Source organism: Drosophila grimshawi, unplaced genomic scaffold (genome assembly GCF_018153295.1).
Source record: "Drosophila grimshawi isolate 15287-2541.00 unplaced genomic scaffold, ASM1815329v1 contig_311, whole genome shotgun sequence".
NCBI lineage: Eukaryota > Metazoa > Arthropoda > Insecta > Diptera > Drosophilidae > Drosophila > Drosophila grimshawi.
In genome coordinates this window covers 29,460,316-29,532,404 of record NW_025063098.1, presented here as the reverse complement: position 1 = coordinate 29,532,404, position 72,089 = coordinate 29,460,316, and the positions used below count along the sequence as shown (strand labels likewise).

The following is a 72,089-nucleotide window of genomic DNA, read 5'->3' as shown; positions in this document are numbered from 1 at the left end:
TTGCTGTTTTTGTTGTTTTGTGACTATTTGACTAACACATGAAAATACATATATATATATATGTATATATATATATGTGTGTGGTATTTTGTCAGCTCATACATAGACCGGCGCCTGATCATCGGTCATGTCCGGCTGTTGTCTGTCATCGAAGAATCGTCTAAAGGTAAATTCGAAAAATCCATGGAATTGCCGATCATTGAGATCGATATCATCGCCGCTGCTCAAATTCGAGTCGTTCGAGCGCAACTTATCCGGATCCACCGGATCAAAATTGGATGTGTCCGTTGGATGCTTAATTTCCGGTATATATGGCGCCTTCTGTTTGCGCATATCCGCAAAATCGATGCCCTTGAAGAACTCATGACCCTTGACCTCATCGACACTCTTCCCCAGCCGCTTGTCGGCAGAGGCGCACAGCCGTCGGATGAGATCCATTGCCTCCATGGACAGCTGCGCCTGCGGCGGTATATGCAACGTCTTCTCCCAGTTTATGACCTGCATTTGAAAACATACTTTAGATATTGATTCACTTCAATGTGTTATTTCAGCTTAGCAGTCAAATCTCAACTCAAATCTGGCAATTTTAAGCTTAGCTGTAAAATCATTGCACAAATCTTCGATTTGATTTTTCACAAACTGTAACTCAAATTGATACCTTTTGCTGTGTCTCCATGGGACTGTTGGCCAGGAATGGGGGCTGACCCACCAGCATCTCGTAGAGAATGACGCCAACGCTCCAGTAATCGCACAACTGCGTATATCCGCTCCTCTCGAGCACCTCGGGCGCTATATAGTTGGGTGTGCCGACCAGCGAATGCGCCAGCACTCTTTGATGATCCCGCATGCGACGCCTAATCAAAGCGAGTACAAATAGCATTAGCGAAAATAATATTTAAGAAGATTGTGGCTTATGGATTTGAATCACCTTTCCAGCACTGTGGGCTTTGGACCATTCTCCGAATTATCCTCCCACGGCTCCATGGAGTCCTGCCTCGAGTGATTGCCTAGCAAATAGAATGAGTTAATCTCAAGTCGCAGTTAGATACGTGTTGAGGACTCACCATTCTCTTGATAGTATTTGGAGTTGTGCGTCCATCTGAAGCCGGTGCATAATCCAAAATCGGTCAGCTTTATGTGTCCGTCCCGGTCAATGAGTATGTTGTCAGGCTTGATGTCCCTGCATAGAATAATGTTGATATTCAAATTTAAAGTCTATCTAAGCAATAAATATATAAATAACACAATTAGTATTCAAATTTGTAGCTCTAGCTAGATGATAGAAGAGAACTAACTTTTCTCATAGGCAGTCAATACTTTTAATAATAGTCAAACACATTTTTGTATTTTTCTAATTGCAAACTCCAATTTTTCTATATATTATGTAATATATACGATATTATGACTGGTATGAGGTATAAAGGTATTATATATATTTAGATTGCCGATGGAAAGAGACTAAATAATTCAACGATTAATAGACAGATTGCTAGAGATTTTAGATAAGAAAACAGATTAAGAAGTCTCGACTAGTAGATACTCTGCACCCAGTTGTTGAATACATTGTAGACTTTTTCTTATTGGATCTTACTGAAATTATTGCAGCTAATTAATAATATATCTGGCTATACAAAATATATATCAATGGAAAGCCTTTATCTTTATAACTGCATAATTATCAGAAATCAATTTGTATCTATATTTGCAGTTAACGGTTAAATTAAATAAACTATATTAATAGTTTATGATAGACGGACATGGCTTAATCGTATCGAGATTGATCGAGAACATATATACTTTTTGTAGTCAAAGATGCAACAACTTTGCACAACTTCTAAACAAAATAAATGATTGCTCAAAGCACAGACAAACTCTTATCTTATAATTACCATATCTTATGGCTACTACTTAAGATCAAAGATCAAGCGAAAAGTCAGCTCTGCCATATATAAAGATTATGTTAGTTCTTAACTGATATTTATAAATAGCTTATATTATTATCTTAACAATAACAACCAACGATGTGATATCAGCTAAAATCAGCTCCAACATAAATTCTAAATAGTAATTGGGGGGCAGTCATCGCACCTGTGAATGAAGCCCATTTTGTGGACACTGTCGACGGCGCAGGTGACCTCCGCAATGTAGAAGCGGGCGAGCGGTTCCTCAAAGATGCCCAGCTTGATCAGCAGCGACATCAGATCGCCGCCTGTAAAATAAGAATGATTATTATACAATTTTGTATATACATATTTATATCTATATATATATTGAGTGATACCTGGTATGTAGTCCATGACGAAATATAAATTATCCTTATCCTGAAAACTATAGTAGAGCTTGACAACCCAATTGTTGTCGGCCTCGGCCAGAATATCACGTTCGGCTTTCACATGAGCCACCTGATTGCGCTTGAGGACGTCTGCCTTGCGGAGCGTCTTCATCGCATACAAATGATTCGAGGTGTCTATTTTGCGGACCAGGGTCACCTCACCAAAGGCACCAACACCGATCGGTTTGATTTTGACAAACATGCTCTTGTCCATTTTGGCGCGCTTGAGCCGAATATAATTGGACTCCTTCTGGTTGAGCATTTTACGCATCTCGATTTGTGTCTCATCCGAGAGACCCACTTTCAACATCTCCTTTTCGAGCTGATTCTTGCGGAAGGTGCGCTGACGATAGGATTTGATAACGTTCTCAATGTGCTGCTCCATAAAGAACTTGAAGGCTTGCGGTGAATATTGTCGTATTCGAAACTCTTTGCGCTCCTCCTCCTTCTCCTTGGATATCTTCTTGCGCTCCGGTATGGGCGAGGCGTGTTTGATCTTTTTGCAAGCGACAACAGCTGCGGCAGCAGCAGCAGCAGCAGCAGCAGCAGCTGTTGCATTTGTCGTTGAACCATTGCTGCCACTTGAACTGTTGCCACCGCCCATGCCAATTCCGCTGTATTTGGCTGGTGGAATTGGTGGCGTTGTCGCCAAATTGCTGTTGCTGATTTGTATGTTGTTGTTGATGCTTGCGGGTTGTTGTTTGAGTTCAGATTGCAGGTTGCTGTTGTTGTTGTTATTGTTGCTCATGTTGCTGATGATGCTGTTGCCATTGTTGCTGATGGACAACTCGGGCGTGGTGACACGCGCACTCTGATACGGCGGCGGCGGTGGCAGCTGCCGATTCGCATTCCCATTGCTGCCACCAACGGGCAGTGACTGAAAAAGAAAACAAAACAATATATATAAAAAGTGTGAGTTGAGTTGTGGAATAAAGAATACATTTAAAGGAACACTTTTTCCATTTTGTACACATTTAAATTATTATTGCTATTTATTCTGCACCCTTCAGATTCTATAGCTTAAATCCTGCTCGATTGCTTGACGGGTTGAGCATTTCTTTGTTTCCCTTAGATACTTTCTGGTATTTGCTATGCTTTCAGCATTCTCTCTCATTATCATCAAATCGGAAGAGTTCGCTGCGAAGTGACTTCTTTGTCTAGAATGTCCTCTCAAGAGACCGATAAGTATTCCAAGTCTGTTCTTTGCCATAGATATTACTTGTCTATTTTGCTGCCTTGTTCGTATTCTACAAAATGATTCTCTACGGATTCCCCCTTCCGCGATTTAGTTCGCTGCTAAAAATACCCAGTTTAGATAGGCGACTTCTTAGTCTACAATGTCCTGTCAGTCGACCGTTGAGTATCCTAAGCTGGGATTAAGCACCCTCTGCTCTTCCTGAGAAGTGCTGGACAGGAGCGAAAGAAGTGTCCAGGAGCTTAATGGTTATTCCTCTTCTTTACAGTTTCTGCTGAAATTAGTTACCTTTTGTTGTTGCTGTTGTTGTTGCTGCTGCTGCTGGAGTTGTTGCTGTTGTTGCTGATGTTGCAATTGTTGCTGTTGCTGCTGTGCTTGCAGCGCTCGCAATTGTTGCTGCTGCAACTGCTGCTGCTGCTGCTGCAACTGTTGCTGCTGCTGTTGTTGCTGCTGCTGCTGCTGTTGCTGCTGTTGCTGCTGTAGCTGTTGTGGCTGTGGCGTTGTTGTTGCCGCCTTGGCCTGCATGCTCTTCGCATACGACGGTGGCTCCATGCAACCAACCACTTTGCCAACACCACTGCCAGCACCACCATTGAGCAGCGGCGGCGTTGTTGGCGTCGGTGGCTTCACCGCTCCCGCAATGACAACAACTGGCACATGTTGCTGGGCTGCTGCCGCCGCTTGCTGTTGCTGCTGCACCACCGCCGCCGACTTCTGTGGATAGGATGGCGGTGCAGCCAGCACATGCACCGGCGAATTACTCGCCGAAGCACTCACGGGCGATTGGGGCGCAACAGCTGTTTGAAGTACGGGCTTCTGCACCTGGGTGGACTTGACGCTCTGCATAATGATGGGTGGCTGGGTGCGTGTCTGATAGACGCGTGGCTGAGGCCTGGCCACGCCCACGCCTGTGCCACTGCTACTAACCGTAATGGGACTGGGTGACCCGGCCGAGTTGGCCGAATAGATGCCACTGCTGGGTGACTTGCGGTAATCGGATTGCTGCGATTGCGTCGGCGATTGACGGGATTGCATTGAGGCCGTGTAGCTGGGCGGTGGTGGTGGTGGTGCTGCAGCTGCTCCTCCTCCTGTTGCACTCACCACCACCGTATTGATGAGATAGGGTGGCGGTGGCTCAACAGCAGCACCGCTCACTGCACCACTCGGATACATGCTGAGCGCCTTTAGCTGCTGGCTGAGCTGCTGCTGCTGGCTGAGTTGCTGCTGCTGTTGTTGTTGCAACTGTTGTTGCTGCTGCTGCTGCTGTTGCTGCTGCTTGTTGTTGCCATTTTGTGCTATGCTCGGCGAGGTGCAGCTGGGCGCAATTGCCGCTGGGCGATTCAGGGCCGGTGAGCGTCGCTTGAATATCGACTGATTGGTGGGCGGCGGTGGCGGTGGCGTCGCCGAGCTGCCCAGCTGTGGATTGCGTGGCGGTGGCGCCGGCGGCGTTGCATCACTAAAACTGCTCGGCGACGGTGAATATTGGCCAGTGCTCGTCCTGCCACTCATCGGCTGATGGCTGTGCGAATGTGGACTGTCCGAACGGGAACTGCCAGCGCCGGAATCCAAGGCGGGACTGCAGCGTAAATAGTGCGTTGGCGTCTCCCGCTCGATGCTTGGTTTGCGTATCAATTTGGGCGGCATCAGCGCATTGATCATCTTTGGCACATGACCATTGGCAACGGCATTGGCAACTCCCTGCTGCACCTGCACCTGCACCTGACCCTGCTGTTGCAGCTGCCCCTGCTGCTGCTGTTGAGCTGCAACCAGCTGGGGCACAACAGCATTAGCAGTGGCCACATCCGGCGAGGGGGATGAGGCTGAGGCCAGCGGCGATGATTCCAGGGGCAGCTGCTTGGCATGGTGGTAATCGGTGCCGTCGTTCCGTCCATTGGCGGCCGTATATCGCAGTGTGTAATTCTGCAACGCAAGAAATCGATAAGTTATCGAACAATTCCAATTTCCATAAACTATCAACTATATTTATTATTTATTACAGTGTATGTTGTTTTACTAAATATTGATCGATATTCTACATTTAATTATTAGAAGTATCGATATCCGTAAGAAAACACACAGCAGCAAACCTAAATTCCAATTATAAATCACCCCCCACCACACACACACAGATTATTCACTATTGCATGGGCAGCATTCCTGCGCTGTGAGAAAATATGTTTGTGTATTCATATTGGCTTGCATCAATGTGCGTGTGTGTGTGTGTGTTTAGATTTGGTAGCAGTTCAAAAACTAAACAAAAGGCGCGCATACAAAATAAAAACAAAAGCGCGAATAGAGCCTAAAACAAAAGGCAGAAGAAACGTTGCGGCAAAAAGCAATGAAATCAAATTCTTGCCATCGTTCAGAAATTCCTAAAAGTCAGGAGCACGCACACAAACAAACAGACACACACAGTATATACAGCAAGCAGAAGAGAGCAAAACGAAAACAGGCACAACGAGCAACAGAGCGAAAGAGAGCAAAGAACAACAACAACAAAACAATCGCCGGCTGACAGATTGAAGCTAACATAAGAAGAACAGAACAAGGCAACCTTCAGTCTGTGTGTGTGTTTATTTGTGTATGTATGTGTGTGTATGCACTTTGCTGCTGCTGCTGCTGGCTACCCGTTTTACGCATTCTTTCATCATCATCATCGTCTTTCTTTTGTGACTGATCCTCGCATTTTGACATTGCATGAGTGATGGCCATAAATTTTGTGATGGCATCGTGACATGAGATCTTTACATATGCACATACATATGTAACAGGATAACAAGTCACGCACGTTCACAAAATTGCAATTTTGACAGCGCTGACTTTTAACGTCACATATCCAATGTAAATCAACTTAAATCCACACAATAACAGTTGTTTAACCTGAGATTAGTCGTTAAGTTGAGGGGAATTTGTCTTGTCGTGCAAGGGAAATTTTGTATGCATGTTATTTAACTCCGTTGCTGTGTTCATAAGTATCAGCCTGTGATGGCCGCTGTTAATTTTAACATTAAATTTAACAGATTTGAAATTGAGGAAATTCTGTTGAACCAAATTTCCCCGAATTGTTGTGTTTCAATTAATTTAATATTTCTTTTCAATTTGTATAAATTCATAGAACGTATTTATTTAAAAGTACGCATCTCTAGCAGAACTAAAAGCAGATCTCAATTTTTTTTATCTGCTGCCAGCTGCGTATTTAAACCTCAAGTGGGCGAGCGAGAGAGAGACAGAGAAAGGGAGAGCATGCGTTTGATGTTGCGGCCAACGCAGACTAATTAAAACCAAGGACGCGAAGAAACCCAACAAAAGAGTAAAAAAAATTACCCCCAGCAGACAAATCGACGACGCTTTAATGCCTGCTGCTGCTGCTTCTTCTTCTCCGTTTGCTTATTCTGCTTCTGCTTATTCTGCACGATTTACATGCACAAAACAATTAACGACGAAATTAGTTGAACCGTTAAATAGCCCCCCCCCCCCCCCCCCCCTACAATTCCTTGCGCACAAATTGCAAATAAAATAAATTGGATTTGCGGTAGGCAAACAAAAATAAGAAAACACTTTCGCTAATCCATTTGAAATGAAGACCCACAAACAATGGCGCCACATTTTGTGGCACTTATCACCTTGACCGAAATAACTTTGAACCTGACAAAAACAAATATAAGAAAATATATAAATATAAATATGTATTTCTATAAGCATATTTTTGCTGGCGATAAACCGATAAAAACAATACACGAGGCAATGAGAGCCCAAATTTTGGATTTATTTATTTTCATTTTTAATTTTGGGATTTTCTTGGTCTATGCAAAGACACACACACACACACAGATACAGACACATAGGAAAATACATCAAAATTCTTGGCAACTGGCAAATACAAAAATATATATATAAATATTTGCTTATAGTTTTTTTTTGCGTAGGAAGGGAGGGGGTGGGGGAGAGATGCTGCGCGAAGGCATTTCAAACATTTGTTTTTGTTTTATTTGTATTTTGTGTTCTTGCTGTCTTTTGTTATTATTAGAGAGAGATTCGGGCAAATGTTAATTTTTGGCAATTTTGTTGCTGAAAATTATATACATATTTATATATATATATATATATATATATATATATATATTTATATATGTACTTATTTCATTTAGTTGCAAATTCCTCGCAAAATTGCGACAAATTAAATTAAATGAAAATTTAAGCGCATTTGGGAAACGTTCTAAAAATAAATACAATGGGAAATTCTTGGGAATTTTATAATTAGAAGCCTAATCGGATTTGATCTCTCATTGGAGGTGCACTATTAAAAAGAAATAATATGTTTAATAGGCAAAACTAGCTAGAATTGGCTAGGCGAGAGAAAGCTCGACGAGGAGATACCCTGCAGATTGAACTTAATATTGGTTCATAGAAAAATATTTTTTTTAGTAAAATTTGCACAGTTGATTATTAATATTTCTGGGTACATTTTATACCAATTGGAAGGTTAAATCTTTACAATTGTTTCTTTTATGGCTTTCGAAAATATATTTGTATAGATATACGCGTAACGGTTGCAGTTAACGATAAAATTAAATAAGCTTGATCTGCTTTTGGTAAAGGAGAACTTATATTCCCCTTTTTTTTAGCTTTAAATTAAGTTTTACAAGTGGTGCGCATACTTTTAGCACAGCTGTGTGCGATTTATAAATAGCTAGTGTTTTCTTGTTTTTTTTTTTATATGACAAGCAATTAGGGCTCTAAAGCCAAATTACACATGTATTTTGACGAGTGTATTGATAAAGAAAAAAGGTGTTGAATTGTGTGTGTGGGTAGAGTGAGGGGGAGAGGGGAAATTTGATTGTTTGATTGCCTTTTGTGTGTTGACTAATTTATTTATTCATATTTCGCTTCTTATTTTGTTGTTGATTTTTTGTGTCTCGCATTTTGTTTTTATCTTTAAAATGCCATTTAAGCCCACTGCCTAGTTTTGCTATTATTATTTATTTAGCGTTGGCGTTAGCTGTAAATTTTAATCGAACGTTTTGTCATTTTAATTAGTTGCAGCCTCAGTTTTATTTATTTTTTATTTAATCATATTTGGGCAGAACTCGTGCTGCTTCGACTGGTTCGTGTCTCTGCTATTTATAGCAGTGTCAAAGCGATGATCGTTGAATGGTAGCCGCCAAAGCAGCTGTGGGCGTTAAAAAAGTGTTTAAAGCGAACCATGAATAAATTGTAAATTGTTTTATTTATCGCATCGCTTTTTTTATTATTGGACTGCCCACATTTGGACTATGACTATAGTCGCAGCCTGCTATATTTGAGCAGATTATGCTTGGGTATTTTCGCATTTTAGGCAGGCCACGTGGCTAAGAGCCAGAAGTTGGCTAAAAAGCCGACAGCTGACATGGAAAGCTGATCGAATCGAGGCTACTTCATTTTAGTTGTAACTCAATAAAAAACTAGCTTCCATTTTGGATATGAATATGCTTTTTTAATTTTATTTCAATAATAATAAAAAAAACCCTCTAAAATAGTCCACTTTGCTAACCTAATTAAATCGAAATCGATTTATTTTAATTTATTTCATCGTTTTTATTGTACACTTTTTACAAACATTATAATATAATATTGACACAGCTGATCAATATTGAACCAAGGGATATTCCTATAAAATTCTCTTCAAATTTGTGGATCTTCTTGAGATCGAAAATAGTTTTCTATTGATTTATGCAATAGTTATCGATACATTTAAATGAGAAGTTATCGAGTTTTAAGTTTGTAGTTAAGTATATAGTTTCTCGACTGCCTTTTATTGCTAACAGAAATCGAAGATTATGGCTATGTAGTATCTGTTGACTTTTATTGCTATCGTTAATCGATTTGTATTGAGCGAAGTATATTGAAGCCTGAGAAGTTATCGATAATATAAGAGTTCTTTATTTCAGGCAATCAAAATCTTAAATTCTAGTTTTTTATGTTGCGAAATGCTATTTATATCTACTGGTATTTATTCTTATATATCTCTGAAAAAATATCACATGTAAGTCTTTTTATCCAAAAATTAAACTGAATCAAAGTTAAGAATCTGAGCATGATCAAAGCTGGCTTAAAGAGCCAACTGCCTGGCCGTGGCTGCTTCACAACAATTTGCCGCACAGCATCCCCGTCAGCAACATATTTTTATGAGCCAAAAAAAAAAACGAAAAAAATGTATAAAAAAAAAACCTGCATTAACAACAAACAACTCGACTGCATTTGTTGGTCGGCTTAGCCTCAGGAATGTTGGCTAATCGAATGGATCGCTCGCCCGACCATAATTTACAATCGCACAAGCAAACAGCAAACGGCAAACAGTAGCTGAGTAGCTGGCTGCCTGGTGGAATCGTAAAATTTTAAATTAATGACCCGTCAGATCATATTTAAACGTTTTTATGAGCTAGCTGCCTGTCCACAGTCCACACAATCCACACTCCACACACACACACAGACAGAGCCTGCCTCGGGGCGAGGCACAAACAAAATCGATAAACCAACCAAAATGCCAAACACTGTTTATAAATGATTATTTGCCAAAGTTGTTGTTGTTGTTGCCCCAAATTGAAAATTGCATTTCAACGCCTGTCCGCGCGTCTGTGTAATAAATTAATATTATTCCTAATGCTACTAATACTATTGTTAATTCTACAACTAATGCTACTACTAATTTCAGAAGTTATCGATAAAATCAATTTAAATTCAACTGTTTTACTACTACTTCTGCCTCTAATCCTTCTACTACTGATAATTTTCCTATTGACTATAATAGACTTTATCGTGTAATCAATTCAAAGTCCTCTATTTTTATCATTAGCAACGCAATTATCATCTACAAATGTATTGTATTGATATCAGTTGGCATTAAATAAATAAATACTACTAACACTTATTCTACTAATTCCAATTATGCTTCTACTAATATTTTTATTATTAGGATTTAAACACTACTATTTATACTTAAACCTACTACTACAACTTCTACTGCTATATTTGCTAATAACCACATCAACTATTAGGTCTACTACTATATCCTATTCCTAGTGCTACTAGTTACTACTTATTCTACTACTACTACTGCGTACCACTTTGTTATCACATACTGCAACTACTTTCAATTCTAATACTATAACTAGTAGTTGTAATACTAAACCTACTTCTATTGATAGTACTATTTCTACTACAAATACTACATATTCTACTACACCTACTATTACTACCACAAATACTTATATTTCTTCTAAAAATACTGTTACTACTTATACCTATAATCTAATATGCTCGTGTTGTACTTTTACTACTATTACTGATTATTACATTCTACTTTTCTACTACTGTTTGCTACTTCTTCTACAAGTAAAATTCCCTATCAATTTTCTGTGCAGCTCTCAGCTTTTGACAGCTGTGACGTCAATGCATTCATTCGCATTCAAAGCGATCGCGTGCATACACACACATACATACGCGCTCACTCACTCACGCATAGTGAATAGAGAGAGTGCGAGAGTGAAAAATGTAGCTGGACATTTTGTCTGGCAGCTTGTAGCAGTGAGCAATGAAAGAGAGCCGCCCACACAATTTTGTCTTATAACAGAAGTATATAATATATACATGTTATGTGTGAGTGTGTGTGAAATGGCAGAAGGTCAATTGCATTTCGTTGGCGGTTCATTAATTTCATTTTAAGCTGTTATATTTATATGTTTAGCACAAAAACAAACACTCACATATACAAAAAATACACACAAACCCACACACATTTCATTGACCAACAAAATGTTAATTTAATTGCCAACTCCTGTTCAAAATGGCCGCCCACACACACAAAACAGCTGATTGTGACAAATGTCATTGATGTCTTATTAACAGTTAGTCTGCAGGTGAAACAACAACAATAACAGCTACAACAACAAAAACTTGGCTCGTGCCATCAGCAGGTGAACATGTTTTTTTTCTTCGCCCACGCTTTTGATTTGTTTTATTGTGTTTCCACTTTTTTCTGAGACGCGCGACATGCGTTTTATCTAGTTGTTAATTTTTTTGGTTTCTTTTTATTATGTTGGTTGTCGTATTTTGTGGGTTTTCTTTCTCTTTCTCATATTTTTTCTGCATCATTTGTAAAGCATTAAAGCAAGCTGATAAATTGTTGTTGTCTTTTTCTTTTATGTTAAAATTATGCTGTTGTTCTTTCTACTTAACAGCCTTGTAATATATGTTTTGGAAATATTTGTTAGTGTTTCTTCCATAGTTTTTTGATTGGATTTTTTTTTCTGTGAATGAATCATCAATGAAAATTTCATTGTGAAAATGAGAGATAATCAGTTTTTACATAAGTCGTGTTTTTTATTAAACTCAATTTTTTCCTTGCATTTCCCCAACTACAAATGTTAATTCGATTGGTAATCGATTTTCGCCTATCGATTTTTAATTGCATTGTGATCACGACAATAATTACATACATATAATAGCAATTTGTATGTGTTTGTTTGCATTCAGTCATTTGCTAATTGCTATGTAACTTTGGAATATCTTTTGCTGCTGTTTTTCTTTGTGTTTATTTTATTTGTTGAACATCATTTTCATATATGTATATATTTTATTGAAACTCACCTGATTATTTTTATGATTATTTTGTACTTCGAATCGTGTTAGATCCTGTTTAATGCTCTCGAGTGCTTTCGCTGTGTATTTATCATTGGGGCGACCCCTTTTTTCGCCCGCTGGATGCATTTTTATGCTGCTGCTGCTGCTTCTTCTTCTCCTTGTGATATTTAGCACTCATATCACACTACACACACGCACGCACACACACACACACGAATACACGACGACGTAAACACACACACACACACACACACGCACACAAATACGCACACACACACTCACTCACAAACAGTCAGCAGCCGTTCTTATATTTTTTGGGGGTTATTTCTGTATGTGTGCGTGTGTGTGTGAGAAGCTCTTATTTCGACTTGTGCTTCTTTTGCTTTGAGCTGCTTTTCTTGTTTGTTGTTGTTGTATTTTAGGCACTTTTTTAACTACTTACTAGCTTTGCTTAAAGCCAAGTAAGCTGTTGTTTTTTTTAGGTGTTTTGATTCGTTTATTTTTTATTCTTCACAAATGCCATTTAATTTGCATTAGAATAAAAACATTTTTTTCTGTCACAAATTCCATTTTATAAGTATATATTTATAAAATTAAACAAATATATATATATGTATATATATACATATATATGTATAAATTAAATAATATTCGTAGAGATTTTTCTACGTTTTGTCAAGTTTGAATTTTTGCTATCACATTTTATGCTGCAGCCATTTTTTTTATATTATTATTTCTTTTTCTTAGTTTTATCACAAATATTTTTCGTCACTATCATTTTGAGCGCACAAAATACAATAAATATTTTTTACTCGAACACTCGATGAATGAATTTTTCAATATTTGCATATAAATTTTTTTTTATTTTTTTGCTTGATTTGCTTTTTGTTTGTTGTATTTTAGCCGAGGCTCGACGGAATTTTAATTAATTTAATACACGAATCGAAGTCGGATTTGCTTCGATTTGCTGAAAATAGACACAAAACAGAGACAAAAATTACTAAAAGTGGAAAGAGAAAAAAAAACAAACTAAAGTGTTTGAAGAAAGCGTACACGCTCTTAAATATCCTGTAAAACTTAAAAAAAACTGAATTCATTTTTAAATTTATTTATAATATTTATAAAAAATTAAAAATGAATAAATTATTATGTTTCATTTATAATTTCTTAATTCTTTACAAATCGCTCTCTGTAAATTTTTGATTTATATCTGCTATTTAAAAATCCTTCTTCCCTCTTGCAAAATGTATTTGCATTTATAATTTCCAATTTTCTTTTATCAGTATCCTAAATCCTTCCAATTCTCTCTTTGCTTTATTTTCAATGCATTTATACTTTTCAATTTTCTTTTATACCCACTTCACTTTAAGAATCTTTCCATTTTTAATGCATTTCTAATTTTGAATTCTCTTTCCCTAACTTTAAAGATCCTCGCTGGAAAAAATTGTTCCAAATCTATTGCCTAAGCAGAGTTCTCCTTCCAGTTGCTTAGATCAATTGGCTCATTCAAAATATGTGTTTCACATAGCACATTCCAGTTGCTCATTCAAATCTCATTCTCCAGTTACATCAATTTTGTTACTCATGCCCCGTTATCAATTTGAATTAAAAACAGGGTATACAAAAAAATTGTCACACGCTACGCAGACGCGCGACGCGTTTTAAACTTGTACATCACTCATGCACACACACACAACAGTGCTCATTTACATGCCAAAGACGTGAGTCAGAAGAGAATACAAGAATTCTGTTATTTATGTTGTTGTTTTTGCTGCTGTTAAACATTCTGTTACAGTTTTCGCATTTGGAAATGAAACATACACATTATAATGAATGGAATGTTGATTGGAAAAGTAAAACAGAATCTGTCTCTTTCTCTCTTGCACATGTGCTCATAATTTATGCGTCGCTTGACGCATTATGTCATGGAAATATTCTTGGAAGCGTGTAAATTCCATCAAAATCATTAAATTCCAAATCGATTGCGAATCAGCAGCGCAAAGGCAAAGGGAAAAGGAGGATTTAACACGCGCACCTGACGATAAAAATGAGAAAGAGATACACAAAAATATATGTGTAAACAAACAGGCGAAAAACGACGAAAAAAAAACCTAAAAACAATTCGTCGAATTGTGCCAAGTGTAAATAAGCAAACTGAATAGCAATTGCAGCTAAACATAAAACTATTTACATATAAATATGGATATACGAGAGAAACAGAGACAGCATGGCAAAAAAAAAATACATAAAAAGATAACATTTTTTCAAGTTAAGCTTAAAATGTTGAGTAATATTAATGTAATTTACTCATTGGCTGTTAGCGTAACATAGTTATGATACCAACAGGTCGAAGGATATTTTGATAAATGTTAATGTAATATTAGGATTATTAACAATAGATTGAGGACATTTAATTCCAGTCTAATTGCCATTTGCGATTCATCCAATGAAATTATATTTTTTTCTACATACTTGCATATATAGGATATAAAGAGAAACAGAGACAACATCCTAAATAAATCTAGACAATGAAATAACATATTTTAAGTTTAAGGTTTTAATATTATTTTATTTGGAATTGGCTGTTAGCATAACTTAGCAATTTTAGCAACAAAACGAAGCACATTTTTTTCCATGTTTTACTACTACCTTTTACCATAACATAGCAATGTTAGCAACACAGGGACATTTTCGGCATACCATGGAATTTAACAATTTTTTTTCGACACTTTTAAACGTGTTTTCAAAGTTGAAGAATGCATTAAAAATGAGTTCGGCACACAAAATATGACATAAACATAGCAATGCTCATAAATTTCGCGCTTGTTTACAGACACACACACATATATCTACATAGATATATTTGCTAAATAAAAGAGTTTAATTATTTTGTTGACAAAAATTTGACTTTTGCGCTCTGTTTCTTTCTGCTTAGATGAGAAGAGCTCTGGAATGTTAAATACAGACACATATATACATACAAACATATGTAAGCTTGTGCATATGTGTGTGTGTGTTGTGTGAGATAAGAGCGAGACTGGAAGGTGCTTTTGGGATAATAAACGATAAAAACGAACACGCGCCAAATCCAAATGTCAACAAAGAAAGAAGAAAAATACCCTCAACCCCCACCCCCAAACCACAATCCAATTTGGAACATTTTTTTTTGCACATTCCTCAAGAGTATTTTTTGTTGTAAACATTTTAACCAATAACTAATTAACAGTACAAATATGTACAACCCACACGCACGCACACACACACACACACACACGAAGAGAGAGAGTAATTTTTGATGCTCGTTGAATGTGAGACGCTATTGGAATTTTTAATTATTTAATTGCGGCCAACTTGAAAGACAATTTGCCGCATTTCACGTAATTTTTTTTTATGAGCTATTAAAATTCAAATGTTTTTATTTGTGTGTAAATCAAAAATTGCAACATCAAATTTGTAGTCAAAATACACGATGGACATTTTAACAGCTGCTACCTCTGTTAAGTTGTATGTTAATTTGAACAGCAATGTAAAGAGTTCCTTTTAGTTTATGTATGTAAATCAAAAATTTGCAACATAAAATTAACAGTCAAAATAAAGAGGACATTTTTACGCTGCTGCTGCCTCTGCTAATTTAACAGCACATGTAAGAGTTCTATTTATAATCTGTTTGTGTATGTGTGTGGGAGTTAGTCGCGTGCGCATGTAAAAAATCCTAAGAAATTGGCCATCAAAATGCACAAGGCAAGAAGTAAGCAAGCAAGCAGCTCTCTCTCTCTCGCACACACACTCTCACTTACACGCACACACCAAGACAGACGGCAGATAAAAATAGTATTTGTTGCTGATTATTATTGCAAAAAATGCGCATTCCACGGCGACTTATCCCCAACAAGGCGGCTGCTGTTGTTGTTGTTGCTGTTTGTTTTCGTTTCGTTTTCCCTTTTTTCAACGCAAGGCAGCCGCAGCAGCAGAAGAAGCGGAGGAAGACGGAGCAAAAAAATTGAAGCAAGAGAAGCAAGAAAAACGAGCTAAATTGCATTTTCGTCGTCGTCGATTGCAACTTGCAGCAAACAGTGGCGTCTGGCAAAAAAGGGGTGTCAAATCTCTGTGCTCTATCTCTCTCTCTCTCCCTCTCGCTCTCTAGCCCAGCCAGCCCCCGTTGCCTTGCGCCCTCTTTTGGACAGGCAAGAAAACAACATAAACTAGCCTGGCCACACCACAAGGCCTGGTCACTTTTTATCGTTCATTTACTTTTCAAAAGCAACAGCAACAGCAGCAACAGAGATGGTGCGTACTGTTCATTTGAACTAGTCACTAAAATTAACTAGATTTATAACTGTAGTTCAGTTCGTTGGTCCATTTTGATATTTTTTATTATTAGTTATATATTTTTCAATCGAATTAGTTACTAATTTGAACCAAATTAACCCGATATTTTTTTCATTCATTTGAGTTAATTTTTATCGTTTGATCACTTTTTTACAGAAGCAACAGCGATGCTACGTGCTGTTCACTTGAACTTGTCGTTCATTTCGATTTAAAAAGCAAAGATGTTTATTAGAACTAGTGACTAAAATTTACGAAATTATCTAGATATATACACCTCATTGCAGTTCATTTCGTTCATTCATTCCCTTATCAAAAAGAACAGTGCACTATATTTATTTGAGTTGCTACGCATTGTTCTTTCGAACTAGTCGCTAAACTGAACTAGTTATAGCCATTATAAAAGTTCATTTTGTTCGTTCATTTGAGTCACATTTCAAAACAGTTAAATATATTAGAAATGTTATGCATTTGAACTAGGCCCTAAAATAAACAAGTTACATCCCTAAAAGGTACATCTATCTGCATTGCTTAGCGTTTTGCAACACTTTTTATATAGTAAACGATTTTTTTGCTTTGCAATATTTGAACTACAAAACTTCATCAATTGAACTGCAATGCGCAACTCTGCTGTGCATATGTGTACTGATATGTATATAAATATATATATATACATAGATATATATATATATATATATATATGTTTTTGGAATGCACACGATCACACACACATAGAGACGTCGCCTCACCTGTTTAGTCGCTGCCTGCTTGCGACGGCGCAGCCCACAATAACAGCAGCAGCATTAACAGCACTCACACACACAACACACATGCATACAGAGGCAATAATCCAGTACGAATTGCATGCTGGAATGTGAATGGAATCTCAACAATTTTCAGCGTCGCTGACGATGACGCCGTCAACGGACGAACGCGCAACTTTTTGCACGTCAAGCAAAAGCAAGAAAAAAAAATAAATAAAAAGCGCAGAAAAAAAATCAATAAAAATAAATCACGAATTAGAAACGAAAAAAAATATGTATTTAATTGCAACATTTAGATAGCAATGATGTAAAATATATATAAACATGTTTAAACATGCATGTTTGTCAGACTCTCAAAAACCAAAATAAACATAAGCTGCTTGGGAAATTATTGTCGCACTGACATTGAAGCGCATTTTTCACAGCTGTCGCTGATGCCTCTAATTACAAACACTGTTTTTGTTATTGTTTCTTTTTTTGCAGTTACTTGTGTCACATTTTGCATCTCTGATATTGTTTGTGTTTGGCTGTTCAGCTATCAAAATAATAATTACTACAGGGGAAATACAAATTTCCCTAGCAAAAAAAGCTAATTCTAGTTGTTTAATAGCCAAAGTGGCAGCATTGATTTTAATTTTTTCATATAGAAAAAAAATACGGCCACATCGAATATAGTTTTTTTCTTTCTTATTTTGCAGTTACTTGTGCCACATTTTTACAATTCCATGGGCAATACGGGTATTTTGCTTAGCAAAAAATAATGTTAACTACTTAATTATAAAAAATAATTCCCAAGATAAACGCTATTTCTAGCCAAAATGCCAGCCTTGATTTTTATTTTGCCAAGCAGAAAAAAAACAAATACAGCCACTGCTGTTTTTTTAGCTTTTGATGTCACAAGTTGCATAAATTGCTCTGGATAAATAATGCAGTGATTTTTATTCTTTTTATTTGCATTAACAAAGATAAAAATTGTTCAACATTATTTTGTTTGATTATATTTTGCGTAATTAAATGTTTATCTGTATTTATTATGACAGCTTGTTCATTTAGACAAAAATAAAACCATAACAATAAGTTATCCAATTTGGGTTAAGAATCTGTAATTTAATAGAATATCAAAAATGATTTCAAATTGATATATTTCTGTTAATCGATAATAAATTCACCCAATAAAAGGAATATCCCTAATATGTGGTTGTTTTTCTTTTGCATTGCTTTGCTTTGATTTTTCGTATGTCAATTACAAAATGTATCGGGACTAATTTTGACACCTAAATTATAACGGGGCAATTAAACAGGCAGATGGCAGGACAAATCAGGGGCGCGAAAGCGAGATAGATGGAGAGAGGCGGGAGCAGCTATAATTATACACATACACACAATGCGAGTGAGGGGGAAAGGAAGAAGGGCGCAACAGTTGCAGCTGAAGAATTTAATCCGATTTTGTTGTTGCGAAAGGGGTGCGAGGGGAGGGGCGGAAACAAATTGAGTTAGGAAAAGCAACACACAACACTCACAGTGGAAGAGATATATGTAAATACGCATTTGGCATTTTTATATATGTATTTTTTTGGACTTTTCTTTGTAGATTTTCTTGGATTTTTTTTCGTTTTTCGTTTTTTTTTAGAAAGAGAAACAGAGCCAACGAGCACAATTGGAAATACACATACATACACGGCACACACACATGACACACACATATGCACATATGCACACATGCACACACACATATACACTAACTCACACACACGCACGCATTTCGTGAATTTTCGTTTAGTAAAAACACACGTCTCCCGCACGTTTTGCGTGTGGATTTGTTGCGTTTTCCATTCGATTTACCTTTACGCGTTTGGTTTTTACACTTTTCACAAATTTTCTCTCCACCTCCACGCGCTGCGTTGTTTTAATTAATAATAATAGATGGGCGATAGATTGTGTGGCGGTTGAGCGATAGACAGCCAATGCCTCGTGGTGGCCGGCTGATAACTAAATTGACAGGCTTGCAATAAGTTATGTTATCAATTGGGTTGAGATAGATTGGCAGCACTGTTTCGCACACAACAAGAAGCTGAGTGCCACGAGAGAAGTGTTTCATTTGGCGGGCATGTAATTTGTTTGAATTTTAATTGTTTTACAATGCAATGAAATTATTTGTATACAGCAATCATTTTGCATATTACATTATGCATAATGCACAATATTTCGATTATAATTAATTTAGTACTTTTGATTCATAAGAAATACCAACAGCATATGTTGCTCTTCCTTTACGTGGTCACACTGTTCTGGAAATGACAGTATTTAAATATGAATTTTTCGATCAATGATTAAAAATTACAACTTCCACCATATACATATAGGCATATCTAAATAACTCCAACCTTATTAGCTTAATCTTACTTATTTATTGAAATGTTTGATTAGTCAGAGGTGATTATTTTTTCGCTACTTTACAGTTGGTCACACTGGCCGCACTGTTAGCAGTTCTCTGCGCGCACTTTAGCTGAGTGGTTGCTCGGACGGTCGACAGACTATATTGTTTGCGGCTCTCTTTTTGTGTGTTGTTCGCTCTTCTTTTGTTAACAAATAAAAGAGTCAATTTGAAAAGTGAGCGAATTTATCAAAAATCGTGAAAATCGTGTTTAATCGGTAAACCCTTTATATTTACACATATTGCATTTTTTGTGTACATGTATGTGTGTGTATGCAGGTGTGAGATGGCGAAAATCAATAACAAAGCAAAGTAAATAAAACGCAGGCGAAAAGTGCATACGACGAAGAAGAAGCAGAAGAGCGGCCCAAAAGTGTATACGTTCTATGCATGTGTGAGTGTGTGTGTATGTGTGTGGACTAAGAAAGCAAGCAGCTTCAGGCTAGGCTCAGGAGCTTGTGTTGTTGTTGTTGGTGTTGTTGCAGACAGCAAATAAATACGTGACGTGAATTTGTTAAGTGCGCCGTTATTGTTTCTGTTGTTGCCGTCACTGTTTCGCTTGCACTCTTGCATCTCTTGTATATATGCATATATTATGTATGTATGTATATTTTATGTATATATGTATATATTTTAATTTATTCCAATTCTGGTTCTGCAGCAACGAATAAGGTCAAAATAAAACACGCAAAAAGCGTTATTAATTCCGAGTATTCTTTTTAAATCGACTCTGTGTGCGTGTGTGTAAATAAAAGATACGCGCGTGATTCATACCTGAGAAATACACTGGAAATTGCTGCTTTTGTTGTTGTTGCTGCTGCTGGTGACGTCCATTGAACTGACGACGTCGACTGCGACGCAATTGCTTCCTGGCAAAACGACGACGACGAACAACGACGACGACGCCAACGTCGCCAACAGAATGGATAAAAGTAAGTAGCAAGAAGTAGAAGAAAAAAGTGCACGAAAAATTCACAAAAAAAAACACAATAACTGAATTTCGTGCAGCGGCTTCGGCTGCGGCTGCTTCTGTTATCAGTGTTGACAGGATAAATGTTTAAAAGCTAGAAAAGGCTATAAGGGATGAGTTTCTGTTGTGTTTGTTTTTTAAATATAAACAAAATAATAAATAAACGAAAAACATAAAATATATTTTAAAATATTATTTAATTTTATGTTTCAAACGTTTATATTTTCTGCAGACAAACTTTTTACTTCAAAAAATCGAGCTTAAAAAAAGAAGCTATTTCCAATAATATCTGCAAAACCAACTTCATTTTCTTAATGGATAGAATAGACAGATTACTGGCCAGCTTTTAATGGGCTAAAAGGGACAAAACATTTCAGTTTATGCTGCTATTATTAGTGTTGCCAGCATAAGGAATAAAAAATGCTTAACAGCCAGAAAGGGCTAAAAGAGGTGAATTTCCAGTTGCTGAAAAATTGTTGATTATTATTTGTGAAAACTGTGTTGTTATTAAGAGTATTTATGTAAATCTTAATAAAATGAATAAAAACTATCTAAAATATATGAAAATGATTCACTTAATAAAAAATCGACAGCTTAAATTAATTAAAAGCTATATTCAATAAAGGCTTAAAACACTAGTCAAATCTTCTTATTGAAACAGCTGGTATTCTGGCCAGCTTTTAAAAGGCTAAAAAGGACAACACTCTTCAGCTGCCGCTGATGCTGTTAGCTAGTTTTTTTTTAGGGTGGGTTATATCTATGCGTTTTGGATTTCTTTTCGCTTTCCGTTTTGCTCACGCATTCGCATTGTTGGGTGTGTCTTCGATGGGTGGGGTGGGGGAGGTGGGTTAACATTTCTGTTGTTGTTGTCGAGCCCAAGGACATTTTAACAGCAATATGTTTTTTTTTTTGCTTATTGAATCAGAATTGTAGCTTTCCATTTACGGTACTTTTCCAAGCTGACTCTACTTGACTTTTTTGGTTGGATTTTCGCAAGAGCTTCTCAAAAAAAGAAAAACAAAATCATAATTAAAGAATAAAGCATTAAAACCGGTTTTACAGTTGACTCTTTGTTTATTTGTTGTTTGTTAAATGGGAATTCGTTTGATGATTTCATTTTTTTCCTGTTCTATTTTTGTTGTGGATTAAGTGGGAAATATAATGTGAAGTTTGTAAAGACAAAAGATTTAAAACAGAAACCAAAAAAAAGTAAAAAAAGAATAGAATAGAATGGCAGAAAAATGTGTTACGGAATTGTTAAAGCCGTAAAATCAAATTTAATTTAAATATTCATGAGATAACTTAAAAGTAGAGAAAAAACAGTTGAAATATAAATAAATAATTCGCATTAAAATTTATAGTAAAAGTATAATAATAAGTAAAATAATATTTCAAAATATGTATACATATAAAAAATATATGTTATGAAATATAAACTTAAAGTTTTTAAAAAAAGGAAAATGTATCTCACAATTCCACCTCTTCTCAGGTATTTTAAGCAAAGCACGAAATTTTATATAAAATATTTAGAATATTACAGTATATGATGTAATTGTGACTGTGCAGATGTAGTTTTTTCCACAAAACTTGTCTTTTTTCATTCTGGAACATGTTTTCATAACACTAATAAATTTTAAGAAACTATCGTTCCAGAATCTTATCGTCTGTCGACTATCAGTAAATATATCAAGAGTTTCCCAATTGTATCGTCTATCGATGCTGCATTCTATCTACAGTTATTTAACTCTTTACATTTACGAACACTATCGACTATCGATTACCGAATATTGATAGTTATCTACCTCTACCTATGCATGTTGGAAAAGTATCTAGTATCGAGAGCTTCCCAACCATGTTGTATTTCAATAACACCGACTATCAATATAAAAACTATTAACTATGATTATAGAGAGTTTCTCAAATATATTGCCTATAGTTGTCCACCTCTCGTTGGTTCTTCGTTGCATCCTTTCACTGTGCAAAATGTCGTTGGGTTTTTCCCCTTTTGAGGAAGTCCAAGTCCATAACTGATAAGAACCTAAAAGTCACAGACCATGTAATATTCATAAATCTATTGTTTGATTTCTTTGTGACACACACACACAAAGACAACACACACACAAACATGGGTGTTGTTGTTGATGGGCTGATAATATAGCTGATTGGTTGGTTGGCTGCATATATATTCATTTTCATTTTCATTTCACTTCCCCCTCCTTTGTGTTTCTTTATGTGTCTCTCTCTATCTCTCTGCTGATAATGATGATTTCTTTTGATGAGCAATTTGAGGCACACACACACACACACACACAACACACACAATGGAGCACTTCATCGCCGTGAATTGTTTTTTTTTTTTGTGTCTTGGGTCGCATTTGCATTGAGCACAAAAGATGCCAAAGCTTTTTCTTTAAGTGACTCCATTTTTTGGAAAAGGAAAAGTGCAAAATAATAATAAAACACAAAAGTCTATTGACCAACAGGAAATAGTTTTTGTTATTGTTGCTGTTGATTTATTTTACTTTTTAATGTGCATTTCATTTTGTGAAATCTTCATTTGAATATTCTTCGTTGCTTATCAGCGAGTTTTGTATAATTTTGCCTTAAAACCCTTTAAATCATGTGTGGGTGTGTCAATTGCTGTTGCCTTTTCTTTTCTTACCTGTTCTGCGTGGGCCCCTCTAAGAATTATTGCCAATGGCCTTAATACGGCGACAAGCCCAGTTTACAAACTGATCGCCCATTGCAAATGGCCAAGGGGTATAACAGACTTGTGCTAAAGTGACAGGGAGGGGGAGTATTTGCGACTCTATAAAGTATATATATTCTTGATCAACTTGAATAGCAGATTTGATTTAAATCAATCAATTTCATTTTGTAGTTGAAGATATCTTGACATAATATTGGTTATGTCTGATACTTTATGGATACTGACTCGATGACTTGCTTTAAATAGTATCGGGGCAATGGCAACGAGGTTGCCAGATAGCTTTGACAGTTACTTGTTTGCTTAAAACAGGCAACACTTTGTGGCCAGTCAGCAGCCGTGCGATGTGGTTCTCATCGCTGGCATTGATAGCAAGCGGGTGTCCGCTCATCGCTTGGTGCTCTCAGCATCGAGTGAATATTTTTTGGCCATGTTTATCGAGAGCAAGGGGCATCCAGTTGCTTGTCCAGCACTATTACACCGGAGGCACTGAGCTGCACGAGGACACTGTCGAGACTCTGCTGACCACCGCCAGCCTGTTATAGTTGACGCCTGTGATGACGACATGCTGCAATTTTCTCGCCCGCCAGGTGTACACATCCATTATTGGCGGATCAGCTGAACTGCACAGAGCTGTTCACTCTCTCGAGAGCAGAATTCTGGCTTGGTTGCTTTGTCTGCTGACTTCCTTTCGATTTGCCTTCATAATTCAACTCAAATCAGTTCCCAAATCAGTCAAATACTCACAAACGGTTGTGAGTATGATTCATCAGCCTGTGATTTATTTTTTGTACAACCAGCCAAGTGATGAATTCAAGTGTGCTGTATGCAAAATAAAGCAAATGATTCTTTGCACACAGCATTTGTTTTTGCTGAAGAACAAAAGTGTTACATTTACAGATACCTCGTGCTGAGCCTTGATATATTATTATTATTACAAAAGAGTTAAGATTCTTCATCTCAAAATAATAAAAAAAAAATCAATAGAAGAACATACATAGAACTGTGCGACTAGGAGATACCCTAAACCCAGCTGTTGATAATTTAATTTTAGATTAGTTTACTTATTGAAAAGAATTTCAGATTTCCACATATGTGGAATACTAAAACGATATATTAAAGATCAACATTTCAAAAAACTGCAGAACTTATTCTTGTGTTGATTAGTAAGAAAAAGTGTCGCTTCTCTGCTACTATCCGATACCCTGTTTTTTCTCCTCTTGTCTTTGCCAATTTGAAACTTGTACGGAGCACAACTCGTTGAAATGAGCGCGTTTTTAGTTTCCTCTGAGTGCGTTTATCTTATCAGCTACAGTTTTTTCGCGCTATCAGCTTTAGCGGCTATAATTTTTTTTATATATTTTTTTTTACAAAACTTTTATGTGGCAACTTATGGAGTTGGAAATAAATCTATTTTATTGCTCAACTTGCGAGTGGCAATGAAAAGCTAAAGAAACAAACTGTGCCAAAGTTTTGTTTGTTTGGATAAATACAAAGCTGCACTCATATCTCTCATATCTTATATTTCTCTCTGTGTATATTTATCGTGGCTGACTGATTGAAAGTCTGCTTGTTCATTTTGTGTTTACTCTTTATCAGCTCATTGTTTAGGCGTCATTAATTCTGGCTGTAAAGCAGCAAGAAATGCGGGCAAACCGTCTGCCAAGCCATATAAATACAAATACACACATCTATATACATACATATTGTATATATATATATATATACATATGCATGCATATATAGTATATCATTGAACTGATAAGCGTTTGAACTGAACTCAAGGCCTTCTCTCTTTTTCGTTTGCTTACAATAAACGTATTCAGCAATTGTCGTCAATTCTATAATTGAAAAGTCTTTTTTCTATTTCCATAGTAAATTCCACTGTTTTCTGTTTTCTGTTTTTGTTTCTGTTTTTTTTTTTTTGGCTATTGTAACTGATTACTTACCGCTCAGCTGGGGCTTGTAGAATTGCGCCTATTGGTTATTGTAATTGGATAATTGGATTGTAATAAGCAGAGGGAAAAACTACCACTACTAAAGAGTTGAACAAAAGCAGTAGAAAAGGCTTTAAGAGCTGCGGTTTTCTAATATAATTTTGCTGTGGAGTTTGGAACACATTGAAGGAGATGTCTCCGGGCCCTTAAAGTATATATACTCTTGATAAGTGTCACTAGAAGTGTGTATACAGCTATCTGCCTGCCTGAAGCAGGCCACAAGTGTAGTACTAACTTAAACTTAACTTAAAATACAACTATGTACTTCAAATATAATATCGATTATCGATCGATATGGTTGGTGTGCGATCACCAGTTTTTCAGGGGAACAGCGGAGTCGTTGTGGATACAGTAAAGTGAGCAGACGTGTTTTAGAAATAAAGATTTTTTAGTTTTGACTGCCACAATTATTTATTCCTTATCTACTAAGCCTTAGATTTGCTGGAATATTGATGAAAGTGCAATTTTAACCAACAACCTTCTCTCTTCTTACTCTCTATCAATTCTATTATCAATTCCTAATTATTAAATACATAAGTGTATTCCATTGTAATAAGAAACGCGCCATTAATTATCTAAATATGAGTAAAAAAATCTCTTTTGATAATAATAATAACATTGTGGAAGTGACGAGAATCCAGAACACATTCAGGGAGATTTCCCGCCAATAGGCAGCCTGAGATTCTCCTAGTTTCTCTGAGACCAGCAGGAATTTAGCGTATTTCCGCTTGTGATAGGTCTTAAGCAAGAACTCTTTTATCAGAGAGAGGCAATATAATAACAATAAAATAATAATAAGAATCATAATATAGACTTATCAAATGTGTGGGTGTTTTAGGTCGTAAATTTGTCATTATAATTATAAACACATGATTATTTTTATTTATTTAATTTTTTGTTACTTATTTGTTTTATTTTTGTTACTTATCACGAATGATATACCATATTATTCCCTTGCAATTTTAGCCAATAACAAAATATGCTGTGCTGTATTCATATACCATGGCATATCGTATATCATTCTAATAAATATCCCATTTAAATTCTTCCACTCAACGCATTTTGTCTCTCTTCAAAACTTCATACCAAAAATGTAACATTCACTTAACTAATGATTTCAAAGCATTTAATTCAACATGCCACATTCAAAGTTCAACTTTGCTGAATGGTAGCAGGGGGAGCATGGGGGAGGCAGCGTTGCCTCTTGAAGAAGTTCCATTAAGCAAATGCAATCAATGAGAGTCTCTTTTTAAACGGCAGCTGACCCTCTCGCCAAGGAGTGGACTGCCCCCATTTGCGGCTTGCCCCGTGCCCCTACTTGTCCCCTGACCAACCCACCACTCCAGCAAACAATTCAATTGCTTTATGCACGCTGATCAGTTGCAAAGCCGGATTGTTTGTGGATGCAAAATATGCATGCAAACAGTGCTGTTTAGATAAGTAGGGTTGATTTGCTTTTATTGAAATGATTGTGTTGAAAATGGCTTACAAATTATGATAAACTTGTTGAAAAGAAACTGAAATCAGGGGTTTACCATCGCAAATAAAGTATATTTTATGTAATCGATAATTCGATCAATAAAATACACAATTGTAAAGATATAGCCTGCCAATTGGTATACAATATACTCTGAATTTGATCAAGATCGGATAAGAAACAGAGATTTTACCAAGCAATAAATAACTAGTCAAAAAGCGCACACTTCAACTCCAGTAATTGGTTTATTTTCTTCAGATGTCTATATTTATGTGAGCAATGCTGCAGATATGTATATATGTTTATATAGCCGTTTAGCTTAACGACCAAAACGCTTTCCATCATAAAGTCTTTTAAATTAAACAACAGTTGGAGCATAAATCAAGCGATTATTTATTTTTTTCCGGCTTGGCAATGAAAAACTAACTGAAGAAAATGAGTGGGCGAGTGTAAACTTGAGTGTGGCTTGTGGGCGTGGTTTGACAAATTACACACACGCACATGATAATGACCTAATCAAATTGCATGATAGCCAAGCACACACACACACACACACATCAACACACACCCAACTTTGATAGTACACCATTTTAGGTAGCAGAAAAAGCGCATTTGATATTTATATTTGTGTTTATCAGCTGGATTTCATTGTTTTGGCACCGTGATTCATTCAGTGCGATAGCCAAGTAAATGTCACGGCTCATAATCGGAATACAATGGTGGTGTTTGTGGGGGAAAATACGTGGAAATTTGCCATACCTTATCGAATAATTCACATAGGATATGCCACTTTTCTGGGCTAATATGTAACATGTTGCTGAAGGCATCAGAAGCTTCAGAGTATGTATTAAAAATACATATTAAAGCGCAGCATATAAATAAATAAAACTTGAACTATATATAAACTGGATCTATGTTGCCTGATTGTGATGGCAATGTTGCACCACTTGCTTGATTTTGCAGTTGTTTTAAATATTACTCCATAACTTTTAAGTATTAAATTAATAAGAGTATTTCATATTCATCTATCCATCGATGAGTTTTCTTCTGTCAACATTTTGTTGGCCTGAAATTTGTCACATTTGTCGGCACGCAACATTTACTTGGTGCTCAATTGTTGTGACCTTGGCCCTGAACTTTCTCCAATTACCGTTACACGCCACTCATGTAAAACAAACAGAGTCAGGGTCAAAGTGACAAAGGTTCAAGGACGAGGCCTGCTGTACAATGAAGGTCCTTTTGGGCAAGATTTTGCTCAGTTTCAGGTGAACGATGTTCACTGAAGTGAGGGGTGGGGTTGGTAAATAATTTATAGTTGTCGATTATTTGATGCATTTTTTGTAAAGGATTATTTTGGGTTTCAATTTGGAGTCGATCCATCTATCAACCATCGATAGATATGACAATTTGTAGTGCTTTTCAACATGCCTCAAATCAATCTCTTACCATCTCTGAGGTCTAAATTAACTCGATTTCTTATGCTGATCTAGAATATATATAAGTTGGGGGTTCGGAGATGCTTCCCTTAAACTCTTACATACTTCTGCACAAGTTCATTATACCTTTTTCATCCCCTTTTGAAGGGCTTTAGGGCATAATCATTTTTCCTATGCAATACACAATTACGTTTTGCTTTAATCACTAGCAATTCGTGAATAAATTAAAAACACTTTCCCATCCATTTAATAAGTGTTCAGAGCCCATTCCTGAAACTACACTTGCCACCAAACTTACCAAACTATTTTGAGTTAGTAATAAAAAAGCGTATCCAAATATTTCACTCCTCGGAAAATAAAGTTACTTGTAAAGTTTGCGCTGAATTACACGCAAGTTGCTTAAGTCTATAGATTTATTGCCCTACTGACACGCCTTTCAATTTTTGTTTTTGTCTTGTTTTAAGTGTATTTTTAAGTAAAGTAAAATTCACGCAAACGCAATTTAACATTTACGGTTCAAGCAACAAAAGTCAAAGTCACTCAAATAAAAAGAAGAAAAAAAAAACAACTGATTGTTAAGCCAATTAGCATGTGTTACTTCAAAGATGGGAAGGAATAGATCTTCTCACACACTCACTCATACACTCGCAGACACACACACCTACATACAGTGTAACCACACCTTGCGAACCGGTTCAACGCTTCACCGTCCCTCCCCTTCTTTTGCTGATGCAACTGTGTTTAAGTCTGTGGTCAAGCTTGGCTTACCCTTGGGGCACAAATCTTTACAAATTGATTCATTTCTATGACGAGTCTACAAAACAAAAAAATAAATAAATAAAACAAAACTGTCTAGAGTGTAATAACTTAACGGTACTGTAGTTAACACCTCAATGGAAGAGAGCAGCAACAGCAGAAGAAGAAGAATGGGCAGAAGGGGTCGTCAAATCAATTAATCATCTTAAAGTTCAAGCAGGTTTTTTTGTCTACTGCTTTTGACACATATTTAAGTTTAGTTTTTTTCTCTCTTTTTGTTTGCTAAGATTTGACAACAAGTGAGTAATCAAGCGGTTTGAAGCGGCAAAAGTAATCTTTAATTGTCCAAACATTTTCTTTAATCTTTCTTTGTCTGAAAGATTATCCATCAACAATTGTTTAGCAGCTACTTATATTATTGAAAACTTGTTTTCGGTAGCTGAAAAATATCATCGAACTTATCTAACTTGCTTAGCAGATGCTATTTACTTAGATATTGAGATGGAGAAAACTGGAAAATAGAGAAAATAGAATCGATTGAAAATGTGGTTATTATATTAAATATCATAAATAACACAGTTCTTAAAATAGATACAAAAACAGTTAAGGCTCTCATCATGATTTATACTTTTAAAATTTATGATTCATTCCATATGTCCATGGCTATATGGGAAGTGCCAGCACAATCAGTAGAGCGAATATTTATGGGCAATAAAATATTCAAATAGGCGCTTAAAATATGCTATAAAAGAAGTTTAAAATATGCAATTAAATATGCATGAAAGATTTCTTGATTATTTAACGTTTCCATGAAGCAATTAGATTCTCTGTACAATTTAACTCCTCTAATTTAAGCTACCAAGCAATCTCCTGCAGTTAAATCAGCTCTTTCTGTCCAAGCAGCTAAAATTTATTAAAACATATTACATTAATATGCAAGATGATCGATCGATTTTCTGTTGTAATAATAAAAGAAGAAGTAGTTTCAAACCTTCAAAATTTTACTATATATTAACAAGACAATATTAACAAAGTCTTCAACGCACACATCACGCAATCGATTTAAATTTACACTCTAAATAAGCGCTAATAAATTAGGTCATCTAAAAAACAAATGTATAAAAAATGCGCATTTTCAAAATATCTTAATTAAACTCACTCGCTCGATAAATTCAACTTCATACAATACTCAAAGTTATATACACTATTTTTTTCGAGCCACATAATTTAGACAAAATTTATTAGTGCATTTTTAAGTCGGACATTTTTAAATTCTAGTTTTCAGTTTGCTACAATTTGAATAGGACAATTTGCATATTTGTATGTCTATTTGTGTGTGTGTGTGACTTTGACATTGGCTCAGCTTTTTTTGAGCAGACACATATAGTGGGTGCAGAAGAATATCGCCCACTCATTCCGCACCTAGAGCTTTTTTTGTCCATTTTCTATAATTTTCGACACATTTGCACGATTTGCCCGTTTGGAGAACAACTTGGCTTGGCTTAGCTTGGATATTTCACACGACACCGCGCACCACGGTCGTCGCCTCATTTTTCAGTGGTTTTTGTTGTTGTTGCTGTTGCTGTTTGTTGTTGTCGTTTTCCTTATTGCTTGTGTTGTTGATTTCGTTGTTTTCCTCATTGCTGTTGTTTTTGTTGTTTTCGTTGTGGTGGTTTTCACCACTTAATGCTGCAACTTTTCACCATTTCTCAGCATTTAGCTGGCGCGCCTCATTTCACAACGAACGCCAACTGTCTCTTTCTGTCTGTCTGTTTGTCGTTGTTGCATGCTTCCCATTCTACCATATACATATTGATATATACATATATATATATGTGTGTGTGTGTGTTGTACAAGTATTGTTGTAGTTGTTAGCTGACTCAAGCTTTGTGGTTGTCTGTCAGTGGGTTTATTAAAGCACATTCAGATGCGCTCTTGTATTGTGGCCAGAAAAAAAGAAATGAACAGCAAAAAAACGAGTAAGAACGGAAAAGTGTGTGTGAGTGCTCGACTAGCTAGATACCCTATCGTATACACATTTCTGCTCATATTCATTTGTGTATTAAGTAATTGAATATCTATCTTTAGTCATATTTAAAACAAATATACACTTCAACTTATATTTATTAATTTATTTGTTAGTTTTCTTTGTTATTATATTTTTATTTATTATTTTTATTTACTATTTATTTATTGCATTTTTTATTTTCTACTTATTATATATAAAATATATCTTATATTTTATATTCTAAAGCTATCTACAATTATTCTTATCCTACTTAGGATTAGGTAGATACATTATGCCTCTAGACTCATTATTCTATCATTTCGGCGAACTCATATGACGATGGGTGCTGCGTTCATATCTGTTCACGTTTTTGACTATCTTCTCGATAAGAGTCCTCCTTGGTTATCTTACCATTGTATGATTGATCAGTGTTTCATTTAAAAACTTATTCGATCTGCTTTTAAAATCAATTTCTAAGTCATATTTTTGTGTTTAAAGAAATGTGTTTGTTTACTTGAGTACTGCGTCTTAAAAGGAATTAGTTTTACATAAATAAATAAATTTGAGTACAATCACAAGCAACTCCATAAATCTTTCCAACTTTAGAGAAGATGAAAATAATAATAGCTACATTGCATGGTGTCTATTTGATATTGCCGTCAGTTTTATCTTCGTGTGTGTTGTGAAATAAGAAATAAATTTGCCGTCACGTATCTTTGACAAAATCTTAGATTCAAGATTGCATAAATTATGTTATTTGCCCGACTCAGACACAGCTGTTGAGAATGCTTATGTCCAAATATATGTATGTATATTCTATAATTGCAGGTGTCTTCTGCTCTGCTCTTATTTACAAACAATTACACAACTTTTTATGGCCTGAACCCATTTAAAATGGAAGAAGGGGTATACTGAAGTGTTGCCAAAGTTTGTAATAGGCAATAGGAAGCATCTCCCATACCATAAGGCATATATATTCTTGGTCCGAATTAAAAGTTCATTTAGCCATATCCGTCCGTCTGTCTGGACATATCATTGATAAATTGTAAAAATAAATAAAAATGTAATATAATAATAGAAAAATTATCCAATGGGGAAACCTCATAAAAACCAAAATTACTGTATAAAAAGATACATTTCTGAGACGTAAGATATTTAGGGTATCTCGTTGTCGAGTTCTTGTGACTATTGCATTCGTACTTGTTTGTTCATTTGATGGGCATTAAAAGCAAAAGCAAAACCACATAAAAGGTTCATTTGGATGTCGCTTTGGCTTTGGCTTTGGCTTTTTTCTGTCTTCTGCGTAGGGTTAAACTGCAAATGAAATATGGCCGCGTTGGCCCACTTACAAATTGGCGGAGACTCGGGGCGAGGCGACTCTCGAGCCGAGGCAAGTTTGTGTGCTTGCTTGCAGCACTTTTGCCACTTCTCTCTCTGCCTTTGTGGGTTGGGCTTTCTCACTATTACTCTCTCTCTCTCTCTCTCTCTCTCTCTCTCTCTCTCACTCTCTCTCTCTCTCTCTCTCACTCTCTCTCTCTCTCTCTCTCTCTCTCTGGCAGCCTTTCTCGTTCTATCTCTCTTATTCGCTGTTAGCCTTTCTCACGCTGCATCTGTCTCGCTCTATCTCTCTTTTGAAGTGAAATTATTATGTGCGCCCGAAAAGCAGATTTTTATTTAATTTGGCTGTCACTTCAACGTTGGTGGTCCCACTTCTCGTCCCCCTCCCTTCTTCTGCTTGACTTGTCAAAAGAAAACTCGTTAAAATCGAGAAAAGCATTCGTCTCTGTGACAGTCTGTCTTAATTGTTCATTATCAGTGTGATGCGAGTCAGTATCCATTAGCTATTTATTACACGTCGCTAAATGGTTTACACTCGAAGGCTCTTCATACCCTCTCCACTCCCCCCTCTCCACATACACTGAATTTCTTAGCCTCATAATTATTTATGGCCATTAAAGAAGTAGCAGCCTCAACTCACTATTGACTCTAAAGAAGTACATTTATCTCTTTCATTGCTGTTGGAGGCAAAACAACATCACGTATCAGTGGAATTTATTGGATTGGCATTTGGTGTTATATTAGATAAGAGTATTTTTAAGCGTATTTTTAGCAATGGTTTAAGCTCGATTTTTGTTCAAAATAGAATTTAAAAGTTCTTAAAAAAGAAATTGCATCAACACTCAGAAAAAATCGCAAGCATTGCAATATTTTTTTTAAATTTTAAAATTATTTTTACTAGTTCTAATTTTCATATTATGTTGATTTCCTAAAATTCAAGATTGATTTTTATTGTGAGTGTCGACACAATTCAACATTCTTCCGCTGAATTTTGCACTGTTAAAAAAGGGTATCATGAAGTGTGTGCAATTTCCCTTCTGTCACAGTCGTAAGCCCATCAATGCTTCAGTTTGTGTTTCAATTTATATCTTTGAGTCTTAAGCAGCTGTTGAGTCTCAGACTTGAGCCATCGTAAAAGCACACATATGTCAGTCATAAAAAAGGCAGAATGGACCAGTCGAGAGAGCTGGAATAGCAGATACCCAGCTTTAAATGTAAGATAACCAGCTTAGTAAGCGTGCTGAAAAAATGGCTTTGAATTTTAGACATTATTCATACTCTTAGCGTCAAGGGTAACTCACTTTAATATTCAGAAAGTATATTTCTAAAAATCACGTTTTTTTCTATTTCTTAAATACAGTGTATATTTTTTATTAAATTTAAAAAAAATATGTCTAATTTCTCAGGAGGTTTTACTTATATGTGACAAAGATCTTTCTATAATTAGCTTTTTTTTTTGCTTAGGTTATTATTAATAAGTAATAATATTTTAATATTTCATTTATAAAGTTCACATAGTTTAATTTGAAAAGGCAATTGAAATTAATGAGTTGAGTGTCACTTCATTATACCCCCTTCAACCGTATTCAATGGCTACAGGGTATCAGAAAAGTGGCACAAAATATGAGTCAATAGTGCGGGGGCAGTTACCTCCAATAAAAATATGTTTGGGACATGATGTTGTTCAGTTTGTTGTTGTTATTGTTAATATTTAAATTGAATTGAAGGCGAGCGAGTTAAGCATAGCTTATAAGAAATTATGGCACCGGCAATATTATTATTGTTGTTATTGTTATTGTTGCATCGTGGCATTGTGGCTCAGGGCATTGTTGTTGTCATTGTGTTGTTTGGTCTTTGATGATAAACAAAATATAGATTATTTATCAGTAATTGGTTGATAATTTGAAGAGTTTGAAGTTTGTTCCATTTAAATGTGTAAATATTATTAAATGGCGTTTTCAACTTCAAATACAGCTTAAATATTTAAAAGAAATTATAATTAATAATTAATTAAAATTCCCTAAAAAGCTCATTAAATCGACTGCAAGTTTACTAAAATGACAATTCATAGAAATGTCCTTAAATCTGTAAATGTCGGAATCGGGCTCTCTTGACTCGACCATTCTTATTTGTTCTTCTATTTTTTTAAATGATCTACAATTACTCATCGCACATCAAATAAACTAGATATGAGTCAAGGCAAATATATATGACATCATATTAATTGACTACAAATCTCTACGCACCAGTTTGATAAGCATTATGAACGATAGGCGAAAAGAAAAGTCGTCTGACAAATAACAATTTTCAAGGGGGTTAACCAATTAAATAGACACAACGACACAGTGACTGCAAATGGCAAAACGCTAACCCAATTTTTTTGACGCCTAGCGCCCACGATTCGCATTTATTTAAGTTTCTTATTATTTTTATTGTTTTTTTGTTTTTTTTTTTTCTTTAAGTGGAGACAAAGAGCTTGTCATGTAACTTTTACTTTTCAAGCCATAGAAACACAAAATGAACGAAAATGTGAGTGTCACGTAGCAAAACCCGATATAGGAAAGGGGGGAAAGGGTCGCCAAATAGACTCTCGATTGCGCATTAGTAAATATTTGCACTTGAACATTGGCATTATAGATGCGCTAGTCCTGTCCCATATAAAACACTATCTTTCTTACTCTCTCACACACACGCTTTCTCTCTCTCTCTCTTTTTGCAGCAATATGTGCAATAGTGGAGTACGAGTACGCTGCCAAGGAACCAGATGAACTGGATCTACACAAGGGTGCCATCCTCCATCGCATCAAACAGATGCCCGGCGGCTGGTGGCAGGGCACTTTGAAGGCCAATGGCATAACGGGCATGTTTCCCGATAATTTTGTGCGCGTTTTGGAGCCGAGCAGCAATGGCAACCACAGCGATGACAGTGCGGTTGTCCAGCTCAGGTTGGTGACGCAATTTCAGCCCCAGCCCCAAATGATACTAGCCTAGAAATGACACCTAACTAATAGGAAATTAATAATATATGAGAATCAACTTAAGATAAATATTTATAATTTGTGTTTCACTTTAAAGTCGCTTTAAATTAAATATTTCTTATAAAAATGCATTGTAAGCAGATTAAATCGACCGGAAGCTGACCAAATTGAATTTCTTAGAAAGCGGCTGAAATCAGTGAGATAATTATCATTCTCAGAACGTAACTAAAACTGGTTGGAAACTTGCTAAAATCAAGGCTCTCAGAAAGCTCCTAAAATCTGTTGAGAACTAATGTAGATTAAAATCATTTGCCTTTATATCCCCTTTATTTGAAAGTTCCTGAAAAACTGCGGAAGTCATCTGGAAACTTACAAAAATTAATGTTACAAGAAAGCTCCTTAAAAATCAACTTGCTATAATCAAAATAACTCCTGAAATCAGCTGGAAGCTTACGAAAATGAAAATTCCTGGCAAGCCCCCGAAATCTGTTGGATATTAAGTTTGCTTCAGAAATCGTTTGCTATATCATAAAAATATATAACATAAAAGCTCTAAAGAATGTTCCTAGTGCGAAAAGCTTCACTTTTAAAGTAAATGCCAGCTTCACTTGTCGGTAAAACTTTTCAATAATTATATTATATATAATTATAATTATCTATTTTTCAACTTAAGGCACATCTCTGTTTCAGAATATTCTAGTTACCACAGCAATCAGCTGGTGTCATTTAAATCAACACATAAATTGTTGTACTAAATATTTGCAAACGCTCTCTTTATTTACATTTATGCACTCTCTGTAATTTCCTCTCTTTGTGTTTGTTATTTCTTCTTTTTTTTATATTTTGCTTGCCGCTTCTCTCAGGGAGAAATCAGCGACATCGAATCGCCGCTGTAAAGTCATCTACAGTTACACACAAGTCAACGACGACGAACTGACGCTGGCCGTGGGTGATGTCATTGAATTCCTAGGGGAGGTACGTACATATACAAACAGCATTATACACTCAGAGAAATCTGCAACTGCCAAATGCCTAAATATAATTGGGTTCAGCTGAACTTATGATTGATTGTGCTTATTCTTAAATCAAGAACTTGATAAATAAAAAAAAGATATCAATTTCATATTTTGAATAACTAAATGCTTTAATTTATTCTGTTTTAATCTTTAAATAACTTTTACAAAAATTAAATAATTCTAATTAAGTTCTTAAACGAAAAACTACAACGTTCTCTGTATACATATTTTTATAATAATATTAATCATCTCAAAATGAAACCAAATCAGCTTGAACTAATTACTTGAGCTTCTTCAACTAACAACGAAAACGGTTAGAAATACAAAAGTGATTATAATAAAGCTTAAATCATATGTTACCATCATCAAATAGTACTAAATCAGTTATATTATCTTAATTATCTTAAAATCAAACTCAAACTGTTTGAATACAGTATTTTAGTTCTTAAACAAAAAACTAAAATGTTTCAAGTACAAAAATACTTGTACTTAAATCAATTTTGTTTACATCTACAAATATTATTAGATCAGCTTTAATCCTGTATTTAAAATCTTAAACAAGTTTAAGTTTTTAAAAAACTACAAAGTTCTTAAGTACTAAATTGGTTAAAATAATACAAAATCAGCTTTAATCAAATAAATTAACTAAAAACTAATACGATTTATATTAATTTCAAGTATGTTTTTTATTTTGTTATCAAGAACGAGAAATACCATTTATTTGGACATTTGTCGAAATCAAGAAGCATAAATATGAATTGGGGAATACTTCGGATGGAAATGTACTGGAAAGCTCAAACAGTTTTCTCTGAGTGTACATGTACACACAGACATTTACATATGCTCCCACAGAGCGTATATATTTAGTGTGCCCACAACCCCCATTTAACCTCTTTGCCAATAACCAAATAACACAAACAACAACAACAAATTCCACAAACTAAAAGCGAAATATGACGAAAAAAAACTCAGTTTCTGTTTCTGTTCTCTTTATTTGGTCATTTAGGTCGAAGAAGGCTGGTGGCGCGGTCGTTTGCGCAGCAAAGTTGGCGTATTTCCCTCAAATTTTGTGCGACATATCGAACCATCGCCCATTTTGGCCTCCAAGCGGCCGCCAACGATTGGTGCAACGGTCACAACGGCGGCACTAACGGCAAAGGCTGCTAATATTGCCACAACGGTGGTGCCAACGAATACAACAACAACAACAGCAGCAGCACCTGCCATAGGAGCAGCAACAACAACTGCTGCAACATCAGCAACGAAGCAAACAAAAAGCAGAGCAACGGCATCAACGAATGCAACAACAGTCGCGGCAGCAACGGCAGCAACTGTGGCAAGTGCTGCAACAGCAGCCGTGGCAGCGCCCACGTTACCACCGAAACCGCAACGTGATTATTGTCGCGTCGAATTCCCCTATGCGCCACAAAATGAGGATGAGCTGGAGCTCAAGGTGGACGACATCATCAGTGTGGTCAGCATGGAGCTGCCCGACAAGGGCTGGTGGAAGGGCGAACTCCGTGGCAAAGTGGGCGTCTTTCCCGATAATTTTGTCAAGTTACTCGCCCCCTCTGAAGGTGAGTGCAACAAACAGCAACAACTAAAATTGAAATCTCCATCATCATGCCACATGTATAAGTTTTATTCTCTCTCTTTCTCTCTCTGTATGAGTTTTGTCATCAGTCGTCATATCTGAATTCTCATTCGTCATCAAGTGCAATTTTCTTAAATAGTCAATTGAATCGCCTTACCCATTTTGCTCTTTTGCCAAGTGTATAAATTAAATATCCAAAAAAAATACCACCCTTGGCAATTATTAGCTAGTTTCATATTTATAGTCAAGGTAGTCTCACGAGCAACTTTATCACACTGATAAGATTTGAGTCACAAGCCTAACAGAAATGATATTGAACCAAATCAATTTAACAAAGCTAACTGTTTGATAGGCTAGTGTAAACGTTTTTGTGGCCAGATAGTTCTTTAAATACACTCATGGACAGCAAAATAGTTACACTAGAGCGAGACAAAGGAAATTAATCTTTTTTCATTTCTTTTGCAAAAATAACAATAAAATTTTCAAAATATCATTTATTCTTGCCATGATATTGAAATTTTGTTTTGAAAATTTGGAAGTTATCATCTCACATAGATATCGCACGATCCATGAGTGTAAATCGGAGCTGCTATTATCTGCTTCAGTAATTAATTAGCTGTGTTCAATTAGTTGTACTTAAAATGCTTTAAAATGTTGATTTAAGTTAAATAATTCAGTATTTTATATTGAAAATAATTACAATTAAATTACAATTACTTTCCAAATATTAAAATCATGACACTTTTATCCCATATCAATTACTCAATTTCCTTGGAAACATCTATATAAACTACAAAAGTATAATATTTTTTATGGAATTAATATTTAATTTGAGTAATAAACTCAAATTGAGTACCGAGTAATAGTGAGAGCATATTTTGCAATTTATAAGCATAAGTTTAGCTTGGATTGGACTTATTAATTGGTTTTCCTTCGAAAACAGATCACACTTGTAACAAGTATATAAAGTAAATGTAAATATTGTTGCACACAGATTGTATATACTCAAAGAAATAATGTGTAAATTGAAATATTATTCACTTATCCATTCAAATATAGAGATTTAGTTAAATCTCAGAAATCTTAAACAGTTTTTCATATCCTGTACAGATTAGAAATATTTTAAAATAGTTTAATAAAGTTGTGAAAAGTATTTAACAGGCAGGAGGAATTATCGTCGATTTTATAAGGTATATGTATTCCTTTTCCAGATAAACAGGGTCAATAAGAGCCAGAGACTTTAAATGGTTTATGAATTATCGTATATCATGGGCAAGTTATTTAATTATTATATATATATTTGCCCAGCTCCAAAAATATCGATACAAATCAATAAGAAACGAAAGCCACCATTTTGAAGATACAACATTCTAATTAAATATTAAATATTTATATATGCCATGCCATAATACTGATCAGCTGTAAGAATTTTATCAAGATCGATTGAGAGGTACTTAAGAAAATGATAATTTCAATTTATAGCTTTAAGGGTATTTACTCGTCGAGCTGTCTCTCATCTAAAGCATTCTTGCATGTTTCTAAACCATTTTGGAGCATTGCATTTTCTCTCTAAAGCCCACTCGAAAAGCCCACTTAGACCACTTCAAAATCACTTGCAGACATTTTGAAATCGACCACTCAACATTCAACATTCAACATTTAACATTCAACATTTCCTTCCCATTAAACAGCTTGAACAACATTTTCGATTTAGTTTCGGTTTGATTTTCATGTTTATTATTACTTGCATTTTTTGGACTCGACTTTAATTAGCATTTTATTTACGTTTCACTATCGCCATCTCTCTCGCTCTCGCTCTCTCTCTTTCTCTCTGTCTTTCTATGTCTGTACAAGTAATACAAGATTGTATTTTATTTCTTGCATTATATTTATGTCTCGTGTTGATGTCTCTGTGTAATTTTCCTCTACACTTTTCTCCTTTTTTCTTCTACTCCTCTTCTACAAATATTTCTTTCTTAACACAACAATGTAAATGTTTTCCATATATGTGTGTGTGTGATAAAAAAACTTTATTGCAACAAACTACACTCGACACACACTCGACACACAACTGCACACACACACACACTGATGTCGCGGGGCAGCACCCCCTCCTCTGCCACCGCCAAGGCCCCGGGCCCGGCCACGAACACGGAGCGGGGGAACGGCACCGGCTTCGGCTTCGGCTTCGGCATCGGCGGGGTGGGGACAGCAACGAGGCGGCGGCGGCTCTTTCGAGTTCTTGGGCGCTCGTATGGCCAGCTTTATCACAACGATTTGTATGTAAACGAGTTTTTCCAGTCCAAGCCGCCTCTAAACAGTTTTTCCTTTTCGTTTTTTTGGCCGCCAGTTTTCAATTTTCCTTTCTCCGTTACCGGAGGCCTCTCTTTTTTTTGGTTGTATAAAATGGAAAATTACTTTTGGCTTCATAATTTGTATGATTTATTTTCCGTTTTCATTATGTTTATTATTTTGGCTTTCTTTGGGGCGCCGTCAGTGCTCTCTAAAATTAGACACGGCGCCCCAATAGAAAAAAAATAGAAATAAAATAAAATATGAAAGAAAGAAACCAAAAGTCTCGGAAAATCTTTGGTGTTGTTTTTCTTTTGCGGTTTGTCGTGTTTTGTTTTCGCTTTTAGTTTTGTCCACTTTTTCCTGGCTAAACTGGTTTTTTCCTATGCCTTTTTCTAATTATTTATTTATTTCCATTTGTCATCTTGGCGTTTTGCGCACGTTTCGGGCGCTGTTTTAAACGCTCGCAGGCTGTTTGACTTTGCTGCTTAATTAGTTGCCACTGTTTGGCTTTTTATTTATGAATATTTAAGCATATTTAACTCGATACGCATTGCATACTTTGCGGTTGTTGTTTAAATCCGTATGCATATATATATACATTTATTTATATACATATAAACCAAGTTATTTATTTATACTCGGTATTTGTTGACTTTTCATATTGGTTTTACTCGTGCTACACATGATTTGCGGTCTATACCATTTTGTTGTGGGTTTTGTTGCACACGGCTTGAAAATGTTTTCTACAATTTATTCAGACAAAGTTGCTGGTTTAATGCATTAAACATTAACTTAAAAACTAAATAAAATCATTAAAAATACTATAAAACACATTATTTGTGTTGATGTGAATGCCTGATAATTTATTTTACTACCACTGACTCACTGAGTGCCATCGGAAACGGGAAAGGCGCTGATTAGATTGTATTATAATTCAGACGGATTTTTCGTGTTTATTTTTGTTTTGTTTTTGCAAACACTGTGCAAAGTATGCAGAAACGTAAGCATATTTTTAGATTGATTGCGTCAATTCTCAAAAATATATAAGTAAATGCGAGTATTGAGTTAAGAATTATCTAATTAAATATTGAATACAAAATGTGAATGCGATATAATGCACTTGTACAAAGGTATGTAACAGGAAGAGGCAAGATATATATATATATATATATATATATATATATATTCTTGATCAAGATCAATAGTCGAGTTCATCTGCTTAGGTCTGTCGGCATGAGTAAGTCATAATAACAAAATAACAAATTTATTTTCTCGAATATAGTAATAGTAATAAAAGATAAACTAAAGAGATATAGTCAGTCTTCCAATTCATATATAATATAGCCAGACATATTGTTGATCAACTGTGTACAGTTCATTAAGATCGTTCAGAAAGAAAGTCTATTAATTTAACAGCTGGTTACAGGATATCATTCAGTCGAGCTCTTTCTCTTGTCTGGCATCCTTTAATTTATTATTTTTCCTCCATTATTTATTATTATATCACGGATTAATAATGGTCTAATGATAAATGCAGTGGTCAATAATTATTTTATATATAATTATGTATATTAATGCTGACATGTTGATAATATAATAATGTTATTGACAGTGCTTTGGACAATAACTCAAATTTAATAATAATCACACACATTTTATATATAAATTATATAAAATGCAAATTTTTATCTGGAAGTAGTGTATGAAATATTCGTTGCGACTACATATTATATTTGATTATATACACATCTGGACAGTAAAATGAATTTATATATTATATATTTATATATATTAGTATATATATATTATACACAAGTTATTCTCTTCACACCTAATTTACTGTTTAGGTATGTACGAGTATATAAATCAAACTGAGTTTTCTGGTTTTTTTTTGTCTTGCTATTTTACCTTTTGTCAACGTCGCAGATTCACAAACCACCAATAAAAAAACAACACCAACAATAATAAGAAGAACGGCAACAACCACCTTCGCAGCAACAACAACAGACATAATATTAAAATATCTGTTTTGTTGTAACTGGTTTTCCAGCTACATATATTTTTTTATTTCTTTATTTTATTTTTTTTGTCTGTCTGTCGAGTCTCTTTTTTTTCTGTTTGAGTCTCGCTGTTTTTGCTCTCTCTCGCTCTCTCTCGCTCTGCTTTTAGCTCATCAAGCGATGAGATCATGATGAGCATAAGCATTGCTTGTTATGAACTTCATTAGTGGCGATTATCAACGAGAGACGAGCCCCAAACACAAATAACAAAAGCAACATGCCTCACTTGTTGTTGTTGGCAGCATTGTTTTACTTGTTGGCCTTATCAACAATGTTGCCAGAGCGCAAGACTACACGCCCTCTCTCTCACTCTCCCTCTCTCCCTCTCTTGGAATTATTTACTCTCTTTCTCTGTTTTTGTACCTTTGCCAGCATTTTTGTTTACCTTTTTGGCTCAGTACGCTTTGATTTCTTGACCATTTACTACGCTATTGAATTAATTTTTGCTTTTTTCGGTGCGGCGGCTAAGTTTGTGTTTTTCTTATTTTGTTTCACAGTTGCTGCTGCTGCGTGTGCCACAATTACCGTTCTTGCGGATTCTTGCCACATTTCCACATTAGCTGGTTGCTTTCTGCAATTGCATTACTAACTTTTCACTGACATATATATATATTATTTTTCTTGCCACATTGACTCTGAGTTATTGGCAGTTTTTTAGTGTTACATGAAAAAACTTAAGCATATAATTATATACACTTGTTTAAGTGTGTGTGCTTGTGCTTGTGCCTGTGTGTGTTTGTATTTGTGAGACGGATGATTAGCCTGTTAAAACTGAAAAAAGAAATGAAAAGCAGTCATCATTAAAATAATTCACAGGCAGTCAAGTTTGTTGCCTAAGTCTTTCGTTTGGGGTTTTTTGTTGTATGCCCTAGGCAACAGCCACAGTAACAACAACCTGACCAGAAACAATTACCCAACACTCAAAAATTAAAAACATATATTTACAGTGGAGACTCCATATTTGCAAGTCTCGCTCGGTGAAGTCTGATTAAAGCAATAGGAATTTACTATAATTTTTTACATAATAATTTGAACAACAAATGCATATTTTATTTTCAATTTAGAAACTAGTAGAAATGTTTTAATCGAGAGTGCGCGAATAGGAGATACCCTGTGCAAAATGCCTGCAACTATTAAACAATTTCTTCATTCCTTCATAGCTAATCTTTATACAACTTTTATAGCTGATCAATATTACGTCAAGTTATATACAAACCAGATTACAAATTTAAATCTTCAAAAATGTGATTTTTATTGCTATCAGTTATCGATTTCGATCGATTTTGGGGAATCGAATGATGCTGTCAATAAGAGAAAATAGATTTGACAAGCTCATGGTTAAATAGAACTTATATTCCACTTTTGTATCTCGCTTTCATAATCTCTGATATCTGCTTGTTCGTATAGACTGGCTAGGTCGACTCTATTATTCAGGAGGATCAAGAATATATATATACTTTATGGGCTCTGCCTGTTACACAACTTTAACTATAAAATCACCCATAGATTATAAATATTCGGTTTTCTAAATAGCAAGCTTCCACTGTACAATAAATAATAAATTCCAAAGCGCGCACAATTTGTTTTTCCTGCTTGTTGTTGTTGTTGCTTGATTGTCATTTGTTAGCAGTGAAAGTCGTTGTTGGCACATTCATTTTTCCTTATACGACATGTTGTTTTTTTTTTTTGCGCGATTTAATACAATTATCAACGGCTTTGCGCCAAGTTGGTTGTCTATTCTTTGGTCAATTTTATCGCTTGTTATTATTGTTGTTGCTGCTTTTGTTGTTCATTCAGCATTTGTTGTTATTGTTGTTGGTATTTATGTTCGTTTGCTTGACCTTTACACATTTTCAAAAGCGTTACTCAATCGCCGTTTGCTTTGATTTCTGCTGTTGCCATCAACCACATCACTTATACCCGTTTATTTATGTATGCGACTCTCGTTTGCTGTTTGCTTTTTGCTCTTTGCTATTTGCTATTTGTTATTTGCTATTTATTTGTCTTTTGTAGTAGAGATGAGCGTCATTTCGTGACACAGCAATCATGTGTTCCCAACTCTCAACAAGTATTTATGCAATCTTATACGGCTTATATATGTAGTAGGATCAAGCTTTGTACTATGCAAGAATAGGCAACAGGTAGAAGTAAGCAACTCCGACTAGGTATATATATTCCTCATAAGCATTAGCAGTCGAATCGATTTAGCTATGTTGTAAAGTCGATTTTAGATATATATATATTTGTATGAGAATTGTGTTTCAAATTCAATTTGTCGAGAAATGGAGTTGAAGTTGTGGAAGCTAGAGTAGTAAAGAGCATGGTACAAATTTATTAAGTTTTAATAATGTCACAATACGGAGTGCAATAAAGTAAAGAAAATAAGAAAGAAATAAAAATATAGTTTGAATTACCGAAAATTCGATTTGAAATAAAGTAAACAAAACAAATAATAAATACATATACAATATTAATTTATTATTATTTGTTTTTATTAATTGAAACGCCAAATCGCCTAAGCTAAGTTTAAATGAGAAAAGTTTGACTGTGCATAGTAAAATACATATGGCATAAAATTATACAATATTAGTTGATTATTTTTTATCTATTCCAATCTAAACTACATATTAATGGGTGCATTTCAAGTATGTTTTAAAAGTAGGTTAACTGCATGTTGCTTGGCATACATTTTAGCGTGACACGCTCCGATCGCTAGCCATCTTTGTCATTTGTAGTTTGCTATGTGTGAATTTGGTTGGTTTGCATCTTGCTCCTACGCTCGCTGGAAGCTTTTGTTTGATATTCCAACATTAAATTTATTGACATTTGGCAACCAACAGTTGAGTGGCAGCTATCGAAACAAAACTCGTTTGCCAGTTTCGCCCAGTTTGCCCAGTTGTGAATGTGTTTGAACGTTGTTTGCATTAAACACAAATCGCACTCAGCTGTTGGCCATTCTGTAGTCAGTTAGTCACGCCGTTGAAACTGTGTGCGACATGTGCTCATCTTTAATAATAAATATAAATAATCAAAGTATTCAAGTTGACTTGCTGATGATGAACTGATGCTGATGCTGATTTTGATAGCTTAAATCAAGCTCAGCCCACACATGATGAATAAGAAACTTCATTGTCTAAATATGTTTACCACACTTCTTTGCCCCTTTGCAGTTGCGCCCATTAACGAGCAACAAGCAGCAACAGCAGCGGCCACAACAACAACAACAACAACGCAACGCAAGATTAACAACACGAGCCACATGACCACAACGAATGCCACCAACAATAGCAGCAGCAGCAGCAGTGGAGGCGGAAGCGGAGGCGCCACAGTGACGCAGCAACAGCAGCAACAAAGCAGCACTGTTGCCTCAACCTCAACATCGAAGGTCTATATCAAAAAGACGGGCAGCAGCAGCAATTCCTCATCCTCGGCTGGTGGCAATCGCAAGGAGAGTTTTGGTTCTCGCGATTCCCTCAATGATATACTCAGTGAAACGGGCCTGCCCATTGGCACTGTGGCCGCTCAACGCAAATCGCTGGAGAACAAAAACCTCGATCTGAGCAAACTGCCTGGCAGCAAGCAGCAAATCATAACAACAACAACGGCAACTTCAGCCACGAGCAACATGAGCAGCAGCAGCAGCAGCAACACAACAACAACTGCAGCAGCAACAGCAGCAAATACAGCTGCTGTTTATGCCGAGCTGCGCAAGAGTCTGGATAATATGGATGAGAAGATCAAATCATCAACGCCGCCAGTTGTGGGCAAAAAGCCCAGTGTGCCGCTCAAGAAAACGCCCACGGGCTCAGGTCAGTTTTGATAGCAATTGAATTGAAATAACTCGAATTTAAATACTTTACAAAACTTGAGAGTGCTTGTGGAAAATGCTTAAGTTTTAGTTGGAATAGTGGTCGTTTGTTGAGAGTGCTGAAGGATCATGAAGAGGCTTAGCTTTAGTTCTTCTTAAATTGCTCAACTCAAGTGCGGCAGGCTTAAACTGATAAGTTGCAGTTGTAAAGAAATTAACTTCAAATTGTGGAAATATATAATTTTGCGAATGTGCATAGATAGATTAAAAATTATTATTTTTATATATTTATAATATATTTTGGAAGAAAAACGTCCAAGATTTTCAGGCGATTCGAACCGCAGGCGATGCAAACCGCATTTCCACTTTTTGAAAATACATTTCTTAATAATAGAATATAATTCTAAAATAAAACCAGTTAAAATCCAATTCGAGCTTAAGAAAATAATTATGCACATTTAAATTGATTAATTATTTGATTTATTTATTTGTTTTTTTTTTTTACATTTTCTCACTCGACCCATCAATTTTTAGTGTTTGATTTTGAGTTATTTAATTTTAATTTCAATAATTTCCAAATTTAAATGCACACTGACAAACACATTTCACAATTGCAGGCAGCATTTTGGGCGGCAGCAGCACCAACAGCAGTAGCACCAGCAGTGGCATGAAGAAGAAGAGCGCCGAAAGCAACAAACTAACCAGCACCGTCTCACAGGATATCGGCGACGGATTGTCAGGCAGTAAATTGGGAAGCGGAGGACATTTGGCCGATTCTGGCCTAGCTGGCAATGTGGTAATGCGACGTGCTGCAACAATTGCCGTGGAGGACACGGATTTCGATCGGGTGGAGCGTGGCTCTATTTTGCCGGATATGCGTGCGGGACGTGTGAAAGCACCACGCCGTCGCCCCCCCTCCGCGGCCGTAAATGTTGTGCTCGGCGAGAGCAACAATAATAATACGGTTTATGTGAATGGCAGCAGTGCCAGTGAATTAAGTGAAGATGGTGGGGCAAGCTCTGGCGGCAAACAGGCAACAGCGGGCTCCTCCGATGACAATTCAACGAGCGAATCGGTTGAGCCCCAACTGGCCAAGCCGAAGCCACGCGACTGGGAGAAGAAGGCGGCGCCGTGGATGCAAGAGCTAAAAGCATCGCAGGAGACGCGTAAGAAGACAACGCCAAGCGTTGAGCCGCGTGCCGCAGTCGTTGCAGCCAGCTCCAAAATGTTTGCCACCGAGCAGGCAACAGCATCAGCTGCCACAACAACAACAGCAACAACAACATCAGCAATAACAACAGCAACGAGTGCCACAAGCAGCACAAGTAAAGTGCAATCGAGCGCGGTGTCTTCCTCGAGCATCATGCAACAGTCCATGTTTGTGGAGAGCAGCAACAGCAGCAGCACCACCTCGAGCAGCAGCCACAGCCACCGAAAGGAGTTCATCAATCACAACAATAACAATCATGATGCTCCAGCGACGAGAACAAAGGCAGCCATCGTTAGCAGCGATGAGGAATCACGTGGCATAGCACGACCCAACAGTTTATCCATACGATCCAAGACGCCGCTGGACAAGATGAGCCTCAACGAAAGCCCAGCAGCTACAGCAGCAATTGTCCACAACAATCATCAAGCAGCAGCCGCAGCAGCAGTAGGAGCAGCAGCAGTTGTTGCAACAGAATCAATGCCTCGCGTGCAACAGCTTGAGGGTCGTGTGGAGAAATTGGAGTCAATGGTGCTGACGCAACAGCGTACGATTGAGGAGCTGGTGCGAACGCTGCGGGAGGAGGCGGAGCGGGTCAAGTTGCTGCGTGGCGAGCTGGATAAATATGCGCAGTGCGTGACGCAAGTTTGAAGTGGCAACACCCCAAACAAAAACTTAGCTGCCCCAAAAACTATAGCTTGATTGTTGTTGTTTCCAAATTTTCTTTTCGTTAGATTTCTGTAGTTAAAATTGATTTTTAGCTAGCTTTAATCAATGTCAACCATAAAAAAACACGTAACATTCCAATGCTTGTCAAACTGTGTGCAACCAGCTCCCAGCCCCTAAAGACAATCCCAATATTGTACTTATTAATTTTTATTCTCTTATATCTTAATATCACCTGTTGTCAATTTCTGTAAACTGTTTAATTTTGCCATTTATGTTTGGACAACTGAAAAACTTTGGTCGAAAATTGCATGCAGTACTCCTATATATATATATATACAATATATATTTTTGATAAGTATTTTTTACCAACATTCTGAAAAACATGAAAAAACAAACAACTTTTGTGGGCATTGTGTGATTTTTTTTTAATGAGCTGCGCTTTAGATTAAGCATACATACTACCTATCTACATCTATATCTATATCTATATATATTTCTATATCTATTCAATTTATAATTTGTTTTGTTCATTATGCTTATTTTATTGATGTATTAAAGTTATGAAACATGTACTATAAAAAATACTAAAAGAAAACAGAAAAAACAACACACATATAATTAAATAAATAAAGTTCGATGAAGATGCCTAAACATTTAAGTAAAGTAATCCAAATAAATAATTAAACTTAAATTCAACGTCTCTCTAATTTGTTATTATTATTATTATTATTATTTTGTTTCTTTTTTAATCTTGCCATCATATCATCGAGTCAACTTAATAATCCATATCATAAACGTGAAACCATTGCAATTTTTTATAAACTTTTTTTAATAGTAATATATACATATATATATACATGTCTTTAGATCTAGAACTGTAGTTGCATTTTAGACTTAGTTGTCCATATTCATCATACAACAAAAGAACTATCCATCTAATCAATGGCTTAATCTCTTTTCCCAAAAAAAAAAAACAGACAACAAACACGTCGCGGGAAATTTGATAATTGGATGTTCTGAAGCAACAGTTTTTCATTTTTTCAACTTAATTGTACAGCAATTCCTTTTAATTTGTGTGATAAGCTATAAAATATCTGAAAAAATATAAATATATTGTGCATTTTGGAACGTTAAATCATTTAAACAAACAATATACGACTAGTTAGGCACTAAGTAAAAAAGTAAAAATCATTAAAACATAAAAACCTAAAAAAAAAAAACATTCTCAGCCCAATTATTAGCGAATTGTTACAATTTATTTTGATAATATCACATTTAATATTGCTTGTAAATACTGTAAATTCATATGGCTTGATAATAAAGATATAAATATTATTGATAAACCTAAAGGTGTTGACAAGTTTGGTAAATAATAGGGAATTACTTAATCTGCAGCTAGTTTTGAATTTGGTGGTAACTTCTATTATGATATTTTACAGCACTAATTTTTAGGCGCTCTTGCAGCCAACTTAACGTCGCTCAACCTTGCGTTTGCTCGCGCAATGTAAGCTTATCATAACATTGCTATGTTAGCAAGTTAACATCAATGTTTACGAGCTTGCTGTTGCAGTTCATATCACTCACATGTTCGGCCCGTTGACCGATGGTCGATCGCTGGTCCGATCACGAAGCTGACACGAAGCTCGCCTTTTTGACAGTGGAACGAACGTGTACTGCTCGTTCTTTCATGATCTCGAGTTTTGTGGGGTGACTGTGATGCTGGTCCGTAAAAGCTGTCTCTGCTAAGCTCCGCGCTGCGCTGCTCGCTGCTTGCTGTTCTACGCCATCAAATCTAAACAAATAAAATGAGCACCTTGCACAGTGGCACACGGTTTCAATGTATTTCATGAAAACATTTTAAAATTATCATTTATTTTACTGTGTTAATTGTGGCAGAATTCATTTGAGTTGGTTATAATATGTAAGTGAGTAACCACCGTAGCAAAAAATTATTAAGTAATAAAAGTAAATAAAAAATGTACAACATAATAAACGGTTTTTTGAGAAGCTAAAAGAATTAAGTTAGCTGGCAATGCCCTAGTATTATATATACAATTTACAATTTCTTGATTGCAAACTGAATACATTCGGAAAATATTAAAAAGAGACACAACTTGAATCAGCAGCCATAAAAACTAAACTTATATAATATTAAAAGAATAATTTGGAGTTTAAATATGATTGATTTATGGGTGTAAGCGATCTCTGAGCCCACTGTGCGCTGCCTGCCTGCCTGCCTGTCGCTGTGAGTGTGTCTGTGTGTGTGTGTGTGCCTATATGTGTATGTGTACTTGTGCTTTTGCCTTTCTTGTGCGCTGATGTTGTTGGTGTTTGCTGTTGTTGTTGCCTTGGCACTTGGCGCTGGCTGCGACTGGCTCTGTTTCTGTTTCTGGCTCTGTTTCTCTGTCTCTGGCTTACTGAGCTTTTAGCCAGCCTTCTTGGGCGCTAGCCAGCCAGCCAGCCAGCTAAGCACTTATCAGTTTTCTGATCGCTGTGGGAATTCAGTTAATTGTGGACGCTGTAGCCAAACGGACGCACGGCACAACCTGCAAAAAAAATTAATTTAAAAAAATTATAATACTATAAATATATATATATTTATATAGTGATAAATATATAATTGAAATTCGCAACTCGAACAATAAATTTTTGTAATTGTTGTTGGCGCGCGTGAAAGTCATTTGTCAGGCACTGGCCAACATTTTTTAGGCCACAACAAAACAACACAGCTGAAAACATATTTAAGGACCGTACTAAAAGAAGTAATTTTACGCATAAATTCAGTATACGCAACGTGCAACCCGAGGGGAATTAATAAAAAAAAAGAATTACAAACAAAATCACTGCAATCATTTCGACAAAGTCAGTTAAATATATAGTTTTCAGAGTGTGTGTGTGTCTGTGTATATGTGTGTATGTATGTGAGTGCGGCTAAGTGAAATAAACACGTCAAAGCATAAGTAACAACAAACAATTTGCAAAACTGGTAAAAAAAAATTAATTTTAAATTTAAAAAAAGGCCATAAATATATCGTCATAAAAAGAAATAGGCGCGCGCCAATATTGCTCCAATTTAAAACGACTTAGCAACAAATGCACTGAGTAACAACAGCAAAAGCAAGAGCAACAATAACAAGAACAATAACAAACAGCTCGCAATATAGAAAGCCAAAAAAAAAAATCAAAAACAACTACAACACGGGATTAAAAATCGAGCTACAAAAAATATCAACAGCAGCGAGAAAAACAACAAATGTGGTGGGTGCATTGGTAAGCTCAGCGGGCAAAAAAAAAAGTAACGGTTAATACATGAAAACCCAAAAATAAAAGAAAAAAGTCGGCTCAAATTGGCCAAAACGTTTTTTTTAAGCGCAAACGCGTTTTTTTATGCTTAGCATTTTTTTTTGGCTCAACGTTTTTTCGCCAGATTTTTTGACTTGCTTAACGTTGATTTTTTGTGGCTCTCTTACATTTTGACGGCTATAGAGTGGATTTGTCTTCAATTGTGTTAAGTTAAATCTGCACGGCCCAAACGTAAACCGACTAAGCCGTAGTTTAAGCCAAAAGCGACTGCAACGGTGATCTGAAAATATGTCGGCCAAAAAGGTGCAGAAAAACAAGGCAATCCAAAATAAAAAATGGCCAGCGATTTGCGTCAAGGTCAACGATGAAAGTGTGTGTGTGTGTGTGTGTGTGTGTGTGTAGCTTTACAGTTAGCCTTTGTAGCATGCATTAGCCATCGATATCGAATTGGTCGATTGAAAAGTAGATTTTTGTTTTTGTTTTTGTTTTTCTATTGGCAGTTGTTGTTTTTCGGAACTCTTTTGTCTCCTACTTCTGTTTGATTGACAGGCGTGTAGATCAATTTTGATTGAGCAGATGCTTATCATCGCCTGGTGGATTGCAGCAATGTCCGCCCCGTTTGTTGCGCCCCCCTTTTGATGGACAAATAAGTTAAAGTTGATGTTACGTTAGGGCTTGTCAAATTGAGCGACATGGTACTATAATTTAGTAATTTGTAATTTCTTGCAGCTGCATGTTATTTAATTTTGTATTTTTTTTCCTTTGTGGTTTATTTGAACGCCCCAAAAAATCTATTACCATCTTTTCTGATCATAATTAATGGCTAAGTGTAATTGGTCGAAAAGGGTTTTTTAAATCAATTTGACTTGACTATTGACTTGCTTCCAACTATTTGTGTGTATATTTAAAAAGGTCGGTTTAGAGTAAATCGTATTTATTAATATTTTTATGAAATTAGTTCTAGGAAAGGTCGCATTTTATATAAAAAATAACCAACGAAAACCAGTTTGAAAATATTTATATATTGCTATATTTATTGTAAATTTATATTCGATTTTTCTTATGAAATATATGCGTTGAAAACAAGAACAAACGAAAGCAAGTACAAAAATATTTGGCATTCAAAATGGCATATTTAGAGTACATTTAATTTATTATTTTTATGAAACTTTTTGAGAAAAATAAGTTAAAAGCAAGTACGAAAATATTTTACTATACTTAACAAAATCATTGCACTTTCTAATATTTCAGCTGTTGATTGAGAGCCCAGCAATTGCAAAAAGCAAATAAATAAATATACCATAAATTTCAGTAATTTGTAGCTTTTTTTTCTTGCCGCACATTCTATGCCAAGTTGCAAAACGGCAGTGAGACTAACTTTGTAGTTAGTTAGTCAGTCGGACCCATTGCCAAACGCGCTCAACGATTTTAATACAAATGATTATTAAAAGCTTAATTGCGGTGCAGTCGTCAGACTACGGCCCAGAGCTATGGTAAACACCAGCAAAGAGCGCTTTGGCCAAAACAATTAACGCCGCTCAGCGAAATTAACAAATTGTTTGTGCAGCTTTGCACCAACCGCAGCAGCAACAAACAACAAACAACAACAAAACCTGTTGCACTATTTGCTTTTAGCTGCGAGCTATTCTTGCATATACCCGTTTAGGACAATAATTATAATCATAAAACACTAGTTGAATTGGCGCCGGTCCGACGAGATTGAGCGACTAAAAGATGTCCCTAGATATAAATTAAAGATGTACAAAAATGAGATTGAAATCGTACATTTGGCTTAAAGTAGACTGAAAGCTGTTCAAGAAAGTGTCTCATAAAATTTCAAGAAGTTATTTAAAATGAAAAATACGTAACAATTTAGGAAAATATTTAGCTTTGAAAAGGAAAAAAGATCAATAAGTGTAACATGAAATTGAAGAAAATGGTTTCGGCAATCCAAAAATTGCTATTTTAAAAGCCAGACGATTTTTTAAAAATTAAAATTACATAAGAATTTAACGGAATGTTTTCTATATTCAGAAATATTTTCTCTAAAATATGTCAAATGATTGATAATTAAAAAAATTCAACAATCAAAAGAATTTGTTCTTATTATCAGGAAAGAAAGGGCCAACACTCAAATAAATTAAAGCAAATTAAAAGATAATCCTAGAATGGGAAAGTATCCAAAAATATTCTAGTCATTATAAAATTGATAGAAATCGTTTACCATATCCGATATTCATAACACACTTAGCAACTGACTACAAAAGGCTTCTGAAAATAATGAGACGATAATTGAATAAAAAGATGTGAAATAAATATAACTCAGCAAAAAAATGTATTGCTCAGCTTGATTATACACTGATTAGGACATTTTCAATTAGTTACAGGGTATATGCAAAAGTGCAATAAACTCTTAAGAAATTCCATGGAAATAAAAACAATTTAATGGTCGCGGTCGTTTGTTTAACTTTGCTATACTTTTGCTCGTGCTTCTGTGATTATTATTTGGCAGTCTGCTTGGCTGACAAAAAAAAAAAAAATATATATGTATATATATGTCTATACATATATAAAAAAGCGCATACGCCGCGTTGGCCTCTCCCTTGGCTTGATTTGGCTGGTTTTGGCTTGGCTTTGAGCCTTGCCCGTCCCTCAACTGGCTTGCGTCAATTGTCAATGAATTGCAATTGGTATTTATTGTTGTTATTTAATGTTGCTGTTGTTGTGGTGGCTGCCGCTTCGTCGCGTGTGATTTTGTCCATTGTTTCGAGAGCATGTTTCGACAATTTGTCACCAAAGAAATAGTAGTCGTGGTACTCAACTCACACACACGCACGGAGTTGATTCCACGTCTTGGCGACCCATTTGTTACACACTTTATTTATGTATTTTATAGAGTCATACTTAGTAGCAATTTATTTCGCACAGCTTGTCAGCTCACTTCTGGTTTTAAATCAAGTTTATTAACCGGAATTCAGTTAGCCAGCATTCTATTGTACCCACATACAAGCTCATATCGATTGTCTATCGTCCACTTTTTTTTCTGGGCGTAACCATATCGATTAGCATTCTAATTTATATATTAACTGTGCGAATTTTGACGCCAATGGGCATTCACGAGTCAAGTAAACGGGCCAACTAACCAACTTCAACTGCAATTGCATTTGCAATTGCAACTGCCAAGTCCAATATCAAGAGCAAGACCAAATCCAACACCAACTTCAAGTGCCATTGCCCAGTTGACATAGACATATATATCTTTTTTTACACACACTGCCAATAAAATATTTCAAATAATAAATGAACTTCACAAATTGTCCACTCCCACAACATTCTCATATCGGATTGATTGTTTTTTCTTAGTTTAGGATTAGATTAATCTGGCTGCTTGAGTTGAAGCGGATAATATGGAATTGGGTCAGTTGATCAGTCTTTGTCAATAAAAAGTGGCAAAGAATTCAGAAAATATTAAATTCTTCCTATATCCCCCACATTCCCACAGCTTCTTCTTTCTCTCTAAAGCTTATAATACTTTAAGTTATTTTTTAATCGTTAACGCTGTCAGATTAGGTATAAAAATGTGACATGTTAAAGCAGTTTTTGAATACCATTAATTTGGAATTTTTGCTAAAATTCAAATTAGCAGTGTGAGTTTTACACACAATTTTGATTTGTCATCTAATCACCATTCATTTATTCATTCAGTTATAATAAATACACAATTTTTGTGAACTTAAATAAATCTGGAATTCTCTACTTTTTCATACAAATTCATAATATTTTTTAAGGTTCACTTGAGTTGAATTTAAGTATATGGCAAAGCCTTCTTTGCTTAAAATTAAAAAAATGTCAGCCTCAGCTTTAGCTGTGTTTTACAAGAAATACACATTTTCTGTAAACTTAAATAATTCTAGAATTCTCAACTTTTCCATACCAATTCAATATATTTACTTAAAGTTCAATTGAGTTGAATTTAAGTTTATTGCAAGGCACTTATTGCATACAATTTTTTTTTATTTTTTGGCCACAACTCAAGTAACGTTTACAGCTGACTTGGCTGACTATTGCTGGTTCCGTTTGTGGGTCTTTGATATGGGTGCAGCTTTTCGAAACCGAACTGGCCAGTTTAGTAAGTGTAGATAATACATACACACACACACAAACACACACCCAAACACACACACAAACACACACACACACACATACACATACAGGTCTGAGTTTGCTGGTTTCTAGATAACAACGACCTTTACATTCGAGATATGTTAGGCACTTTTACTTTTCTTTACTAAACTGAGTATCAGTTACATAAGTCAGAATCGGCAGCAGCAACTAAAAAAAAGTAGTTTGTCTAGCTGTCAAAGATAACAACAAAAATATAAAAAATTAAGAAGAAATGCGTCAGAAGCTGCCCGACAAGAGAAGCCAAGAAAAACTAGAAGTATCAGCTGAAAGACACGACGAGTACACTCAGCGAAAAACCCTAAGCTAAAGCGAGCTGGAATTTCTACGAATAACATTCAAGATATATGAGTTTTGTTCGAGTTTTGTACTCGTATAGAATTCTCCAGTCTTTTTTTCTGCAAAAGAATTTACATAACTATTAGTTTTGTGGTTCTCTCTTGGTTAATTAATGAGCCAAGCTTGGCGCTGTTTGTTTGTTTTTTTTTTTTTTGGTCAAGAAACTTTCATTTTTAATGAGCTGAATTTTGGTGGCCATAAACACAAACTGTGCATTGTTTTGCTTTATTTTGTTTTGTTTAGCAGTCAGCACACACACACACACACATAGACAAATTCCTGGATAATTAAAAGCCATTGAACGCTCTGCGACTCTGAGTAATTATATGGCCTGTGAAGAAGTCTTGATAAGAATTAGAACTGGTTTTGCGGAGCTGGCTAAAATGTTTAACCAACAATAACGCTTTTTAGTAGATTTTGTTAGTTTAGATGTTGGTGATTTTAAGGCTTAATTACACATTTGGCTTGGCGGAAATGCCTGCTAATTACTTAGAGGCTCTAATTAAATTAAAACTCTTTGCATAAAGGGTGCTATAAAATCATGCTAAAGGCTAATGTGCGCCTCTAGCTGAAGACTTTGGGCCACAAAACAGACAATACACATACCATACACAACAAGCGCTGGCAAGCCAGCTTCAATGACATGCCAATTGTTGTGGCTATCAAAAATATTTGTCATTAATTATAAATGTGTTGAAATCGCTGGAAATAACTTAGCATCTTGGCCAGGTATTATTGGGCTTGCTGCTGCAACTTGTTGCGACTTGTTACCACCCTCCTCTACCCATTGAATACCACAGCACTTCGCCAGACAAGTTCAATGATTCTACTGCCAATCCGTGACTCAAATCGCAACTATTGAAATAAAATTAGCTGCAAATGCTCAAATATTTTTATTTCTATATGTCTGTATTTTTATTTATATATATATTTTTTTTGTACTTTTTGGCATGCCTCGTTTCGAGTGTGAAATGCACCTTGACATTTGAGTGTATCGTCTTCGTCTTCTTCTTCTGCGTCTTTTACCATATTTTTACCGATCGCAATACATTTGTTTTGGCCTGGCTAATGCCAGCCAATAGCTTTTGTAAACGATGCATCATTTATGCAGTCAACAAACATAACAAAAGACACCTAACAAATATTTTAATGTTCTTGTGCCCCAGCGATTATTCACTCGATTTATGGCTGGTCTCTCAATTTATATACTCTTGACTTTTTTATACTCTGTGTAAAGAGTTAAACGTGTAAAACGGATGTCATAAAATTGTGCAAATAAAGTTGAAAATGTGTTGGAGGCGATACTATAAAGCTTAAAAAAATACATAAATGATTTATTATTGTTTCTCGATGTCCGTCTGAATACAAAATGTGCAGATGTCGATCTTTACAAGTGTTATTAAAAAGTGTTTCCCACCAGTCGCGTATATTTAATTAAACTTTTGACTTCCCATTTTCCTTCCGGAGTGAATTTTTTGCATAAAATTTAATTGCAGAGAGATTATTGAAGGTTGTACAACTGAACAGTTTACATAACTAAACATTTTCAATGACTGAAGCTGATTTTATGAGCTTGTGTATCCAATTTTCCAAAATTCCATCGAAAACTAGTGTGAAAATTGCCTCAAGCTTTCATTGAGCTTGATTGGTTTTCCCAGAGAAAATCGTCAAACTGCACACAGTAGTCGGGTTCAGCTCTCCAATACATATATATAAAATATATAATCTTTGATCTAGCTACAGAGTATCTCCATATCGAGCACTCCAAAGTCCCTCTTTGACTTTTGAGCGCCGCATATTTATCTTTCTTTTGGGATGAACACACTGCTTAATTGCTGGCTTCTGTTTTTTTTAATTGCAGAGATAAAAAAGTCACACCGAACCAAAACTGAAGCACATCACTGAAAACAGAGGAACAAAGAGGCAGAGACTAAGAAGTGACCCTGGAGTATTTGTGGCACTTTCAGCATGATTCAACTGCAGATAAGATCAGGGGCCAAATGAATCACTTCACTTGACGCAAAGAAAGTGAGCTTCATTCAGAAGTCGAAGTTGGAAGGAACAAGACTCACAAATCGAAAGCACTTATTGAAAATTGCTGAAAAATAAAGTGGAGCTTTTGTCAAGGTGGATGATAATCCTGAACAGAATTAAGAACGGCATGGCACACTTTTGCTGGTATCACAAATTGGTATTTTTGCTGTTGGTAAGTTTACTTAAACTATAGAAATATCTGTATTTTAATAAGGAGTTGAATAGGTTGAATAGATGCACATTAAATTCAGTTTATTCAAGAACTTCAATCAAAATCTGACAGTCAAATTGCCACTCAAAAACAAAAGGTCACAAGTTCAAATCACGCAGTAGCAAATCGTATGCATCATTTTGAGGCTGTTTGGCAACATGCGAAATTGTGCTAAGCATAATACAAGTCAAAACACGCAATTACTCATTTGCATTTTCAGTGGACTTAAAGCTTATTCTCATGCTGATTTATGCAGAAACTTTTAATTATACCCTGAACCCATTAAAAATGGGTATAATAAAGTTGTGCAAACATTTTTTTTGCAAACAGGAGGAAGCATAAAGTGATCAGCATCAAAAGTTGAGTCTATTTGGCCATATCCGTCTGTCTGCCTTTATGGACTACTCGATCCCAGAGTCTATAAGAGCTAAAGACTAAAAATTTTGAATATAAGTACTTGAAAACTTAATCCAGACTAAGTTATTTTCTTCTTATTGATAACTAATAACATAACTCCATTATGCAAATATTTATACAATCAATTTCCGATAGCAATTAAAAAAAACTAATGATATAGCCTTCCAATTTATATATATTGTTGATTGTTAAATTTGGAAGAGAAACACAGATTTTGTTAGATTAAAGCCTATTTTCATATGAAAAACTGAGATCAGCAAAATTGCTAAGTATTTAAAAGTTATCGATCGATCTCGACTATTGCCTGCCTACGTGTTTTATTCTTATGTTAATGACAAGCAAAAACTTCAATTAAAGACATAAACATTGCTGATTGACTTATAAGCTTATAAAGAAAAATTTACATATTTTCTTTGAAAATGATTTCAACTAATTTGGCCTTTCAATCAATAAACTAATAAAGATAATTTCAAAAATGTACCCTGAGATTTATTCCAACTAATTTGGCTTCTCAATCAATAAATTAGTAAACATAATTTGGAATATTTGCCCTGGCAATCAATTCAACTAATTTGACAGCTTATATCAAATTTTTCACAGTCTGTGCCAAAAATGTATTTCACATTTCAACTATCAAATAACTGGCGCTCCGATTTCTACAATTCTTCTATAATTAATTACTGTACATCCTTAATTTGTCAGATGCTAACAGCGCCTAAGCATATATAGTATATATGGTATATAAATGTGCAGAATTGTTAGCAATTCAACTCGTTTTTGTTGGCTTCATATTTGAATTGTCGGCATTGAACTTTAGATAGATGGATGATGTTATGCGAGTTGTCTGACTTTGCGGAATGATTTATTACGCATGGGAATTTCTGTTTATGCGGGAGCACATACATATATATATATAACATATGTGTATGCATATATATAGTTAGTAAAGCCCAACAAATCGATTGGTATTGGCCAACCCTTGAGTTAACGTGACTAACACACAGTCCCCTTTGCAATGGCCATTAAGCCAGCTCATAAAATTGCAGTTAAATTTAAAGTTGTAGTTGCAACTATGCCATGCTCAATCCGTTCAATCCGTTCAATCCGTTCAATCGTTCACTTGGCCAATATGTGAAATAAATGGATTAATTGCTATGGGGGGTAATGGTGTCGGCTTATTGCCTGTGTTTGTTTGAGTGTGTGTGTTTATTGGCCCAAATCATCATCATCATCCACAATGCTGGCGAGTGCATTTTTCTCTTTTTTTATTATTAATTTGTGCCCAGTTGGTTAATGCTAATGTTTTGTTGAGACTGCATTGGACTGGATACTGGCAATAAGCGCTAGCAACAGTAATTGACACAAAAGCGCCAGCTGACTATGATGAAGGTAAACCGAAATAAAGTTGGCTAAAACCAACTTAACAGCCGCAAAAGCCACGTTAAATAATTGCACGCGATTTGCGAGCGGTTATGCGAAACTGAAAACTTTAAATGAAAAACTAAATAAAAAACTCAAAACTGAGAAAAGAAACTGAAAAAAACTGAAAAACTGAGAAACTGAGAAACGGCAGTCGCCGTCGATGACGCTTGCAATTTGCAAATTATGCGCAGCGGGCGGGACTTTGATTGAGGACGGGCGGCTGCAAAGGGTGGAGAAGGCGAGGGGGGGGGGGGGTACATCGCGTGGTGCAGCAACATTCTAAAGTCAACGTCAGCTTTTCTTTCAAATTTAATGAGTGTGTGTCTGTATGTAGTACACATATCTGGACTGGTATGCATATGACGATTACCAGAACTACAACAGAAACTAGCAAGAACATCTATTGACAAGCTCACGAACATCTAATACCCTTACATATATGTATATTATAAATATATATTATAATACCCCTACATATAACATTATAACTGCAATTGCAATATATACACATATAATATTAAGATTTGAATGTTTTTCTCTTAATTTTTTTATTTAATTTGAAATAAAATTCAAAGTGAATAATTAAACAAAAATTTAATGAATTTGAGAATTTTTCGAAAATTTACGATTTGTAAATACAAACAAAAACGAGCTCTATTTTATGTGTTATTCATATTTCGGTGCTTCCGACATTTTTCGGCTTTTGGTTAAATTGCTAAAAAGAAATCGTTTTTGTATCCGGTCCATTCTAATAGTCCGATTCCATTATGCCCAATACTATGCCTCACATTCACATTCACATTCCTAACATTTCGCGATTCCATTATGGGCCTGAATTGTCGTTAACGTTTCAAATAAAGCTGCTGATTGGATTATTTTGATTTGTCTTGCGAAATGTATAATAAAATAACCAGTAAAAATATAACGCAGGCTATAACGACACTTATGCAAATAACGCAATAAACAAGAAACTAATTTAAATAATATAAAGAATATCATTTCTATTTTGCATACAAGAATGTAATAAAAGTTTATAGTGGAATTTGGCTATTAGACTCAATCAGGAAATGTTTTTAAGCTTAAAGTAAATTAAATATAAATATAAATATAATGTCTAAAATATTAAAGTCTCTTTCCTCCCTGCTATACGAAAACTATGTCCATAGTATTATCGCTCTTCATTAATTTATAATTAACTTTAATTTGAAAATCGAATAATATAATTATCTCGAGTCGAAGGCCCAGGTTAGTTAATGCCAAGTCATAATTTGTTAATAAATAAAATAAAAGTATTTTTCAATGGGTTACATGTTTAATGATTCAAATAAGAATACCTCTGAGAGAGTATAATAAAATATGGAATAGTGTAGCAGTGAGGAGTGTTTTAAGTTGTTGTTGTTCTTTGAATGGTGTGTAATTAATAAATGTGTGTTATTATTACAGAGGGAGAGAGGGCGAGAGGGAGACTGATACTGAAATTATAAGTGCAATTGGTGGCATTGAGCGCCCTATAATGTAGTGGGAAGGGAGGAGGGGAGGGGGCCATAGATCGATGCTTTTGATAATGACAAGTCATATGGCAGCCATTTGTGATGCCAGTTGCAAGTGCCGGGTTGCAAGTTGCGGATTGGCAATTGCAACATAAAGCAAAGCACAGCTGAGAAGGCAGCGGGTGGTGGCTGCAATTAAACAATGGCCCCTTGGCAACACAAAACTTGGCTGACACATTCACATTGGGGCAACAACAGTTGCTGTTGCTACTGCAACTGTTGCTGCTGCTGCTGCTGCTGCTGCTGCTCCTTTCAACGCTGGAACGCCCACAACAAATGCTGTGGGCCACAATAGTTACAACCATTACACAGCCTCACAAACTCACTCAACAAATATTCGGGCAGGCCAATTCTTGTTTTTGTTTTTGTTTTCGTTGACCAGACGAATTTGATAAAAAGAAACTTGTGCATTATTATAGACTGGCAACTTTTTCCGCGTTTCTATGCAAATCACTAAACGGTCTGTGTGTGGCCAGTTCGTGTCTTGAGTCATTTGGTTTTATGCAATCGAATCCCGTGTTTTGTTTTTGGTCACATCAATCATGAGGAGACGCCTAATTGATTAGCTCAACTTTTTAGTGTGCAACAAAAACTTAACGCAAATTGAAATTGAAAGCGAAACGCAATTGAATTTGAATAAAATCAAATAACATAAATAAGAAGAAGACGAAGCAGATAAAGGGGAGCAGCATAATAAAATTCCAGAGCACATAAGAGAACTCGTTCACATTTGTATACCCTGTAGCCACTTAAAATAAAGGGTAAGCTTAGGTTAGGCTGAAGTTGTGTAAATCAATGTACCAGGCGGATGAAATTAGCCCTAAACTGATGTGATTTACGTATGTTCTTGATCAAAATTAACAGAAACGAGACGAACACAAAGATAAATAAATAAAAAAAATATGCACAAGCCGAACTCAAAAATTGTAATAATTGGGGACTTTAAATAAAAGCTATCATTTTCAGAAGGTAACTTCATTTTATTCTTTAACTTCTTCCTTTAGCCAAATATCGATAATAAAGAAATAATCCCTCAGTATCAATGGATCATTTGTTGCTATCAATGCCACAATATTAATAATATAACCTTGCAATATGAATCTACCGTTTTACCTAACGGCAAATATTGATGTACCATTTAAATATTAAATTATAGTAAAATCCACAATTTTTATTATATTATCGTTCACTCATGTTTTTTTTATATAAATTGAAAAATCAATGACTTGGTTATAGGGTAACTTCAATTCGAACACTCGCCCGATTAGATCACTCATACTTGTTTTCATTTGTGGATGCTCGTTGCTAATTAAATTTGAAGTTTCTGAAGCGGCACTTGAAAGGCAATTGAGCTGGACTGGAGTACACTGAGAGCGTTCATTAAGGCGTGATTATTGCTTAATTGTTCGATGGATAACAACAACAGGTCTTTTGATTTCGCTAAGGCGGATATATCTCAATGAGTTCCACCCGCCAGCAGCAGCAGCTGAATTTGCTCAAAACGTTTAGAATTTCAAAAGGCCAATTTGAGCGCTCATTTTGATTAGTCGCGCAAAAAAAAAATACATAAAATAAATGTATTTAGAAAAGAAAAGAAGTGTACTTGACACTTCCGCTAAGTTGACAGCCGTGAAAATTGTCAACGCTGTTGTGAAAGGCGCAAACAATCGAATGATAAATGAATGATAATAAAAAAGGGGCGAGCGATAAACGATAAACTGTGAACGTTTGCCAGCTAAGTGCAAAAGAATGTCTAACAGGATTAGCATTCACAGCGCTGATAAATCAATCAAGATTAAGCCTTAATAATTGCTCCGTCTATTTTTGGCTGCCAAACGCAGTTTTTCATTCATTAAAGAACGCGGCAAAGGTGGTGGCACTGACCACTCGGTTCAAGTAACTTGCCACAATGGAAAGGAATGTCGCAACAACAACAAGTTGTCTTTCTAGCATTCTTTTTTTTAGAACGTACATATCACAGCAGGGGGGTAACCAAATATATGTGACATTATACTTATACATAGTATTTTTTTGATAGCCCTTCTGGGTGCATTGTTCTAAGCGTGGTCGCATTGTTATTAACTTGGTTGGCGATTTGTGTGTCAATGTTAAATGCTCAGCTGGGCTGTTACTTCTGCAATTTTAGACATAAAAGGCAAGGCGAGCCGGCTCACTGGTGACTAACCACGCCACGCCGACTGTTAACTTGGCTATAAGTAAGTGGCTAACTGACTAACTGGCCAGTCGCCCATTTTGCTGCTTGCGCCTGTGCCTGCGCCTTACTCTGTAATTTTAGCATATGTGCGAAGGTGTTTTTGTTGCTGCCAACAATTGTTAGATTGAATCGCTTAAATATGATCTACAAATGTTAAAGCTTAAAACAATAACAACAAAAATAGCGACAGGCGACAGTCGCCAAGCAATCGGCGCCCACTCAACTCCAATTGTTGTTTTAGTTGTTGTTGCACATCGCTGCGCTGTCAAGCTGTTTGCATTTATGCTCGAAAAGCTGCCGGATGTTGTTGTTGCTGCTGTCGCCTATTTATTTTATATACATATACCATTTTTTTTATATATAATTATGTTATTATATTATAAATTGATCTGCATGCAGAAAAAAAATATATGTATAATATATATATATATATATATATATATATATGTATATCGAAATTGTTTATGGTTTTTTTTACTGCTATTTTCAATTTCAATTTACGCCTTTCCATTCGCTTTGGCTTTTTATTTTTATTAGCCATAGAAGTGTTTTATGTGGTTTATCTCGATTACAATTAGTAATGCTGATTTTGCAAAATGCAATAAATATATTGTTTTTGTGTTGTTTTTTTTGTGTGCCAATCTGTGCAGGGCAAGTTCGTGTCCTAAGTCTTTTGTTTATTTTTTTTCGAGGCGTTTCGAGTTAAAGAGGGGCGTTACTTTTGCTTAGCATTGATTTGATTTATGCCTAGCACACATTGAAAACACATTGAATAGGGAAGGTCAATGCTAGATTGTTAAATTTGCTCAGAAATTGAATAATTATGAGCTAATAACTTTCGCTTTGCATATCTGACACAACTTTATTCTGTATCCTTAGCAACCAGTTTCACGTTGTCATCATTTTGCGGAATGAAAGTCTATTTTTAGTCAGACTCTGAAGATGAGTCAGGCTTCTTTTGTAATTAACTCTACTTTTAATGCATTTAGCGAATGAATTAATTTAAGAGCTTTTTAAGAAAGAAAGTGAGTTTTTTCTGATAATGTCGGAATGAGGGCATTAATTAAATATGTTATGCAATAATATACTTAAGAGCTACAAGAGAACTTTAAGATACAGATATTTTTCATAATTTAAATAAACATGGAGTTTAATGTATTCAGCAGCATTATCTGCCACTTAGCACCCACTTCAACATAGCAGCATTTGTCAGTTAATTATGACACTGACAAGGTTCGAAACATGCAACACACTCCACAAGAGGCACAAGCCTCACTTCAAAAGCAGCCGCTGCATTCCAACGATGTCTTAATAGACCCAATACAATATTATTCAAATGTCATTTAGTTAACTGCCGAGCATGACTTATGCATATCGAGAATTGCCATGAAGATATTGCTGCGAAAACGAATAATGATTCAATTACGCAAATTCATTAAAATAGATATGCGCGCCGATAAGCTGTACACTCAGAGAAATTATATAGTCGATTAAGTGCAAACGAATATAGGTTTGTTCCGGGATAAGTTAAGATTTGACTTGATGGAAAATCCTACATCAGAAAACTAAGAAGTTTTCAAAATCCAGAAAAAAACTGATTGTGAGATCGGGGTACGAAATAAATCTCTTGCAATAAGATAATTATTTATTTGATTATATCAAATAGGTGCTTTTGTCAATTCGTGACATCAATTGCATTCTGCTTGCACTTAAATTTAGAACAGCGTTTTCGCTGAGTGTGCTTATATTGTAAATGCATCATTTGCTACATTTGCATAAAAATCGCATTGAGGGATAATATTTGCCAGGCATTTGACACGAACACAAGCTTAATCATTTTCATTCTGTACATTTCAGATGTTGTGCTGCAACTTTACGCGGCCAGCCCCTGTTCCTGCCCCAGCACCCGCTCCCGCTCGACAGAGTGAGCTCATTGCGGGCAATGAGTTTCTCAAACTGTTTCTGGACCATGACGAACAACAGCGCAGCCTGCACAGCGATGAGGAATACGATCTGGTTCGACCCGGTTCCGGTCGGGCACGCAGTCTGGAGCACAAGACCCGTTATCGCAATGCGAACGGACAACTGCAGATGGATGCGGAGGAGGGCAAACAGGTGGTCAAGCTGGTCACAACGGGCAGCAAAATTGTCTTTCTCGAGGATGCACCCAGATCGGCCACAAAGCCCAAGGCCAGCAGCGATGAGGTCAAGGTTGTGGCAGTTAGCGTCAGTTCATCCAGTCGGCGTGGCAATCGCATTAGTCGCACCCAGGCACCGGCTTTTAAGAGCATAGCTCACCGAAGCAGTGCACCCAGTGCAGCTGGCCGAGATTTCGTCAATCGTTCGCACAAAAGTGAACTCTCCATTGAGGAGACGGAGCCACGCCTCGCTGCCGATACAATGGATGTGGACGGTGATTCCGTGAATAGTGCCTCGAATATACAAAATGTATTGGCGGCGCCACTGCTCGCCGCAGCTGCCTCCAGTCGTTCCAGCTCGGTGGCGCCTCGACGAGCTAGCGGCGCTGGCGGAGCAGCAACAGCGACAACGTCATCGCCAACTGCGAACGACACTCATGAGAGCGATGACAAATTGCTGCCATTCCAAACGGTCATCTATCACGACACCAAGTCCGGCCATGGCCCCCAGTCAAGATCAATATCCTACAGTTCCATATCACAGAATGTGGATGATTGGCATCCATCATCTGCGGATGACATCCTCGCCGAGGCACAACGCAATGTCAGTGATAGTTTAAAGCCCATGGCTCGAATTGCGTCGGAGCCATCAAAATTCTATTCGATACCATCGAAAATGTACAGTGTGCCCTCGAAATACTATTCGGAGCCGGCGAAGGTCTACTCCGAGCCAGCAAAAATGTATGGCCAGGTGGAGAAAGTGTATTCGGAGCCATCGAAAGTGTATGGGCAACCCTCGAAATTTTATTCGGAGCCAGCGAAAGTTTATTCGCAGCCCGCTAAGGTTTATGGTGAGCCAGCAAAGACCTACTGGCCAACTGGCACTGGTTTTGGACACAGTCCGCTCAGCACGACCAGTTCACCCACAACAACAACAACAACAATAAAAACAACAACGGCCGCAATTGTGGCAGCAACAACAGCAGCGGCAGCAACAGCAGCAACAACTGTGCCACCGGGCTCTGCCCCAAGCACCTTTTTGCCCTCGCGTCGACCAGCAATTGTGTCGCGGATTGCATTCGGTGAGGCTCAAACCACAACAACAACAACAACAACAGCAGCAACAACAACAGCAGCAGCGGCCACAGCAACAACAACAACAGGAAAGACAACAAGCAGATCCATGGCAAGCCAAACAGTAACAACCAGCAGGCCAAGCACTTGGCAGCAACATTATCATAACGCTCATAATCATCGTTTGCAACAACAACAACATCAACATCAGCAACAACAACAACAGCGTCGCGTACTCTTCAATTTGGATAAATTACCTTATGATTTATTGAATGCACCGCAGCCAATTTTATCAAAGAGTCCAAGTCCAAGCGACTACCAGCAGCAACATCATCGTCCATGTTGGGAGCAACAACAACAGCAACGGCAGCATTCATCACTGTCGCTTCAACATTCTAATCAAAATGCCAAAGGATTGCCCAACAACCGAGGTGAGTCTTTGCCCAAACAAAAAACAACCAAGAGAAGAAAAATCAACACACAAATTACACTGTACTACAAAGTTATAGGCTTTTGCGCCTTGGTAAACAACACTCTTTAAGTGGGCGTCTCTCAAATTATGAAGCTCTAATTGCAGACCCTGCAATTTAACCCAATCTATCAGACTGGCACAGTGCACTGCAATTAGTTAGAGAAGAGGCAGCGCACACTTCACTCATCATGAATTTATCAAATGCTTCTCGCTTGGCATCTGTAATTAAAGACAACTTAACGCTAGCCACAAGTTGCCTGAAAAGTTGCAAGTCCAAACTTGAACTCATCAAATGCTTCTCGGTTGTTGTCACAATTAGTGGGAATCTGTAGTTAAAGGCAAGTTAACTCTAGCTTAAAGTTAGCTGAAAAAGTGGAAAGACTAATCTTGAACTTATCACTTGCTTCTCGCTGCTGTCAAATCAATGCGGTTTGGCTTGCACTTAAAGTGTAAGACTTTAATTAAAGAAATCAGCAGAGAGAGTTATGAATTGCTTCTTGTTGCTGGCATATCTTGCAGTTTTGCATTTCATCATCTTTATATATTAATCTAATTAAAGCTGACTTAAGTTGTAAATTGCTGGACTTAAATTGTAAATCTTTAATTACAGATAACAGCAGAGCGGAGTTTTAATGTTCTTTATCTTTAATTTATTAATTTATGCTTTCTTCAGACTTATTTACTAATCAAATGATTTTCGCCTGTAATTAAATAAAACTTAGCTTTAGTTTTAAGACTGCTGAAAAGTTGAATTCATTATATGATTCTCGCTTGCTGTCAAATCAATGTAGTTTGGCTTGGACTTAAGTTCTAAATCTGTAATTAAAGATAGTTGGTAAATATACTTTCAACTTTCATTATCTTTAATTAACTCGCTTCTTGTTGCTGGCAGATCTAAGCTAACTAATACTGAGATAATCAAACGGAGCTTTCTCTTTATTTGACTCTTTCTGTCTGTGCTCATTTTAATTGGGTTTTGGGGTGGAATTAAGGGCAAGCTGGCTTAAGTCTGTATTTAGGTCTGCAGCACAGTGTAATAAGCCGAGACAATATACACTTAACTTGGCTAATCTCCAAACTTATCATAGGCTACTCTCAGCTAGAGATTTCAGTTGCATTCAAGTTATGAAACTATAATCTAGTAACTGCAACTTTAGGCTTGTAACTACAAGAAAAAACTGCACTTAAGAAAAAAAATCGCTGAGAAAAGCTGAGCCATTCAATTTGATAACTTGTTCCTGAATTTTAGAATGAATAAGTTCCAAAGAGGATTTTTTGCACTTCTCCTTTTTTAAATTCATTTCTTAATAGCGGAAAATATTGCTAGAAATTTAAAAGCAAAATATTATATTATCTCAGTGGGATTTTTTCTTAGTGTATAGCAACTTTTAGCTTGCAACTGGAAGACAAAACTAGCAACGACAACGCACTCTCAACTTAAAAAAATCTTGAACTTATCAAATACTTCTCTCTCTCTCTCTCTCTTTCTGTTCTCTCTTCTCTCTTGTAATAGATCTAGTCAAGTGTGTTTCCAAATTTGCACACCACCAACAACAGCAACAGCAACAACAACAACAACAACAGCATCAACATCATTATCATGGATCGCCAGCAACAGCATCCGGCAATAGCGCCTATTCATACAGTTCCAGCTCGAGCAGCTCATCATCCTCGTCCTCTGCTGCGGCTGCTGCGGCTACTGCTGTTGGTGGTGCCTCCTCCTCAGCCATATTGCCACACTTTACAACTGAACGCGCCGAGCTATATACACCGACCCCCGAGCAGAATTACGAAATTGAAGAGTCCGTAAGTGTGATGACAAACGGACGAGCCCATGGACTGCAGCAGCAGCAGGGTGTTGGTGCAGCAGCAGCATTGGTCACAGCAACAACGCCAGCCAGTCCAGCGACTACAACAACTGCAACAGCCACAACAACAACAATGCAACGTGGTCGTAATCGTGGCATAGACCGGGGACGTGGCTCGGTGGTTTACAGCGGCAAAGCAAATGCCAACGACTATGATGATGACGATGATGAAGACGACTCTGCTGCTGCTGTTGTTACAGGTCGTGGTGGCTCCACTGCTGCTTCTGCTTCTGCTGCTGCTGATGAGTCAGATGAGGAGGATAAGGTCGCCTATGTGGTGGAGGGACGCAACTATCGCAAATATCGCGTGGAGGAGAAAACCGATGACGGGTTCATCGTTGGCGAATATGGCGTTGTCGATCACAACGATGGCAATTTGAGTGGAGTGCGTTACACAGCCGATTCGACCATTGATCGCAGTTTGATACAAAAGGCGTTGTTGGCATTTCTGAAGCTCAAGTAGTTGCCCCGTTGCCTAGTTGCCCAGTTGCAGAGTCACCAGCTGCCCCAAGACAGAGCTTGGCCCAGCTGCAGCTTGCCCCAGCTGCTTGCCACACAGCTGCAGCGGCAAACAATTTATTTCATACACACATGTGATCCAAGTCGTATTGTAGTTAGCCTAGCTTAAATTAAATATTAACTAGCCTTCATTCCATTTGCAAAACTTCACAAATGACACCAGCTGAAAACTGACATTGCACCAAGAGATTAATCATTCGAGAATGCAAATGAAAAGGCAAAAAAAATATTCAAAGCAAGTGAAGCGTTTTTTTTTTTTTGATTTGTGCTTTCAGAGAAACTGTCAGCTTAAACTGATATCGTTTTCCCGTAATTAATCGCACAACCTGTGCTGACATGCTGAAAGACTTATGGAATTAGTCGAGCTGAAAACCTGAATTGATATCTTTTGACACTTATGAACTTTCAGCAGTTAGTCATCGGCAAGCGGAAGGCAACAACTTGCTTCCACAAAGCTCGCAGGAAGATGGCAAGCGGCTTTCATTTGCTTGCATAGTATTATTAAAGTTCTAAGCTTTTCGTAGAAGCTTTCGCAAGCTCCTATTTAACAGTTGATTAACATTTGACAGGCAATTTTAGTTTTCAGCTAATGTCATTTAGAGTTGAGTTGAGTTAAGTACTCATAGTTAGATTGTCCACCCACGGCCACAAAACTATTTCTATCCTACTTTAATCCTAATCTGTGTGTGTGTGTGCGTGTGTGTGTATTGTGTGTGTGTATGCGTGTGTCTGTGTTTGTATGCTTAAACGAATTTGTTTTAATGTTTAGTTAATGTTTTAATTAATTTATTGTAGTTGTTGGTATTGTAATTTAATATATAAACTAATTTAAATTATAAACTTAACTGAAATGAGCAGCAAAATTTTTACCTAGCAACTTGCCATAATTTACTCATACAAACAAACTTGGCCAAGTTAAATCCATATTTTTGTTTGTTTTTCTTTTTGGCCCAAAAGCACGTAGGCACCATAAATGCATAAATTCCTATCCTAATTAGAGACTAAGTGAACTTGTAATGTGAATATATACAACAACAACAAAAAGTGACAAATCGAGTAAATTAATAATAAAAAATAACTGAACTAAACTGAAAACTAGTCGCAATAATAAATGAAAGGGGCAAAACTGAAAAAAGGCAAGCTGGCAAACTGGTAACCCAATGTAAATAGCCACTTAAAATTGATTAAAAACATGCCAGCAAGGGGGCCCATCTGGTAACTGACACTCACGACAATATCATTAAACTTTAATTGATATCAACAAGTGGCACAAAGGGATGCACAAACAACAACAATGGGAAAGAGAATGAGAATAAAAATGTGATTGTGGAGACAGTGAAATGCGGAAACAGGAGAACAAAAGTCTGTCTGAGTCGGAGTCTGAATCTGAGTCGAGACTTTTGTTGCATTGACATTGTCGTAGAGAGAGAGAAGCATTTGGTCAGTCAATTAAGGGCCACGACTAAAATGTGCTCGTTAACTGATCTGTAATGATGATGATATTGACTATCATTATGATGTTGCTGGTAATAAATGCAGGGCAGCAGAGGATCTCCTCCTCAGCTAAAACTGTAAAAATACAATCTGAAGGTCGTCTGGAACGACCTTGCTTGCGGTCGGAGCATATTTGGCGTCTGCGTGTCGTCATTTGGTTTTTATTGCATCCGAATGGAGATTGGGGAATGGGTAATGGGGAATGGGTATTGGGGCATTGGGAATTGGGTATTGCCACAAAGCACAACAGTTTCCACCACTGATTGCATGCGCCAAGCGAACCGATGCGCTATTTATAAATAAGTATGGCCCAAGTGGAGCTGAAGACCAGCTTTGGTATGTCATCTTATCGTTGGCCAGCAATCAGAAGCACCCAATGCTCCAGCAATATTAACCAGTGTGTGTGTAAAATACTGCTGGGCCCATAAACTTGGCCAAAAGAGAATGTGCCGCATTCAGATCTTAATGCGAAAATGCCTGGCCAGACACTGAAACGAAGGCAGAACTCAGAGGAGTTAAAATGGTGCTGCTGATGCTGTGGCAGATGCTGTTGTTGCTGTTGCTGTTGTTGTTGTTGTTGTTGTTGTTGCCGTGCCCTCTGCGGTCAGCTGCCTGATGGACATCTAGAAAGGAACTGGTTATAGTTATATACCGTTGCAGCTACACTTGCAGAAATAATTAGCGCATTTCCATCAAGCTTAAATTTGTATAGACCAGAATAAAATTTTAAAATCATAATTCTTTATAATTTCTCAATGATGGACACATTAAAAGGAACTGGTTATATTAACATACTGTTGCAGCTACACTTGCAAAAATAATTTGAGAGTTTCTTATTTAAATCAAGTATGAAACGTTGTTTAGC

The 72,089-nt window shown here is 36.2% G+C and overlaps 3 protein-coding genes across 5 annotated transcripts; 2 read left to right on the top strand and 1 right to left on the bottom strand.

Annotated features, from left to right (window-relative positions):
- Positions 1–56: 56 nt before the first annotated feature.
- On the bottom strand, positions 57–12,378 carry LOC6569834 (serine/threonine-protein kinase Warts). The gene is made up of 10 exons (XM_032741716.2): positions 12,153–12,378; positions 4,804–5,447; positions 3,850–4,740; positions 3,139–3,189; positions 2,282–3,075; positions 2,089–2,209; positions 1,065–1,180; positions 929–1,007; positions 659–854; positions 57–498 (listed from the first exon to the last, which is right to left on the bottom strand). Exons 1-10 carry the CDS (start codon positions 12,270–12,272, stop codon positions 97–99), a joined length of 3,414 nt encoding a protein of 1,137 aa, XP_032597607.1. The 5' UTR covers positions 12,273–12,378; the 3' UTR covers positions 57–96.
- A 7,383-nt stretch (positions 12,379–19,761) lies between these two features.
- On the top strand, positions 19,762–49,098 carry LOC6569835 (serine-rich adhesin for platelets). Of its 3 annotated transcripts, XM_032741702.2 has the most exons (10): positions 19,762–19,888; positions 19,950–20,267; positions 20,332–20,602; positions 35,079–35,304; positions 36,201–36,312; positions 37,360–37,930; positions 40,053–40,226; positions 45,473–46,111; positions 46,728–47,949; positions 48,964–49,098. In XM_032741702.2, the coding sequence occupies exons 3-10, from the start codon at positions 20,593–20,595 to the stop codon at positions 49,004–49,006; spliced, it is 2,997 nt and encodes a 998-aa protein (XP_032597593.1). In that variant the 5' UTR covers positions 19,762–19,888; positions 19,950–20,267; positions 20,332–20,592; the 3' UTR covers positions 49,007–49,098. The 3 variants fall into 3 exon arrangements, with proteins under 3 accessions (XP_032597593.1, XP_043070775.1, XP_043070774.1); XM_043214840.1 differs by lacking the exons at positions 40,053–40,226; positions 48,964–49,098 and having other exon boundaries at positions 19,764–19,888; positions 46,728–48,675; XM_043214839.1 differs by lacking the exons at positions 19,762–19,888; positions 40,053–40,226 and having other exon boundaries at positions 19,907–20,267; positions 48,964–49,095.
- An 8,635-nt stretch (positions 49,099–57,733) lies between these two features.
- LOC6569836 (mucin-5AC) lies at positions 57,734–69,973 on the top strand. The gene is made up of 3 exons (XM_032741707.2): positions 57,734–58,016; positions 65,517–67,302; positions 68,857–69,973. The coding sequence occupies exons 1-3, from the start codon at positions 57,942–57,944 to the stop codon at positions 69,672–69,674; spliced, it is 2,679 nt and encodes an 892-aa protein (XP_032597598.1). The 5' UTR covers positions 57,734–57,941; the 3' UTR covers positions 69,675–69,973.
- The last annotated feature ends 2,116 nt before the right edge of the window (positions 69,974–72,089 follow it).

Excerpts from the sequence above, each read along its gene's own strand:
- LOC6569834 (XM_032741716.2), bottom strand. The coding sequence starts at position 12,272 with ATGCATCCAGCGGGCGAAAAAAGGGGTCGCCCCAATGATAAATACACA. Across the intron at positions 3,190-3,849 it reads CAACAACAGCAACAACTCCA|CAATGGGAATGCGAATCGGC; the intron begins GCAGCAGCAGCA and ends CGTTGGTGGCAG. Across the intron at positions 855-928 it reads AAGCCCACAGTGCTGGAAAG|GCGTCGCATGCGGGATCATC; the intron begins GTGATTCAAATC and ends CGCTTTGATTAG.
- LOC6569835 (XM_032741702.2), top strand. Across the intron at positions 35,305-36,200 it reads AGTGCGGTTGTCCAGCTCAG|GGAGAAATCAGCGACATCGA; the intron begins GTTGGTGACGCA and ends CGCTTCTCTCAG. Across the intron at positions 47,950-48,963 it reads GAGCTGGATAAATATGCGCA|ACAACAAACACGTCGCGGGA; the intron begins GTGCGTGACGCA and ends AAAAAAAAACAG.
- LOC6569836 (XM_032741707.2), top strand. The coding sequence starts at position 57,942 with ATGATAATCCTGAACAGAATTAAGAACGGCATGGCACACTTTTGCTGG. Across the intron at positions 58,017-65,516 it reads AATTGGTATTTTTGCTGTTG|ATGTTGTGCTGCAACTTTAC; the intron begins GTAAGTTTACTT and ends TGTACATTTCAG. Across the intron at positions 67,303-68,856 it reads AGGATTGCCCAACAACCGAG|ATCTAGTCAAGTGTGTTTCC; the intron begins GTGAGTCTTTGC and ends CTCTTGTAATAG.